General features: G+C 39.4%; 3 protein-coding genes across 3 annotated transcripts; 2 read left to right on the forward strand and 1 right to left on the reverse strand.

Moving 5' to 3' along the window:
- Positions 1 to 27,646: 27,646 nt before the first annotated feature.
- LOC135475775 (transcription factor HES-1-B-like) lies at positions 27,647 to 40,294 on the forward strand. Its single transcript, XM_064755714.1, has 4 exons — positions 27,647 to 27,726; positions 33,163 to 33,261; positions 36,835 to 36,922; positions 39,306 to 40,294. The coding sequence occupies exons 1-4, from the start codon at positions 27,676 to 27,678 to the stop codon at positions 40,292 to 40,294; spliced, it is 1,227 nt and encodes a 408-aa protein (XP_064611784.1). The 5' UTR covers positions 27,647 to 27,675.
- A 6,095-nt stretch (positions 40,295 to 46,389) lies between these two features.
- On the reverse strand, positions 46,390 to 47,409 carry LOC135475776 (G-protein coupled receptor 161-like). Its single transcript, XM_064755715.1, has one exon. It carries the CDS (start codon positions 47,407 to 47,409, stop codon positions 46,390 to 46,392), a length of 1,020 nt encoding a protein of 339 aa, XP_064611785.1.
- A 19,184-nt stretch (positions 47,410 to 66,593) lies between these two features.
- Positions 66,594 to 68,836, forward strand: LOC135475558 (galactoside alpha-(1,2)-fucosyltransferase 2-like). The gene is made up of 2 exons (XM_064755484.1): positions 66,594 to 66,934; positions 67,526 to 68,836. Exons 1-2 carry the CDS (start codon positions 66,790 to 66,792, stop codon positions 68,563 to 68,565), a joined length of 1,185 nt encoding a protein of 394 aa, XP_064611554.1. The 5' UTR covers positions 66,594 to 66,789; the 3' UTR covers positions 68,566 to 68,836.
- Positions 68,837 to 72,089: the final 3,253 nt, after the last annotated feature.

The raw sequence follows: 72,089 nt of genomic DNA on the forward strand, positions 1-72,089 counted from the left end.
CGGTACGACATCGCCTCGTGATTTTTCACAGCCTACGTATTGTAAAAGTAAAAAAAAAAGGTGGGTATATGTAATTTGACGTAAGTCAATATTTTAACATGCGCATCAGTCATACTGTCGTCCAAGTCTTTTCGTGCATCTCGTCCTGCATATGCCTTTGTATAATTCTGTTTAACCCGGAGTCCGTATATTCGTCGTGTTGAATTAGAAGGCCACGATGGACATGTGAACAGTCGTAATCAAAGTGTCACTGCGATTTTGATTGACAACTCATAAGCCAGTATTGGTGAACGATTTGGCTACTGATTTCATTTATGATTGTTATAAGACATACGTTGAATCCTTCTGGGGCTGCTTCTCTTTGTATGAATCCTTCTTAATTTCGTATTTTATATCGTTTCTTACTTCTTTGGGACTTAGCCATGCGATTATTGGACTAAAACGTCCAATTTTGGTTGACTACTGGCATACGAATGTTCCATTTTCACGCATAGATTAGAATCGAATACGTCTGTCGTAAAATATAATGGAACCATTATGTAAAGTACAAAGATTTTACAGGGCCTCTGTGGCTCAGGTGGCTAGCGCGCTAGCGCAGCGTAATGGCCCAGGAGCCTCTCACCAATGCGGTCGCTGTGAGTTCACTCATGCTGGCTTCCTCTCCGGCCGTACGTGGGAAGGTCTTGCAGCAACTTGCGAATGGTCGTGGATTTCCCCCTGGCTCTGCACGGCTTCCACCCACCATAATGCTGGCCGCCGTCGTATGAGTGAAATATTCTTGAGTACGGCGTAAAACACCAATCAAATAAACAAATAAATAGATACAAAGATTGTATATACCAGTAAACCATCGGATCCGCCATTAACTGAGAGGCAGGGGAGCTGTATTGTAAGTTAAGCCCGATATATTGAACACACAGTTATAGTCCTTCTGGAGTATCATGCATCTGTTTGACGAAAATTGTCGTGTATAACCCGTGACAAAACATTCACATTTTTTTATGGATTCATAAGTAATCTTTCATGTGCGCCTAAAATTTTATATAAAAATAGTGTTTTTACTTTCAATGTATGAAAAAAGATATAACTATAAATCAATAAGCGATAAATAGTCATGAAACGTCAACTTTATCAGCTTAGAATAAATGTTTGGCCTGTACATTCTTGCTTGTGCTAAGGCGTAATGTATACAGAGCTCTGCAAAGGTATATTTTCATTGTTTTGTCATCTCGCATGTCACATCATACAGTTAATGCGCTGTGCGGCGAAAATGCGAGATGTCACAAGGCTTACCATATTACTGTCTCGCTATAACACAAGCACAATCCTGTCTTAGGTGGTCTCGTCACACCAGATGTGGCAAAATTTCCATGCTTTAGATCTCAAAAATGGGACAACTTGTTGCTGAAATCTAATCAGCGCTTTGCTACTTGGGTGATACTTGGGTGACACCTGGGTGACAGAGGTCTTCCTACACAGAAACTACTGTGTTTGAGACTGGAGACCAAAATATGGTATGTTGGTACCTATTTCAAGCAATCAGGCAGAAAAGCTCTTTTATACATGGGATACCTTAACAGAGGCGTTCAGTTTTGTTGACTGGGGTCTTTGATGTTTAACGATCTCACCACTTTGTCGTGTGACGTACGTATAGGTTTCAGTAAACTGTAAGTGGTCGCTGGAGAAATAACCTGGTTGCCATCTGCAAGACAAGGAAATCCAAGGAACTGTGTCGGTGATAGTTCATATGTAACATATGAAACCCCGCGAAAAGAGCAATTGCCAGGTGTTTTATTTGCTTAATTGCTAATGGAATGGTCTTTGCTGAAGCGTAACACACCCGTATTCCGAAACAAGTCAAAAGGAAAGAATTATGTATGTACAGCATGCAATCAATCGATTCATAGATTGATCGATTCAACAGTCAACCATACAGCGACCCAGCCAGCTAACCAGCGAACCAGCCGGCTAATCAGCTATCCACTCAATCAATCGATCAATCGATCAGTCGGTAGAGCAGTCGGTCTGTTATGCAGTCAGTTAATCACTCAATCATTCAATCTCACTACGCTCGGATACTTGATGAGATGCTCAGAGACACATAAGAAAGAACACAGGTATAAGTGTTGTGTATCCTATAGCGATTTTATTACTTTGTTTGTGGCCAAGGTAGGGGTATTATAGTGTCATGTTTGTTATCAGTTTATAATCACACAGCTTACTTAAGGTTCCTCATATTCGATATAATCACATTTTTACCACGTGGATTTTACCAGGAGGCACACACCATACTGTTTGCGTTTTCACTCCAATGAATGTAAAGATGAGTTCAACAATAAAAGCAGAATAAAACAGCACACCTGTATGAAATAAACTGACTGAAGGCATAAAACAGCACTGCCGCATAAACTAAACTGACCGAGGTCATAAAACAGCAATTGTGAGCGCTTTACCCTGAAGAGAGTGGCGTTGTCAGTATGGCAGACAGCCCGGGATGATGCGCATCAACCACAAAAGATGGCCTCTGGTCAACTTTAAACTATCTTAAGCCAATTTTTAATCTACTTGATCCGACAAAGACATACCTATTAAAAAGGGTAATCAAATGAAGGCAAACATAAATGTAAGCGTTAATTGAACCAGTAAATACATCGCTAGGAAACTGATAAGCCTATAATTGAATCATATGTTTCGCTTGACGGGACACAAATGCTATTTAAACCACATCAAACCCGGTGGATGAATTCTGCGCACGCAGGAATAAACCCCAATACATGGTGATAAAAAGACATTAAACATCTACTGATGAGTTTTATACACATACATTACCAGTGCATGGTGTCCAGTCAGTGCATGTATACCTGGTCAATTACCTCCACTGTACGTGTATACAGCCCTTCTCGATATAGAGACATACCTTCCCTACAGGTGTCCTGAACTTTATGTGAAACCTTTCTTGGATTATAGTCCTTAGCGAAGCATGGTCGTAAAGGATTATGAAGATACGGAATTTTTCCTTTTCTAAATGACTCTGACATCTGTTTTTTTTTTTTATAATTTTCGTTATTGGTAACAATAGGTTTGTAAGCAATGTTTTTAATTTTAACCTTTAGTTAATACTTTCTGACGATTCTTATGGAAATTACAATTGTTATGTATATTAAATATTGAAATGAAATTAAGATGTACTCAGAAGTTGCTATCCATAAAAGTCGTATTTAATGTATTACGACTTTATCATTCCTAAATGTCTTTCACAGAGATAATTTTAAGTGCTTTAATTGAGGCAATATCTGTGCATACTTTCTTTTGAATTTAATAACATAGCATCTGTTTACAAATTTCCATCGATTCGACTATGGTTTTGGCCTAGCCGATTATCAATGGAAGCCACAACGCTAACTTTCCAATCAACATGGTGTTTTTGTCCTTCGAGCTGGAGTCACACAAGATGTTATCAAAACGTATCAGTGCCCTTTGCTCGCGGTCATTTCGTTTTGAATGGCAGTCAGCGCACAGAAACGGACCAATCTTTCAGGATTTCTGTCAGAAGGAGTAGGGATCTGTTAGACACTCACTGGACAATTATCCCCTAATTTCAGCGTGCTTCAGACATTTTGTCTGACCGAGACACCACCGTTTGTAATGGACATTGTAACAATGTCTAGACGACTCTATCCCAACCCCCGGGCCATGCACAGGTACAATGGTTAAGGATCCCTAATCTGGATAAAGTTAGCACCCTTGTTTGACCATGCTGGTCACTGTTCTTTCTGGACAGCGTTTGATCACGCTGGCGTGCTAGTTACAGACCTTATCATCGCGTAATAGCACGAGACAGACGTTGTTCGCCTGGCATGTTCACACTGTTTTCAGTGACGGCTGTTGCAGAAAGTTAACAAATACTGTACGTAGAGATATCAAGGTAAAATCTTAACTATACACAGCCACAAGAATACCACAAAGTCTTGATAAAATAAATAATTCTATAACTTGCTTCAATTGGCACATAACAGTTAAACTATTCAACTGATCATCTGTAAATGTCAATAAATCGAACTGGTTAACACGTATTATCTTGACAAGGAGTCTGTTAGGCTAAGTATCTCGAAAAATAATTTTGAATCATGAAACATTGCTAAATCAATACAATAGATAATTAAAGTCATAAAATTATAGTATGAGCTATTAGGTAGGCGTATGGTTACATATTACATCAGCAGTTGTAATCAACTAGAGTTAAAATTTAGAATCGTCTCTCCAAGGCTTGATTACCGGCCCCGATAGCTCAGTTGGTAGAGAGTCCGCTTCGGGAGCGGTAGATCCAGGGTCAATCCTAGGTCGAGTCACACCTAAGACCTTATAAGAGGAAGTTGTAACTTCTTCGCTTGGCATTCAGCATGAAGGGGATAGTGCAACGACTGGTTGACCCGTATAATGGCTCGGGCAGGTTGGCTCACTTGCCTTCGGTAAGGCCCTTAGTGAAGCAGCACTAGATAAAAGAGCGGTGGAAATCCGTCCTGCAATAAAGAGGCACTCTTTATTACATGCACTCTAAGCACTCCTTCGTCATCACTCACTCCAAAGCTTAGGACTGTTGTGTGTCTATTTGCATTGGTATCAACTTAATGAAAATACTAGGTCCATTAAAATATAATATAATTAAAGACGTACAGTATAGTGTGTAAAACGAGCACCTACAACAGTACGTGTGATAATTGGCAAATGGTCACACGTAACCGGTGGAATACGGTCTCCAGTCAGTTTACCTCAGTCAGGGTTTTATTCTAATTGTTCATGTGAAGGCATGAATAGTAGCAAATTACACCCCCCCTCCCCCCCGATCCCCAGCCGCCTTTAGAGCCATGGCTTAAGCATAATTTTAATAAAAATGCAGTGATGTTAATTATAATTAATTATACGTCACTGGTCTAGAATTAAAGAGCCGAAATCACGAAGCCAACAAATACGAAATAGGGATCGAAGTTTCGTTAAAGGAACTGTGTACTTGTAAAGGAATGCGAGAATCGCCATTTTTACAGTTGTGTGGTAAACTGCGCACATTCTACACTGGATAGGCCTCCACCCGAGAATTAGCTTGGGCGTGCATAATAGAAAGGCCTCACTCGTTTGGCATACAAATTACTCCCTGGTTCTAAGTTTTTTAGGTCATAAATATCAGTCTGTTCTAATAATCAATTTCATCCCAAAACAATCATTGAACGTGCTTAATCAGAAACTGGTTATGCATGAAAAAGATAGGTTCAGCTATCTAAATGATAATTTCAGAATGGGAGCCAACAAAAAAATCTTTTAATTTCAATTCAGCGGAAATTCAGTTTCAATTCAGTGGATACCTTTTAAATTACGAGTATATAGAATATGGTTTGTAACGTGTGTATGTGGTCATGAATTAATTAATTTATTAATGGGCCATGAGTTAATTTATTCATCAATTTACCGAATAAAGTATGGTAACAGATTTGTCAATTTTACATATTGTTGTAAAAAAAAAAAGCCTTCGTAAGATTAAAATAGTATTAGATAATAATTCATGTGACAGGCCTATACCTATGAGTGACGCGTTATTTTAAATCGCTATCCGGCCTACTAATTGAAGCTTTATCGACTCCGGTTCTAAGGTCAGGAAATACAATATAAACAGCGCACACACGCAGTTATAGCTTATGTGTGTTACAGAGCATATATATTTTCTATAGATGTGGGCAGACTTCTCACGCCACGATTCTAACCTCTCTACACGGTATCTATACTTAACGAAATCTCCCTCTTAAGAAAACCATCGGCAAAAACACGGCTTTGTGTGCTTTATCCAGTATAATAGGTTTCAATTAAAACGGTATATTCGTATTTTTTTTAAAATTCCCAGATGAAGGTGGTTAGGTGGGGGAAACATTTGTCGATGAAAGAAGTCCGTGTCATGTGTATAATGTGACCGTGATCTCTTCAGCGCACTGTAGTCAAAAGGTCGGCTTACAGACATAGCCGTACCCAAGTCCCGTTCTCCAATTAACAAATTTTACAACACACCGTTTACTGGGGCAAATAAAGACTCTCTAGTTGGACACGTTATGTATTCATGTCTATTTACACAAGGAAAAAAGAAAGTTACAAAGGTATGAACGACTAAGCTTTGGGAAGGCATTGTGGTTATGTGATGGTGTGTATATGTATCTTGACACTACTTTTTCTCTCACCGTAGGGATAATGCACCCATTGTTTGACAATCACAGTTGATTATATTGTAGAAGAATAGCTGACATATATGCATGAGAGCTTTTCTATACAGTACATTCTAATACAGTAGTGTAGATACTATAGTGAGTGAGTGAGTGAGTGAGTGATTGGGGTTTAACGTTGTACTTAACAAGTTTTCAGCCATATGACGGCGAACGAATCATTAGAGTGCATGTTATGTGCCTCCTTGTTGCAGGACGGATTTCCGCCGCTCTTTTATCTAGTGCTGCTTCACTGAGACGCCTTACCGAAGGAAACTAAGCCCGTCCGAGCCATTATACATATAACATGTGTGTGTGTATATATATTATGTTATATACAGCCATGTGGCAAATGGACGACAGAGTTAGGGTGAAGTATATGTATACATGTAATATCAAAAGTGAGTGTGTTTGACTTATTTGGAACCCATTTTTAAGTTAAGTTGATATATATATATATATATATATATATATATATATATATATATATATATATATATATATATAAAATATATATATATATTTTTTTTTTTTTTTTTTTTTTTGGCCAAACTAAAATCAGGGCAAACAGATGTCCCTCAATTGATACATGGTCAACAAACTTGTGAATGGGACTGTAAATTAGGTCCCTGCTCTGGGCTAAAAGGTGGCCCAGTAGGACGGCATATGTTTGGCTGGCCACTCTATTTATCATCTGTCATATAGACTCCTTATTAACATTACTGTTAAGTGACAACTACAGGCGGACAGGCCTAAATATCTCTCTCAGGGGTGGGAAATCTTCAACCGTCAACAGTGACACAGAACTGACCGAATTCCAACCGTGTTATCTGTGAACACGCGTATTTATAATTGATAACGAATGTAGATGTTCGTAAATGTCTATTCACAACTACTCAAATCACGGCCTGTCGGGAAACATGGGAATCAGGAGCAGCACGTGCCGTACTGTGTTGTCGAACAAGCCACCACGCTTCGCTAACTGATTCAATTTACTGGAGTTTTACTAGGACAGCTTTTGTTGATTTTTGACAAAAAGGATAGACTGAACAGAACCATTGCAACATTGAGAGAAAAGGGGCATAGTTTAATGTAAAATTGACATCCTGTTTTTATAAGGAAGACTGATTCATTAAAAATTTATTGACTAGAAATGAACGGCCTTTATGAATCAGTGGAATCAGTTGAGTCCTGTACACCTGATCCGTAAAATGTCAACAATGGTATGTAGGATAAACGCTGTATCCAAAGAAGATTTTGTCGTTTTCTGCATAACTTGCCGTCTGCTGTCCATTTAGAAATGAATTGTTATTCCGAAGAGGTGAAGAATGAAGTGTCCAAATTCCGATTCTTCATACTTGCGTATTATATGGTTACGTAGTTACACATTTTATTGTAACACCCTATAGCACTCAAGTGCCTACACGTTCCGGGAAAACACAATTTTCTCACGACCATCTTTTGAAAGGGCTATATTTATCGTGGCACTAGAAAGCTATAATTTTTGCTTTAAAGAGAAAAATTCCAGGTGACTAACACCGTCACTCAGAAAGAATCTTCTGTGGTAATAGAAAGTACGACATCCGCTCTATTCAAATTCATATTTACTTCAAAGCTCAAATCCTTTTATCCGAAAGTTTATCTAAGTTTACGTTTTGCACATCAACTTCAAGACTAGTGACAGGGCTAATTGTGAAATGAAACCCACATTAGTCTGGAGTCCATGCACAGTTTCAAGTAGACGAGTCTGGGAATAGCTCACAGTCTAGAGAACAGTTAATCCTTGTTTTATCAGAATGTAGATTAAATACCAAGTTTAACGTTTTGTTAAGATTTCAACCGTGCACACCTAATATGGTGGGCCTAGATGTATATTGAGTGTGCAACTGTTAAGTATCAAATTACCGAATTTCCTTCCACCACAATGCTGGCCGCCGTCGGATAAGTGAACTATTCTTGAGTGGTAAAGCACCAATCAAATAAATAAATCAATAAATAAATAAACATGATCAATTTCTTTCAGACATAACCAATGGTATGTAATGTGTATATAGTAACAGATATGTATAGGACACATTTAATGACTGACGTCTAAAGTCGCACTGAGGACTTCCCACCTGTATAACGGTTCACGAGTAGAGGATGTCACAATGCTTGGAGAACACCAGCGTCAGTGCTATACCAGGTACCTGACAAACCTCTCATAATAAAGCAGAGACCAAAGCGTCGAGCACTAGAACTGAACACACGACCTGACAATCATAGCACTTTATTTTTTCATCTGACAGTGCATGAGGCTATTGAAATAAAACATAAATGCAGCGATGAACGGAATTGTTACCAGGATAACTAAATATTGTGCTTTCTCCATGATCTGTTGTATTGCTAGCCATAAGTGTTAAGTTGTATTTTCTCCATGAGTTGTTGTATTGCTGGTCATAAGTGTTAAGTTGTGTTTTCTCCATGATCTTTTGTATTGTTAGCCATAAGTGTTAAGTTGTGTTTTCTCCATGAGCTTCTGCATTGCTAGCCATAAGTGCTAAGTTGTATTTTCTCCATGATCTTTTGTATTGCTAGCCATAAGTGTTAAGTTGTGTTTTCTCCATGAGCTGTTGTATTGCTAGTCATAAGTGTTAAGTTGTGTTTTCTCCATGAGCAGTTGTATTGCTAGTCATAAGTGTTAAGTTGTGCTTTCTCCATGATCTTTTGTATTGCTAGCCATAAGTGTTAAGTTGTACTTTCTCCATGAGCTGTTGTATTGTTAGCCATAAGTGTTAAGTTGTGTTTTCTCCATAATCTTTTGTATTGTTAGCCATAAGTGTTAAGTTGTGTTTTCTTCATGATCTTTTGTATTGCTAGCCATAAGTGTTAAGTTGTGTTTTCTCCATGAGCTGTTGTATTGCTAGTCATAAGTGTTAAGTTGTATTTTCTCCATGAGTTGTTTTTTTGCTAGTCATAAGTGTTAAGTTGTGTTTTCTCCATGAGCTGTTGTATTACTAGCTATATGTGTTGAGCAGGGACGTCGTGGAGAATGGAGAACCGGGTATAAGGGTATATATGCCTGGACATCTGTTAACAGCTTGCCCCTTACCTCCAACTTACTGTTCAGGTGATGTAGGCCTAAATGTAACAGCGCATCAGTTACATCACTTTTTAACTTTGACAATTTTTCTTTTATCTACAACACGCGTAAAATGTAGAATGACGACAATGATTTTCCATGACAATCTGTGGTGGCAATTGTGCATCGCATTCTGTTGAAATTATGAATTAACTTTTCATTTCATTACAATGGCTTCATTACAATGGCTTAGTAGTGGTATCATAATAAACTTTTTAAACGAAAATAAAATTTTGAGTAAAGTTGAGCGAACCAAGATGGTTGGTAGAGAAAATTTTTCTGTTCTTCTACTACAGACCTAACTACCGGGGAATTCTTGGCAGTGAGAAGAAATAAGGCTAAGTAACGGCTTATCTGTTTAACCCGACAACCCTTTTGATCTGGCTTGCGTTCTTTAGGCGGGTTTTCACCTCCCAGAGGTTATCAAAGTTTCTAAATCCACGACGGTTCGAGTGATACAACAACAACACTCAATCAAATCCTTTTATCTTGCAAAAATGTCGAAGTCCACTTGTTATCTGTTTGGCCATTTGACCAGAGGGCTCTGGAGGATTTTGCCGGCAAGCGTGTCTGCTGAACTTCGGTTCTTAAACATTTGCACATGCCATAAGTGGCAAAGTAGCTAGGTTGTTACCAAGAGGTGCTGGGAAACAAATTTGGAGATTAAGCTACTGTTGCTTGCCAGGTCTTTCGTATTCTCATGTCCCGTGGATATGGTTTTTTACCGTACCCAGTTCAGACTATTTTTCCCCTACTTAACACACATGGTATCCAGACGTCTTAATATTCGCCTTTCTGTGTGAGGACGTAAACATGTCTTCAATGTCGTTAGCACCAAATTGATCTATTGCTTTTCTTGGCATTTGATACCAAAAGATTTACGATGGCTATTAGGAGTGCTGACATGTTTAAATTGTCATTGCCATTAAGTTGTATTCAGGTACAGATGAGCGATGGGCTATATACTGATCGACTGGCATGTTCAACAGGTATTTTCTGGCTTGTCGTACACTACCTACTGTTTACTCTATATCTGTGATAGCCACGCGACTTCTTTTTATCTAGACATAGTTGTTTGTTATCACTTCTTTGTCATTTCCTTATAAAACAGTTACGGTTGTGCTATATGGTTTATATCCTTGATCACTTTGATTCGATATTCCGCGTTATAAGGAACGCATTACTGAATTTCTAAAAATAGCGTACTGAGACTAAAATCCTTAAGGGAAACAAAGCCAACCAAGCAGAACTGTGTGTGATAATGTCACGGAAAATTCCATGGACGCCATCATAAAGCACTGATCTGACGTCTTGTCACATCGACACAAGGACCAGGAGACGAATAGCTACTCTGTTACAGTGTCGTGAGGACCGAAAAACGTCACAGCGTTATCCAAGTCACCATCAGCCGTAAAAGACATCATTCGTGGCGCAAAGGCCATTAAAAAGCCTCTGACCCCAGAACCCCCCTCAATTACCATACCATCGATCTAACGTGTTTTTGTCAAAATGACAGGACTTGTTTCACGCTCACACTTTTAACATGCATATCACTTAGAAACCACATCCATTATGTATATTAAACTTCCATAATTCACGGATGAAAAAATCCAAGACATTGTAACTGTGAGGTTTTACAAATGAGATCTCGTAGGACAATGATGTGTTTTTTTGTAATTGTATCAATGGAAAGATCTGCACTTTTTTGGACGTTCATTGTTGCGGAAGTAGGGGTAAACCTGGGCATGTACATCGTCCACTCTGTCTTATATACAGTGTGAAGCGCGACCATCACCATACATACGTTTAGGGCCTACCCATCAACGACTTTTTTTCATCGCAACATGTCAAACACAGCACAAAATTATTCATGATCTGTTTCGTTGACAAATTATCTCTGTACTTTGAAGTAATGTAGACTAGTTTGTTTGAGTGAAATTTGAAAGTCTGCATTGGTTTATGACAGTTAAAAGCCGTCTTATTTTGAACTATATAGTAACTATATTTCACCTAAAATTTAACTTTCTCATGGGGCACATTTTGCTTGATTCTAATTGATTCATCTCTCTTATAGAAACAATTGAGAGTTTTATGTAAAGTTTGAATAATTTTCGATTAAAAAACTGAAGCGTTTTTATCAAAGTGTATTTTTAAGGCAGCCATGTGCTTCTAAAAGTGCGTTTTAAGTTACCAAACAATGGGCGAACCACAGTACTTTACGTGTCCGTTTCACGGAATGTTCAAGTTAATGGGAGTTAGTTATAAAGTCATCAACAGTCTGCAGGACTAAATACAAGCTATTCTCAAAATTTTCCAAAACCACCGGTGGACAATCTTCGTTAGCTTGTTGAAGTGTCCATTGAGGCCTATATTGTTTATTCAGGCACCGTGGTTGCGTAAAAGTTACTTTTTGACAACAGCGTTTAGCAAAAATAAATAAATAAATAAATAAATAAATAAATAATAACAGTGTTCCATGTCAAAGTCAAATATTGCTTTATCTATTGCACGCTGAACATGCGTTACAAACAAACTTTTGTTAATTGTGGGCGTAAAGTGATTGTAAAACCTAGTTCCTCATACAAAGGGATGTGGGCAGCCATATTTAGGCCTACTATGGACGTCTAACCATCCACGCCTGTAGATAAGCCGATGTTTGATAATTTAGCTATAAATCTCCCAAAACAATTAAGGCTGAATTAAGGGAGCATTTCTTTAAGTTAATATAAATTAGCTGGTATTAGTACCCCCGTAAATTCTTTCATTCTTCCATCATGCCCATTTCGCTGGAAGTCGCACTGTATTTAAATTTGGGCCCGCTGGCTGATTTATTTTTCTGACGATGATGACCGGATTATGTAAATATGGTTTGCTAAATGACCCGTCACCAATGTGTGTCACGAACAACAACCCTGCGGTGCCCGTCAGATCAAACATCCCTCACGGGATGTTTTTGCTGAAATTGACCGGAATCAACCGTTAACTGTTGAAGGTTACCTTTAAAGATCTGACATTTTTGTGAAGCTGTGAACTCCGGTCTGTCATCTTGTTCATTCGCACACGTGATTGATTACTCAAACGAATACCAGCACGCGTCTTTTACGGGTCCTCTGGGAAAGAGGTCTTTTGTTGGTCAGGGCATATCTAAATCATAAGCACGTGAAAGAATTTAGAGTGTAAAGATTAACGATCGCATAATATAAGCAAACATAAGACATCATAAAGGTTCACTGAAACGGTTCTGAGATTAGGTTCACACATTTCCTGTAACACCATGAAGGTGTATTTCATGTGCATATACCTATACCATACATATATATATATATATATATATATATATATTGTTTTACTGAACTGTACCATGCACATGTAACGTTTACATTGATGTAACCCATTATCACATAATAACATAATAACAACTTTTCTTACGTATTTATAACTTCTGAATTAATTCCGTATGACGCGTTTCGGTGTTGCTAATAAAAACACCATATAACAACTTTATCAAGTGACTTGACAAAGATGTTAGCAACTATATATACACTAATATGTTGTTTATAGAATAAATTCAAAATTTCAGAGCTGTTAATCTAGGAAAATAAGTTTGCCATGAGCTCTAGTAGGCTCAACAAGTAACTTCTAATTGCCAGGAAGTTATCAACACAGACTTCATCGGGTTCACTGTACTCTAATCTGTCATATTTATATTGTTTTCATTTGTATCGCTACGGTGGCCTAATGGTTAGGGCGCCCTCCTCGAAGGTGGGACACGGGATCAAACCGGAGTCGGATCATACGAAAGACTTCCTGCCTCTCTTGGCGCTCAGGGCTGAGAGGTTAGAGCAAGGAACAGAGCTGGATGACCCGGTGTTAGTATAACGTGAACGGGTGGGGTGTCATGCCTGGTGTCGGCATGATACTTCATTGGCGGCAGGACTTTGGCGACATGGACTCCCCCTGCCACATGTACACACGTAAAACCCTAAGAATACATACATATATACATACATACTGTTTTCATTCAGTCGTCGGTCAAATCAGTAATCAAATTAACAAAACTTGGCTACAGACTAACTAATATAACGCGGTTAAAGGTTTCAAGGCATAAATCAGATTTGGTCGAGATCGTTGAGGGCTTTTACTCATTTCGTCATTACTAAAAGGCTTTCTCGGGCTGTACAGTGGTTTAACAAAGGAGCCAATTCGCATAGCAATTTGAACACTAGCCATTTCGCATATATAACATATTTGTACTTAAAGAAAGCGCATGTCGTTAAGCCCACGCGATGGTTGTTTATACAGTTGTGCATTTGGAGCATACAAAATCAAATATATGAACGCATAACAATTGTTAGCTAAACTTAATTTGATTTAATCTTATCACGTTATATTGCAGTGCGGTTCACATCAGGCGTACAGCATTGCAAGGGAGATAACCCACTTGCAATTTATCAGTGCTCACTAGACAGGCCACATCATAAGCCATGCTGAAGGTTGTAAACCTTTGACGAACTCAACAAACGATTGATCTTACAACTCCCGACTGGACAGTTTAACAGCTAGGTTTAATTCAGGGGAGGAAAAAATTGCATGAAGGATTTTGCAGTGGGTATTGTATGTTACTTTTGTTGTGGCCACCCACAGTGTTTTTATCCTTTGTTTAATTTATTTGTTTATTTCTGTGATTGGTGCTTAACGTCGTGGCTGTGTATTTCAGGCCTCGATCGTGTTGGTTCGTGGCTGTGTATTTGTAACCTTGATCGTGGTGAGTCGTGGCTGTGTATTTGTAACCTTGATCGTGGTGAGTCGTGGCTGTGTATTTGTAACCTTGATCGTGGTGAGTCGTGGCTGTGTATTTGAGCCACAGTAATAATAAATCACTCGGCTGTTTATTTGCATCTCACTATTTCCTCAACATTTACAACCGTTTTCTCTTCTGTGTATACAACTACGGCCTCTTGTTCTGCACAGCTGACCGAGGATCACTAGCCCGCCGTAACAGTTCCAGTCAGCAGTATTAGAGTATTAACCTGCTACAAAGCCACAATCGTCCACGCCCAATCCACGTGTGTCCACCACGCGTGGTAAACTTTGACAGATACTTATCTATCATGTCCCCTTTCTCATTTTCCCACGGCCGAGATTTTCACCCTTTGTACCTCAAGCTAACATCACAATACACGGAACGACACCACATATAATAAATTATGATAAATGTTTGTAGTGTCAGAAACGTTTTAATTGCGCGCAACAGCGAAGTAACTGGTGCATAAACAAATGATATCACTTAGCTGAAATGGTGACTTTTTAAAGTGTCTTTCGCGAGCTTATATCTGTATATATAGATGTGTAGGTAAGAACAAAGACAGATACCAATACGAAAATGCCGTTATACAACTTAAAGCATTCGTCATGTTTTGCACATTTCGTGCAAACTACCCGCATGTTATATGCAGTATAAGGAATGCTCTTCTCCCATATACATAAAGTGGCATGGCGTTTCACAAATCCAAGAAATTTAGATTTTTTTTCTAAATAAAGTTTGACTGTACAAATCTACTGGAAGTTCATGTATGCTCCTCGATTCTGTAACAACCACTGACGCTCACAAAAAGATGTCCACTGTGACCTCATATATACTCATGAAAATGAATTCTTAAATTCATCGGTGCTTTTATCTTATCTTCAGTAAACATCTGAAGCATGACAGCAAAACGTGAAAAAAAAAAACGTATAATAATAAACGCTTGAAAAGAATTAATACACTACGTCTGAAATAGCTTATTTTATATACCTTAAAAATAAACTTTAGTGTCATAAACAGGGCATTATTTGAACGTGTTCCTGTACAGCAGTATGGCAAGATGACAACGCAGTGCAGTACATCTGTAGCCAATTGTATAGTCAGAACTTCGCCGCCTACTTACACGATAACATCATAACTTGATACTATCACACTACACGTCTTTTCAGACAATGCATCCAAGACAGACAATAAAATATAGGCAATAATAGGATTGGCGAGAGTACCGACCCTAGACACACACCCTCGTGTACGACATACAAATGATAACATCTTTACATCTCAGCTGTTTCTTAAAGAGTCACGGCCTTGGGAGTGTTGATAAGAGGCTATAGCAAAATTCATGAACGAAAAGAACCAACTCTTTCCATTGCTGTGGTTTCTTCCAAAAAGGAACTCTCCTCAATGGTGCATCTATGTTTATGATAAATGTTTGAAGTTTTCTCCGGCATTTTTCACGCCCATAAAACATGGTGCTTAACAACTGCTCCACAAAAGCCTGCGCAAAGCAGTGGCTCGTGAAAGGCATGGAAAGCCATTTAGTCAGATCTCCACAAAAATGTCTCGTGCTCTCTGAAAGGTGCTGATGAAATTAGAGGGCACATACCTTCACAGGTTGACGTTAATACAATCTTGTTTTGCGACGACTGAATTAAATCCTTTCACTCTTTAACAGAGATCGCAGTTTTAAGGGATATATTTTTCGGAGGTCAAAATCCAGAAAATTTAGACGAACACGGAGTTTGTCTCTCTGGTAGTAGCCATTCGTTTACCGATACATCATTTGTACATATATGCAAGGTTTAAGCTGATTAAATGTCGACATGTGACTATTATTCGCTGGTATAAAAATTATAGAGTCTTGCCCAGGTATTAAATATAGTGCTGTCAGTACTGCTTTGCTTACTTCACATTTTGTTGTGTAGATTTTTTTGTAGAATGAATCATCAACCGTACAGGATCACCTCCAAGAACGGTATCATCTACGTAAGAGACTGTATATGGCACTACATGTGAGTGGTACTACATGTAAGTGGCACTGCATGCACTAGTGCAGTTCTAGCAAGTATTCAATTGCCCTTCAGTGACCCTTCTTCTGCTTCATCTGATAGTGTGCTGTGCTATTGTTATAGTTTATGTTAGATGTTAAACAGAAGATAGGTGAATCTGAATATATAGGTGCATCTGAATCTAGGTGCTTTACAGGCACACCGTGCCACTGTCTCGCTATGGGACACCTGCAGAGAACATCCGCAATTACGTACAGTGTGCTGACGTACAATAGCATACGTTTTTGCTAGACACACGTCACACAGATGTACACAAGTAGATATTACATTATGTAGAAGAAGAACAAATGTGACATTTCGAAATGCGTTTGTACCCTAAATTGCTTAAGCCTCATTTGCTTTCTGTGATTTTCGAAAGCAACTAGCTGCTTTCAAGTCACATGTTTAGTATTTGTTGGGAGGACATTTTGCAGCTGCCAGTTGACATTATTCAATGTAATTACAGTATGAAGCCGGACAGTTATTACCCAGACACAAGCATATGCTAATGAACTCAGAAAGAATATGAAAACATGACGATAATCAAACCATGCTTTGAATCAAACGGTTCCAAAGATATATCAGTCTTATCATTCTGAAGTTGTCCCTTAGCCTCGTTCCCATGGTTCCACTCAACGTCCCTCAGAACGAGGTTAATTCGATAATTTCCTGTTGCATTGTGCTCGTCACGTGTTCTTACTTACATTTACTTACAACATTTGTTTAACATGCAGAATGTTTCTCGACACCCGAAACTTCACGCAGGGAGAGCAGAGTGGACAGAGAATGGAGCTCAGTGTTTGCTGGCAGGTTGGACATGCATTTCGAAGAGATTTCACAGAATGCGGTCACTGTGAAAGCTTTGGTCAGGCAGAACAGCATGAAATCATTGTCGGCTCTCAATGAAGCTCAGTTAACATGTCCAACGTATGTGTGTGAAAAAAGCAGGTTTCGAGTTTCCCCTGTCTTCGTATTTACGAAAGACAGGCCTTTCCATGCAGCGCAGGCATTAACCGTTCCTCTCATGAATTTGCTCGAAGAACTAAGTCTATTCAAAAACTGGGGCGTCGTTTTCTAGTCAAAGGCGAGCATTCTGATGAACAGCTTATAAAAACACGCTTGCTCTGTAAAATAACAAGAACATTTTCCCTGCATACTGATAACATTTTAGGAACGTCCCAGATATATATATATATAATATATATATATATATATATATATATATATATATATATATATATATATATATATACATATATATATATATATATATATATATATATATATATATATATATATATATATATATATATATATATATATATTTTAGGAACGTCCCAGATATATGAGTGTTGCTATACCGTTGCTACCTATGTTTATAACATGTGTCGCCATAGTAATTAAAAGCAACTCAGCATACGATCGCTTTGTTCCAGTTCCTATGAACTAGTTGTAAACTGTATAAGTACGCTTTCTAAAGAATTGCATTGTAGAAAAATAGAAATAGAAAACAACCATATTCTTATAAAATAGAAAAAGTCGATTGAAGCGGGTAACGTATATGAAATCGCAAAGGACGTCGTGTACTTTATATGTGACAAGATCAGCATCTTCTGTCAACGCATTTATAGTTTCCAAATATTTTATGGGTAGAATTTTCTAGCCAGCACATTCATAATTTACATTTTGGTAGCGTCCTGCAGCCACATTTCTACTTGGATTAGCTACGTAGACATTTCTGGTGTGGAGAGACTCTACAGTAAATAACTTTTACGTTCCTTGTTACATTTCCTGGCTTCGTTATTCGGGAATGTACAGTTGCGGGGTCTTCCTCCTACTTAAAACGATTTCTGTGCTTAAAGATGTGGGCACGTATGGCGACATGGCCAAGATATTACACGAATTACCTAATCTGTCGGACAAATTTAGGAAAGTTCGGCTGTCGTACTTTCCTGAGGGAAAATTACCTTTTCTGAATAGAGTGACGTCACCAACCAGCGCTTAAGCTAGTATCAAAGCCATGAAGAAAGTAATTACGATATGACAAAGTACTGAGTAGTACTTCATTAGATTTATTTGGATGAGATATTAAATAGAGCGTATTCTACAGTGACAGTAGAATATCATTGATATTTTTCTAGTTGTGAGTTGTGGACATGACGCATGGGGTTGAGGTATCATTTTCACATCTTCGCATCTCGTGGGTTATAATTTGCAACTCTCATTCAAAAACTATTTATGGTATTATGCATTACAACATTTGTGGTATTTGTGGTAACCGTTAGTGATTTTAATAAATGTCTGTTTTTTAAGGTAAATAATTCATGTAATGCATTTTAAATGTCATTTTCAGTCCTGTTATTCAATAAGAAAGTTAGAATGTTTTAAGAAGTAGTGCGCCTTGTGTTCTTGCGGTATCTCGAGCCGTCGCTCGACTGTGAACCGAGTGGGAAGCATGTCCAATGCCGTACTGAATATGTACTGATACAAGTTGATGTATATGCGCGCTGGTAAACAGACTCGGCAGTCGGTTTTCCTACTAGAAGCTATCAACCGAGAACATGTGTACTGTGTGTAACATGTGGCTAGACCGGGAGAAAGTGTTAGTCAATGGTCAAGGTTATCAGCTCTGCAATATCAAAATATTAAATATTTTGAGAAATGAGTCATTACATAGCGTGGGATATGATTTTGACATTCCACCTCTATATTAACAGTGTTAACCAAAATGTCGTCTATAATTTTATTCAGTTTACATATACCTTTTTATGAGTTTCTCTTCAAATTTTTATTTTCTTGGTTTAGCTCCCAGAATGCCGAGAATTTCAAAGTTAATACATTTTGCCTAAAACCAATGTTTATGTTAATGCTTGCAACAAGACAGCTGATGTATGCTCGGGGTTTCAGGTGATACTGAACAATTTTACGGTCATACGACGGCGAGGAGTGTCTGTGAACATATGTCTCTTTGTGGCAGGGCGGGTCCATGCCCCAAAAATGCTGCCGCCATGCACTGGAGTATATCATGCCGAAGACACGAGGCATGACACCAAACCCAGATATATTATACCGACACCGGGTTAATCAGCAGGATAGCTTGGTGGAGCCATGGATCTTCAGTGGCATAAGGCCTTAATCTGTGAAATGTTCAATATTTAAAAGATATATCAAAACTGGCTCTCTGAGTTTTCTTTTTTCCCCCGAACTTCTAATAGTTCAAGCCGGGTGCTGACGTGGCCAGTACTTCGTCGCTAAGTATACGTTCAGTTGAATCTATATATTGTTCGGTGGATAAATGGTATGTCACTTACAGGTTGAATTTAGAGCTGATATATTAAACATTTCAATGCAACTTCACTCGATTAACTTTCTATATTCCCTTCTGGTTTAAAGGCTCTATGTAGCCATATATCTATAAAATTCCCGTCCCGTTTCTGTCAGCAGTAAGTGAATATTAAGCCCATTGAGATATACCGTGTAAAGAAACGTATGTTTTTATTCCTCTGAAATGCTCTCTGCTCAAAGGTGTGCTTTTTAAGGATTTTTTCTCAGCGTATGGCAAATGGCTTTTTTAAACGACTACATTCCTTTGAGTAAGGATTGTTTCCCTTCGGTAGACACAGTTTTTCCGTGTTTCACTTTTTATAACTGATCAGGCTTGAAATTGCTCATCGAAGCATGAGCGCTGAAGGAAAAGATTTCTGAAAGCATAATCAATGAGAATGGAATTAATCAATTCAGACGAGGCAGACTCATGCGCCCCACAACACGTCTACATGGAGACGCCGTCATGCTTCCGGGTGGCAGGATAGTTTCGGTTCAATAAAGATAAATCAGAGATCTATATAGATAAAAAATTGAAATACACAAATCAAAGGACTACCGGAAGGCTTTACGACGTGGAGGATTTGTGACCAATTGTAATCGTGAAGTCATGCAAATGAGAGACCGCTTTGGTCCAGTCTGTCTTTGTCAAAGGTCAAACTTTCGCTGGTCAAGCTGACCTAAAGTAGGAAAAAAGGTATGGTCATTAAAACTTTTCATGGTAACACTGTCCAGTCAACCAGGCATAGATATTTATCAAGCTCACCCAAGTCTCTAGAGTGAAATGTGTAATGTATAATGTGTAGAGTGAAAGAGTTATCGAGTTTGTAGATATTGAAAAATATTTCTGACGGTTGTGCTCCGTGAATGGAAGTCAAGAATCATGATTCATGAATTTATACCATTATCATTGATATAAAATAAGGAAAACAGTTGTGCATTAAATGAGAAGAAATCATAAAAATGATGTCAAAATCCAAAGAAAGGGCATGAAAAGTTATAAGCAAAAATTGTGTTCAATTTTTTATTTCGATTTTTTTTTCTTTCAGGAGAAAGGGTGTTTGGAAATGTTGAATATGGTGGGTATTTGTGACCACCTCTTGATATATGTCGTCTTTGCGTAGCAATGTTCTAAATGTGATGCTTGTCTAATGAATTTATTTGAAAGTAAATTTGTTGTTTATATCCAAACATATGAACATAACATATAAGCGGTCACAAATACCCACCATAAATAATTTTCCAGTGTCCTTTTTGTCTTTGAAGAACAATGGAAATAAACAACAACTTAAGACCACATTGACAGCCAACTTTTCGCATTCTTTCATCCGAAGTTTATGTAATTTTTGTGTTTTCTGCACCTTTAGCTAGCTATATATAGCTATACATATAAGAAACTTGTCCATAAAATCTCACAAAATTAACGTGGGACAAATTATCACAGCCATTTCCTCTTTATGCATTGTGAGTGGCGGCAAATGTATGCAGAAATGTTTTGCTCTACCATCTACCTCATCAACCTATTATATTTTAAGGAAATGATACCTCCAGTCAATTTTACATAAGTTATTCGTATCAAACATACCAAATAGCGTACAGGTATATCAGTTCTGTTAAGTAATTAATTGATTAATTTGTTTATTTAATGTTTTACGCCATATTCAAGAATATTTCAATAATACGACGGCGGCCAATATTATGGAGTATAATCGTGGATACCTTACCTATAATGAAGAACGTTATTTCGTAGTCATATCCTACAGGTTTAGGTTAATCAGATTCATTTATTATACACTGCACACGGATAACTTTATGCGTTGGTGATGTCGTTCTATTCAGCATACAGTCTTGACTGTCAGAAAGATTTTAAGTGGTGATTATGTTAAAGACTACTGGCAAATTCTCACACTTAATCCAGTCTCTTGTCGATTTACCTCAGTTAGGGTGTTGTTCTAAGTGTTTATGTAAATTCTTAAATAGCACTACGGTTTGAACAGAATTAGGTTAAAATATACACTGATGTTAATTTCAATTTATCCTCTGTCAGTGATCTAGAATTACTCAAAATTACACAGTTAACAAAGAATCACATGAAAGAAAATCTATCAGGCTTCGGAGGCACTTGGTACATCAGCAAAATCCTAGTTTATGCAGGGATATAAAAGACTACATACAGCATGGAGAGTAAAAGCAGAACAGCGACAACGACATTTTGGTTATTTATTTATTTAATTGGTGTTTTACGCCGTACTCAAGAATACTCCACTTTCTTATATGACGGTGGCCAGCATTGTGGTGGGAGGAAACCGGACAGAGCCCGGCAGAAACCCACGACCATCTGCAAGTTGCTGTTTGACCCGAGGAGAAGCCAGCATGAGCTGGACTTGACCTCACAGCGATCGTATTGGTGAGAGGCTCCTGGGTCATTACGTTGCATTAGCGCGCTAACCAAGTGAGCCACAGAGGCCCCAACGACAGTTTGGTAGCTTGGCAAATGATTGCAGGTAACTGATGAAATCCGGCATCTTGTCAGCTTACCTGTGTTGCAGGGTTTTATCCTGTACGTGTAATTGCTTTAATAGTATAGAAAGTTTCACATCCTAGGAACAGGAATTAAGCAGAATTAAGTAAAACATACCCGTTTACGTAGGAAAACAATAAACAGGCTGCATATAGTGTGGAGAGTAAAAGCAGCGCAGTGAGCGACGACAATCTGCTAGGAGAACTTAGTCTTGGCAAAAGGGTAAAATGTGGCCTCATCTCACGTCACGGCCTTGGGAACACCACAGGAAAATTTCATTTCTGCGCCTTACACGCACGTTGTGTAAATTGGTTGATGATAGAAGGGGTAAGTACAAACATGACTGGTGGTTTTACTCTGGTCACTGAGATTCCTTCGGTTGATGTAAAGTCATAGCCGATCAGTTCCAAAATATAACGACATACAATGCTATTTTTAATTTTTTATATAACCGTTTAATAATAATTTTCTCAAAAGTTCATAAGTTTGAACTCAAAACTGTCATAGTATTTCTGTTTTCATACATACCTACATTGTTCACTACATGATTATAATGATGGTTGTTTCACATAACACATAGATCTATATAATAACAATTTTTATTCATCAACATTTGCCCTCTATAATTTTGTGGCCTATAGATATTTAAGGTAAAAAATGGTATAATGAGGTAAAAACTCTTATCTTGATAGATATATTTAATAAGCTGATGATGATATTTTGAACAGCTCACCTAATGACCCACCTGAGTTTAAAGTCTTCTCCTTGCGGGCGTTTCTCACGTGGTCAGATAAATCAATGTTGACAAGTAAGAGAGATAACTGTGAACAGACTCCCGCGTGAGCCACACATGTGACGAGACTAGTGTGAAACTCTGAACATTAGCAGAACGCTAGAGACCGGGGGCACAGGCTTGATGGAACTGATGTCAACCGGACAACACATTACACTGTTCTTGAGATGCTTTTTACCTCGCCCCCAAGGGGCAAATGCCGATAAGAGGTCACAAAGTGACAGTTATAAATATAAAGTCCTCAATCTCTGCCAGAAACTATCCATTTGTGGACTTTGAAACAGATATTAGTTGATAAGGGACATCTAAAACACAAATTTTGTAGTGGGCACATACAAATTCTGAAACTTTTTGTACTGTCTTTGCTGGTTGGTTACAAATTGTGAATTGGACATCGTAACATCGTTGTAACATCGATTTACGCCATTTAATGTACATTTCTGTACTTTTCGCCTCAAAGAGAAACAGTCACGTGTGATGTTATCCGGACCATCGTTTTTGCCATCATTCGGACCATCACGTGTGTCATTATTGAGATGTGTGTCATCATTCAGACCATCATGTGTGTCATCATTGAGATGTGTGTCATCATTCAGATCATCTTGTGTGTCATTATTGAGATGTGTGTTATCATTCAGACCACCACGTGTGTCGTCATTCAGACCATCTTGTGTGTCATTATTGAAATGTGTGTCATCATTCAGATCATGTTATGTGTTATTATTGAAACGTGTGTCATCATTCAGACCATGTTATGTGTAATTATTGTGATGTGTGTCATCATTCAGACCATCATGTTTGTCATCAGTCAGACCATCTGATGTGTCGTTATTGCGATGTCTGTCATCATTCAGACCATCTTATGTGTGTCATTCAGACCATCTTATGTGTATCGTTATTCAGACCCTCATATGTGCCATTGTGTATGCCATTTATATTGGTATGTAGTAACTTAAATGGGTATTTCTAGTACATGTACTTACCTATACTTAACAGATATCAAGGCTGGAAAAGGGTGTCCGATAAAATATAAGTTGCATAGATATTGCTGGTTTGGATAAAAAATAATCACCACTGCACACGAAACATAAAAAAGAAAGCAAAAATTGCTGTGACGCGTTGCCAATTATTAGGATTCATTTAATTAACAGTATGTTTTTCGCCACAGATAATCATCTGTAGCTGTATATTTACCTCCTGTAGATTTCAGATAACCGGTTAAGCAGGCGAAAACAACGCTTCAGTCGTGCCATACATTAATTTTGACTTAATAATCAACGGCACAAAGTCCTGTTTAATAAAATCACTGAGCAAGCTATTGATTAAAATCTGTGTAGCTCAGAAGAAGACGTCACTAGGAACCCATATTGTTTCGGTCTTACCCTTCAAATCTTGTTTCGTTTTTAATTAACATTTTGTCAGTTTTGGCTTACATGACACTGATTTATTTGTTGAGATTCATATTTATTTTTTCCTTGAATGCCTACTTTACGTCAGCACAGCGCCATTAGGGAGTCACGTAAATGGGTTGCAGTCTAGGATGCTATATATTTCAAGCACTTCATTGGCTTTCCGGACGGTAGATTGAAAATCATGTCAGCAGGTATAATCATGTATCGTTGCTAGGCTGATTTTCGTCACAAACCGTATGCTAATTCCCATGTGAACTGTATGAGACACACTATAACATATTTTACTATCCATGACCTTTGCCACGAGGTATCTGTCCACAGGATAACGCCCTGTGCTCACTGTCAGATTAACGGTTTCTAAATTGCACAATACATGGTAAAAGTTTATAAGTAATTCTTACAAAGGGTGAGTCAGCGTGAAATCTGATTTCTGCGTTTATATGACTAGACGTATATAGGCTCATTTTCACTTTTTTCAAGGGTCACCACTCACAGATGAAGAAAATGTAAAGGAGAAGGAATCACTTATCCTACGATAGCTTACTTACCGCGACTTACTTCTATACAACATAAGAAATTCAGAACGCAAATTCACAGAACGGTTGACACAAAACAAGCACAAATTATCAATAGGTTGGACACCCTGCAAATTATCAATGTCGTCGCACTAAGGCCCTTAATTCTGTGAATCGCCCATGTGAAAAAAATCTGACCAACCGATCTACGGACCGGCCGGCTGACCAACAAAGAGGATTCCCTTTATAGAGCTGTTTGTCGCAGATAAAACAATCAACTAAGACAGAGGTTACATTCTGGTTAATTCTTCGGTCCAAATCGATGGAGAACATCATCTCAGCGACCTGTATAGTCTTATCATTGTCAGTACTTGTGAGTCCCCCATATTCCCCATGGCTAGCAGTTCTGGAGACCCTGGGCTGTCATGATATGCTGTACATATCCCCGAGATGCCAGACACAGCCCCCGATGAGCGTCTGGCCAGAGATCACACCTTCATACTAAATACCGGAGATAAACCTCCCAACGTTCCGCAAATTTCCAAGAAAATTACAGGGCATAGGTCTCGCATAAATTAAGTCAACACCTGCACAGGCCTGTGTAGGCTAATCAAACACACCGGCTCACGTGTACACTGCTATTTAACATATTACCCATGTGAGTCCATCATTTTCGTCGATTTTATAGTGTTTCACAACTAGAAAACATTCGCAACTATATTCCGTTTGGAAGGAGTCAGTGCATAGTTTCTTGCAAGTTTCCTAAACGGGTCGATTATTCATTTTCACATCATCTCGTTTGATCGTTTTTATAGTTTTTAACTTTGGCAAGGAATTTTCGTAAGAAGAGGCGACTTTTATTTCACAGGAAATTACAGGAGATTATATGTATTCATATTTCTTGACTTTTTCCGAACTGATTTATATTGAATCAAGCACGGTCGTGCATGAAAGCTAGTAGAATATAAGCTTTCTTTACTTCATATATATATATATATATATATATATATATATATATATATATATATATATATCCGAAAACTCAAGCCCATCCGCGCACGTAAGTCGAGAAATCCTCAGATTCACGGAGAATTCTGAAAGATTACGAAAGTTGCTTCTTGGATGAGACGTACTTCTGAAAAATCTGCCAGTATGAAGACTTACTGTTCGACACGAGCCTAGCACGTGATGAAAAGCAGACTTGCAGTCGTCAGCGTTGCAGGTAAGGTACGAGTGTAAGCCGAGTCTGCTAAGTTCCCACAGGTGGGCAGTTCGCCAGGTAACTCAAGGAGCGAGCCTCCACATTGTACCTCACTAATCCCTCTCCGAGACGCGGGGACGTGCAGGAACGCGTCGGTAACTGATTTGTCTGCTCCGTTAATTTAGAGATTTTGTGGCGGCTCTACAAGCCTGGAGTTTTTCTCTGATACCGTTACAGCACCCTATAGAGCGTCAAATGATCCCGTGTATGTACGAGTTCTATCTCCCCATACAGAGATGGCGATACAGATAACCGTCCATGAAATTCGCGCTGTTTGATGTTTTAAGCCGCCACATCATCGGATATTAAACACGCTCTTTACCCTTAGAGTCACCCCGTTTCACCTTTGAAGTGAAAATTTTCACAGATTTACAAGTATTTGGTTTTCGTGACAGATACTCAATACAGAGCATTTCTTACTCGTTTCTCCCCAATTCAGAGTGAACTTTCAAAAACAACTCGACAACTCGTATCATGACTTGATATACATAAATGTACAAGGTGTTGTTTAAAAAGTCAAGAATTCCCACTCGGGCAGAATAAAATTAATCTTATGTAGGGGCATTGTGTTTTTGTCTTTGAATTGACAAAATTTCTTGTTTTATATGTCTGAAGTAAATGTTCTCATTGTTCAACAGACTTTCGTTCGAAATATAAAAATGACGATCACTGATTCGGATCACATTTAGGATATACTGCGCGAAACAAGGTGTAAATCCTTGTCCAGATGTTTAAATCTCGTATGTACACTAGTTAGATCACGCATATACACATATAGTCTAAAGTAAGATATGTCCCGATGTAAGTTTGCCTTTAATCAGTGGGTTATATACACAGTGGATTACGTAAAATTGAACTGTGCGCAGGTATAGTATACCATACTATTGAGGACAAATAGCTTGCGTATTGGTCTATATAGGACCTGAGACTTGATCATTTTTGCACCATATACAGTGACCGTACGGTACAATCCCATTAAAGAGTTTTTTTCGTGAATAAAGTTAGCTTTGTCGGATTACCAGGTTGTTATTTACTCTGTCTCTCATATCATGTTGGTAATGTGACTGGGCCACAACCACCTGTATGTACCTCTCAACTCTGTATACACGTCTGAGCGTGTCCGTTCAAAAATGTATCCTCTCGAACGTACAAGTACTCATATGCCCTACAATGGTATGCCATTGTGTTTAGCCTAACCTATATTTTACAGTGCGCATAAGCAAGAGTATGTTTTCGGCGCTGAGTAATTTTTGCTGTTTTTTATTTCATTTTTCGTATGCTTTTGTTTCTGTCAAACGTGGAGGCACGCACGGTCGCGCCGAAAGCGTGATCTCCACGCGAGCTGACAGGCGACCTCTGACCTGGCTCGCGAAAACGAGGCCGTCTCGAGCAGGGATGACGTACGGTTGGTTTGGGATAAGTCAAGTTAGAGGAACACGCGTAGACCTGCCTGGTGGTCCGCGACCACTGATATAGCCTCTCTTCCGGCTTCGACGAGACACGGCGTAAATAAGGAAACAACCCCGACGAAGACTGAGCTGAAGTTTAGGCTGACAAAAGCGCAGTACTAAATCAAAGTTAACTTTTACAGCAACAGGTAGATATTGTTCTGTATAAGTTTAAAACTGTCACTAAAAATGGGCGACGAACCTTCGAGCCCAAGTGGTCAAGGCGGATCCGACAGAAAAGTAAGTACCGGTATAGAACTTTCGTAAGAAATGAAGAAGCCATTATTCATACCATGTTTATAGAGTCTACTGCAAATATTTATCCCCGCTACAAAATGTCAAGTAGTAATGGCTGTTTGTTTAAAGTGGTCGCATGTTATTGTGCGGAGGGTCACAGAATGAAAAAAAAACCTTCAGCTGTGACGCAGTGCGTATGGACAAACTCAAATACCGGTGACTAAATACCTAGTGCCTGTAGGACAGCATCAAGCAGGCGTGACAACATAACTGTTCTTTAGGTTTTTTGTTTGCACTCTGTACCAGGCATGGTATTTATATACTTATTTTGGCAAAGAATCTATTGGTAAAAGACGTGCAGGCTGTGCATATGTAGGCCCTACTCACTGAAAAAAACACATACAAAAAGCATTCAAGTACATCTATATATGAAATGACAGCACGAGGTTTTTGCTGACTTTTAGAATTTAGAATAACAACATCTCCAAACTATAACCTGGACCTGGCAACATTAAAGGCGTGGGTTCAAATCCGGCAAATGATAGGATGTGTTTCATTTTGGCATTGAAGAACCCTCTTGATCTTTTGTAGACCGTTTCAGCCATTATAAGATTTGAGTATCTGAAGTGTGATAGGCCTAACTGATTGTATTATGCCTTCGTCCTTCTGTCACCACGACTACGGAACTACGAACATACTTACATGCGTACATACACATCGTATGCTAATGTCCTTGTGCCAGTTGATCACTTGCGGTTTAAATTATCCAAAACCTTACAACCAAAATAATTAATTAGCTCTTGATCATTCCATTGTACACGCATGCTAACTCGGCAGACAGATAAAGTACCGATCAACCTGTATGATGTCAATATGCAGTTACTGGGTTTGGCGATATGCCGGCTGTCTTTGGGGTTTCGCTCCAGTGTTGCAGCACTTTAAATACGGTGATATTAATAATAGCCCGTTTTAATCAGATATGACTGAAATAAATCTGAAAACGGCACCAACCATCGAAATGTAACATACTTATGATAAAGGTTAATGTAGACATAAAATGAATGACAATGGAAAATTGTGACATCTACGTGCATATTTACTCGTATTTTAACCAGTCACCGCCTGGACAATTGATATGTAGCTCCAGAGGGCAGGCCATGCGTGATATCAGAAAGAGTAACAACGCATGAGAGAAATGTGGACTTATCCAGCGATGCCATATTCACTGCATGCGTGTGCAATATTGTGTCTATATATTTATATGTATAGTCCATAAACATTCTGTCTGAGTAATTCAACCATAAATACGATACACACGCGTAGCTTTCTCTGTCACGACTGACAACCTCATCCATCCACAATAGCATAAAGATAAATATCAGCTATGCAATGGCAAACAATGCACGCGGAACACAGGCAAGTGTTCGTTGCACGCAAGTTAACACATACCAAACATTCCGCGCTTATGCGGTGAGCGCGGGGCTGTCAATGGTTACGTGTATGAAATATGTCTCCGAGCCGCGGTGAGCGTGAGTAGTAAATGAAGGAATACTTAAATACGCTGTAATTTTCTAAATGATTGTTTTGTCTGCAATTTCCTTGGCTAGCCTTTCTCCTTCGCATGCATGAGTTGGAAACAGATGGAAGACGCGCTTAGTCTCACGTTTACAAGTTTTTGTACACTCAAAAAATTAATCTGTTAATTTTAACAGAAAGTTTTGTTGTCTGAGCGATGCTGGAATGTATGAAGCTATCGCAACATATTACTCTTAAATACAACACACATATTCTATTAATTTGACATAAAAAGTCTATTACACTAACACGATATTCTGTTGAATATGACACAGTATTATGTAATAATAACAGGAAACATTCTAGCATCTCAGACAACAGACTTTCTGTCAAAATGAATAGATTAATTGTTTGAGTGTAAATCAATTTTTCGTAGCTTTACTCACATAACTCAAGTCACCTTACGCATGGCACTACAACCGGAACAATATTACTGACATATTATTGAAAAATATACATTAAAGTAAACCAAGAAAAAGTTTGCCTGTTTTATAACAAACTAAAGATGTTATTTTGGGATATGCTGATATGGATGCAGACTCATTCACCTAATGCAGGGACAAATCTGTCAGCGCTCTATAATTAAGGCCTGTTTACTGCTTGTTTGCAAAGTTCTGTTGAACACCCGGGGTTTGCTTAAGGTTCGTTGTCAAATATACACAGGTGAAGACATCCAATATTTGTTGTTGTCATCTGCTTGAAAAAACAAATAAAAACACCTCGTGTTGTTGCGAATATTTATAATTTCCATAACCGTGTGCTCGGTTTAAGATAAATCACGTTTCACGGTTTCTTCGCTAATTATCTCCCTTTACTTAACCTCTGATATAATAATGAAAAACTATAAATGTTAAACTTTTCCTGACAAAATCTTCGGAGCAAAGTTAGTTTTTATGAATGCTCTTTCGCCACTTTTCAAATATATACAGTTTGTCCTGTCATTTACTTGTTAAATTTTCTGTTTGTTGGAAAATTCTTGAGTATGGTGTTGAGCGAACAATCAAACAAATAAATGAATAAATAAATTTTGCTTATTAGGACAACTTGTCCCGAATCGGGTTCACTAGATTCGCAATGTCGTTCAAAAGGCACAATTATACATTACCAAACCAATTATGAATCACCATATAGGACAAAATGCAAAATCAAAGCGATGACAAACAAATTAAATTATGCAAATTCTTTGGTAAATTGATTTATGCCTCTCATTTTGGTTAACCATTAAAAAACCATGCAGTCTATCAATCTTTGAATGAATTATAGTCTTTAGGCTACCGCGTCAGCTACCGTATTGTTTAGACTTTATTTTGTGACAAAATTAACTACCTTAAAACTTTAAATGGATTAATACACGTGACATAAACAACAGTTAAAAACATATATGCTTTTCCAACTTTAATCTTCTTTGCGGACAGAAAACTTTTCCTCAAAATACGTGCGATCACAAGGAAACGCCTAATATCTGTAACCAGTGAAGTTTGTCAAATGACCTACCCTTGACCCGTAACATAACCGACAGTTAGTAACTTGCTTAGAATGCCCTCCCCTTGTTGAGCCCAGTCATTAAAGTCAATGTTTCCTCGCTTGATTTCATCACGCGGTGTTTTTGCCACAGGTCTTAGGCTAGTCCGATCATCTGTAGACCCACACACGTGGCTTGAGGAAGAGAAAAGACCGCTTGAAAACAAATCAGATTAACGATCCTGATTGTTATGCAATTCTATGTATGATTTTACATTGAGGTGTGATGGATGTTGCTAGTCTGCTGTACGTTGTAAGTCCTCTTTGGTTTCTGAATTAGTCCAGACATTTAAAGCGCTGGCTCTCTGTGACTACCTGTCCCTTTAGCGCGCTAACGCAGCGTAATGACCTAGGAGTCTCTCACCAATGCAGTCGCTGTGAGTTCAAGTCCAGCTCATACTGACTTCCTCTCCGGCCGTAAGTGGGAAGGTCTGCCAGCAACCTGCGGATGGTCGTGGGTTTCCCCCGGGCTGTGCCCGGTTTCCACCCACCATAATGCCGGCCACCGTCGTATAAGTGAAATATTCGGCGTAAAACACCAATCAAATAAATAAAATAAATAAATAAATTTTTACCAAAGAGGGCACGTGTTTGTCTCTGCTCTGGTCACTCTGGTTCACTTCACCCGTAAACCTGAGCACCGTCATATAAGTGAAAATTTCTTCCTTGTAAGGCGTTAAACACCAGCCAATCAAGTAAATTCTTTGATCATTCCAGCCCTCCGCTCCAGATACTGGATCCATTTTGTAACGTATGTATAGAAAGTTGGAGACTTTTTTTGGCTGCACGGTAAATGAAATCGTGGACAATCCTAAAATGATCAAAATTATGCTGCCAAAAACCGGCAACATTGAAAGCTAAATGGCTTTAAATAAATCACATTCTTTCGAAAAACAATGTTATTCTGTTCAACTAGCTTGGATCGCTTGTATTATGTTAAGCATTAAGTTATGTGTACCACTGACTTGGCACACATGCATCATTTAATATAATGGAACGGCCATAAATCTACTACTTTCATCATCAGACAGAAATGAAATTTTAACAAACAATATTTTGTCTGGTGCTTTACACCGTATATACTCAAGGAACATTTCACTTTTATGACGGCAGCGACCATTATATTAAGAGGAAACCGGATAATGTATCTAACATCTATTTATTCATTTGACTTTTGTTAATTTTACCCCGTATACTGAAGAATATTTCACTATTTCGAAGGCAGACAGCATTATGGTGAGAGGAAACCGGGAAATGTATCTAACATTCGCTATTTCTAATTTGTATTCTTGGCATTTGAAATACAGTAAACATTTTCCCAGAATTCTTGGTTCAGTATTGCTTGTCATGAAAAGAAAAAAGAGGTTATTGTGAATTTTTTTTAAGCACAAAGGCTGCATTGACCCTTCATCTTTATACAGGCAGATGCTGAATTTAGATGACCATTTAGTGTATCTTTATATGAGTTAGGCATAAGCTACGTGAGAGACATCTTCAGGTATCCATACATCAGAAGTGTTAATCAGTTTGTGAAGAGCACAAAACCACAGTGTCCCAAGCGCTATGTTAATGGCAATGAAAGTCATATGAAGTATGACTTAAGATGTGAAGTCACAGATTATATAGACCGTCTTGATTCAGTTGAAAGCTTACTGTAATTTACGTACATATTCCATAAACCAGCTTTCCTTTGCATTCTATTGTTTTGATAACAAACGGATCAGATTCTCTTGGAGTTGTGGACAATATATTGTCTCATTTCTGCGTCACGAGCTGATGACTCCATAAAAATATGCCAATTCAACACATAACATAAGAAACATATTGTGTAATTGCTGTAGAGTAAAAATTGTTACGTATATCAAAGTTACAATGAACATAATTTAATATTATAGAGGCCTCTGTAGCCGAGGTGGTTAGGGTGCCAAAGGGGCACAATGACCCAGGAACCTTTCACCAGTTAATGAGTTCAAATTCAGCTCATGCTGGCTTCCTCTCGGAGTGTCTTGCAGCAACTTGCGGATGGTGGTGGGTTTCCCCCCACCATATTGTTGGCCGTTGTCGTATAGGTGAAATATTCTTGAATGCCAATCAAACAAATAAATTTAATACAGCATTCCTGTCTGTTAAAGGTGCTTCGGCCACCCCCAGTCAGTGATTTCTATTGTCAAACCGTCTCCGGTTTAAGGTCGGTGTCCCTATACGTGGACTTGCATGTGGGGTATAAAAATCCACGTAGAAACCTATATACGCGTACATCAAAGAAGGTGCCCTCTACAAACGTGTATCGAAACTTGAACCCGGTACCATATTATCTTGACGAAATATGTGCTTTTCTTTCAGATAACAAAGCCGTTGATGGAGAAAAGACGTCGTGCTAGAATCAACAGTTGTCTGACTGAATTAAAAGCTCTCCTTCTAACGAACGCTGACGAGAAAGAGGTAAGAACAAGTACATTCTCTTACCCCGTTTATACTGTATACAAGGCGATAATGTATGAAACGTGAATATGCTCACGAAATGTATAACTGACAGTATACATTAAGTACATTTTTACAGTACGGCTTTTCATCAGCAAAATATGAAGGGAATAGTGCAACGACTGGTTGACCCGTATCAGTATAATGGCTCGGGTGGAGCGGCTTACTTGCCTTCGGTAAGACGTCTCAGTGAAGCAGAACTAGATAAAAGGGCGGTGGAAATCCGTCCTGCAACAAGGAGGCACATTGCATGCACTCTAAGGATTCCGTCTTCGTCATTTGACTGAAAAATTGTTAAGTATGAAGTTAAACCCCAAGCACTCACTCACTCACTCATCAACAAACACATAAAGTCGAGTAGATTCTCTGGTGACATATTAAAATACTTGTCTTAGCGGCCAATTGTATTTCCACATACACATACAAAGAGGTTATCTTTACCAGGAAAAATTAAGCTAAACCATATAGGGCAGTGTTCTGCAAACCGATGGAATGCGCGTGCCTGGACGGTTTGGGCGTGATTGAATGGGCTTGTAAACGCGGAGCTTGTCAATAGACGGAATGGACACTGGCGACAGGATCTTATAATACGGTGCAAGAGTTGAGTGGACACAAAAGATCAGAGTGGACACTTGCTGTTTGTTTTGGTAAAAGGAAGTGTGAAAAAATGCCAGAGGATGAAAAGTCCTCTTGGGAAAGTATGTCATGAGCAGGGACACTTATTGTACTCTTATCTGACCGATAAATAGATTTATCGTGGGCTATTATATTGATATCCACACAGAGAATCGTGAGTGGAAAATTGATGAAGTGCTCTTCGGAAAACCGCAACAGTTTAGCGTGGCCATGTTACAAGGGTCAGTGGAGCTGGGGGCATAATGCTTCATTCACGGGCAAAAAACTTAACATAGTGTGTGTCAAAGGAAACTAAAGCCAACCCAAGCTTAAGAAAAAATGGGTTAATTCAGTTATTGAGGACCAAATGGTATTGCTTTACACCAACACACCCGTGTTTTTCTCCAACATGTCCTCAAACGGAGAAGCCAGTGAGCACATACTTCCAAAGAAACGTATCACGCATGCACACTTTTTCTCTACATAGCTGATTGTGGAATACTGTGCCTGGATACTATTTCTCTGTACACAACGAAATTTCGTTGATACTAATGAATTGTCCGAGGCATAACAAAAGATAGCCGGCATAGGAGCTGTGTTCTCTAAAGAAAAAAGCCTAGCCTGCCAAAGCTTTTGGCATACTTTAGACTCGTATCTTGGTTTTGCTGCTTGGTTGTTACCATGATGTGTAGAAAAAATCATGCGAATCTTAGTTCTAATACTAACAGTTTCTCAACATTCACGGGCAACTTAGGATAAGAAACACCTTTGTATGGGTTCATTGTGACACCTTGACAGATCTACATTTCCCCCAGACTTTGAACTCAGTTGAACTCACCATGATGTGTTTAAATGTCATACATGAGAGAAAGGATGACCATATTGCGACGAACGGGTATATTAATAATGGTGATTTGGGAAGTCCTGTTTGTGAACGTAACATTGCAGGTTTTTTTTTAATTGCATGCGCATGAATATCAACATGATTGTTGATTTGATCCATGTTCAAAGATAAACATCACAAAGTTTTGTGTATGCAGAGAGACACTGTATAGATTGTAGTTGTTTCCATCGTGCTGTAAAAATTCAACTCCTGCACGAAGATGAAAATAGAAAAAAAAAAACAAGTATAGATTTTGAAGACGTTTTTAAACGTTTATCTTTTTAATGTCTTCATAAACGTGAACGGAATTTTGTGCTTATTTTTTTAAGGAGCGTGCCAGGGAACTTTCATTCGTCCCGGAATGTAAGATGCAAATAATCTGGGATTTGTCGGGTAAAATAACTCCATACTTTTAACCCCAAGAGTTTAATTATATGCCCCACGCTATGCTCTACGTGACAGTGGTCGAGTCTTGCCAACTGACAAAGGTTATCTACGCCTAGAGATTGGATGAAATCTAACCGTTAGGCACGGAAAACATAGGTCAGAAGATGTACTTGCAAATACCTACACACATATATCCATACAAGTTGGCGGATAATCATTTTACCACGATATAAACAAGATGTCACCTTTGACCGGATATCGTGTGTGGGAAAGTCTATACTCGGAAAATACCCCCATCTTATATTGCAGGCGCATGAACCGATCTCTCCCGACCTGACCCGACGTGACACGAGAACGCCCGATGAAAGACGAGTCTGTTTGCTTTTGAAGTTTAAGCGAAACATGTAAAATAGCATACGATGTACATGTATACTTAGCAATCATATCTTCCATGTAAGTTTGCTCTGGCCGTTTTGCTCCACGTGTTGCAATATAGAATTACGTTTCGGTTCATTTTTTTAAATTTCGCTATGCATTGCTAACAGCATTAATGCCGCTATAGATATGTTGAATGCATAGGGTTAGGCTAGAATCAAGAGACCAGACTGTAGAGACGCATACCAAATTCCACTGGTTCTCTACTATACGACACAATGCTGGTCTTAAATTACTTTCAATTCTTCTGGATTTCAGTGGTTGAATTTCGGATTTGGTGAAAAGTACGGAAATCAAGGGAGAAACGTTCTTTATAAATCAGATTTCATTCGCTTTGATTATTTTTTTTTTCATCTGCCAAGAGAACCAATCTTGGCTGTTTGCCTTTCAACAATCGTGCGCCAAATTTATAGTGTACTGTATATTATGGGCATGAGATTGTGTGAGATAAGACTATTTCAAGTCAGATATATAAAATGTCCTTCTTGTATAGGACTTTGGGGACATTGGATTAACTGTTGCTGTCCATGGTTTTTATTATTAGGTCTTGTGGGATAAGGCTATGTCAATTCAGATCTATAAACTGTGTCATTTTTATCGTATTTGACTGGTGTTCTGATATGACCTCGGTAAGGTTTATTGACAGAGATCTACACGTGAAACTTGTCAGAATGTACTGCAAGGTGATACCAACCTTTTCCAACAAGTATAGGGCTTTTCTGGGCTTCCCTTAATTCCTTCGTTAGGTCAGCAGTATGGGCCTATACCTCTAGATACCAGTGAGTCGGTTTTTCACACCATGACCAGAGTGCCATTCTTCGACACTTTAACCATTGAACAAATACAGATTGTATTTCCCGCACAGGAGTGTATTTCCAACACAGGAGTGTATTTCCCACACAGAGCCATTTAGACTTTTGCTCTATATGCATTTCAGGAAGAGTGCATCAATGAAACAAGAAGAATTTGCTAACACCATGATCACGAAACGTACAACGTCGATTTTTTAAAAGTTAAAAGTTAATCTTAAAGCGGCACTGGTTAGCTTTATGTCTTCATTGTATACCTAGAATTCACGAACATAAGAAGATTTTTAGATGTTGATTAGAACAGCACATAAATTTTATTGTATACTGTACAACAAGGCCTAGATATTTTAATCTCAGATAAAGAACAGAAAATTAACAAAATTTTATTCTTTGTTTGTTTTACAGTCAGGTCGTTTTGCCAAGCTGGAAAAGGCAGATATTCTGGAACTAACGGTAAAATACTTACGGACAAAACAACAGACCGCAATCTGTGGTGAGTGTGATACGACGTTGTGCATCAGTAAAATCTGCCTCTCAAATGAACACGTCCCTATTTCCAGCCATTCGAGTTGTGAAGTCATAACAACAAACAACATTCTGATTTCAAAGGAACTTTCCGCCGTAAATAAATAAACTATAGTTCATTCATTACACAGTTAGACATGTGTCAAGACTGCCCCAAGCCAGTCATATGTACCACATACAAAATTCTTTGCTTTGTTTTCTCTTGACTATCGTTGTGTATAGAATCTGGGCATAGTTACGAGCGCATACATGTTTTTTTTTGTACCTCCATATTACTGTTCATTTTAATTTCACATTTTTGCCACATTGTTTATGTCATGCACTTTCTGCAACATGTTTCTTCTCCCTAACTCCTTGGAATGTTCCCATCTTTACAAAACTTTCAATCAATTTTTTGCGCATACTTTTCTTGTAAACCACGTCGGTTAATGATAATAGAATCCATGCAGTCAGCGTCATTTGTAAACAAAGTTATGACAAAGGACCTGGTATGCTAAGGTGGGGAATAGGTCCCTGCCCAAGAAACTGGACCTCTAGTAGCCAAAGTGACTATAGCTGTGAATGACAGCTGCTGACACACTCGTAAGGCTACTTCTTTTTCAGTTCTGTTTTACTCGTCTTTTTCTTGTTGTATATCAAGCATGCGGCTTATAAAGCTCCAAACATGCACTGAAGCGATGAATAGGTCATAAAATCGAAAAACTGTAGCCGGCTCCACTCACACTGAAATATCTTTTTTTTTTTGCATTAGACACTGTAGAATTATGGAAATCACTGCACTACAAATGTAATTTTCTGAAAAATTCTTAAACACACAGCTATGCACCAATCAATTAAATAAATATATAATAAATGTAACTTTCAGCCTTATACTACACATAACATGTTAATGTTAATGACAGCTAGTGGACCACGTGTTCTCAACCAGGATTAAGGTGTGGTGTCCTTATAGTTGCCAAATGTTACGTAATAACATAGCTTATCTATCTTAATTCATGATAACATTAATTTAATGCAAGACGACCTTTATCTTTACTCACAAAAAAGTATGTCTCCAAAGAAAAAAAAGAAACAAACAAAAAAAAAAAAAAAAAAAAAAGAAACACAAAAATTCGAACTCGTCCCCCATCCGACTTCGTTAGTCCATTGTACTGTGGAGGATGTCTGATGGACCATGGTATACAAAGTTTAAACTTCTTAAAATATGACAAAACTCATCACATTATAAAGTTTACCAAAACGAAACTTTGACAGCACGTAGAAATACACACATGAAGGTTTCAGTAAAGATATTTTTCTGTTTGAAGTTGATATTCATACTGTAAATTAAAAACATACTGCCTCGTTTGAAGGAAAAAATTAAAAAATTTTGTTTTTGCAGTTTTGGAGGGTTATAACCAGGCAACCATCTCTTTATAGCATTATAACTTTTGTGAGTGCTTGGTCCAAGTTTTATACTTCTGATTCCAAAATTTACAGAGTTGTGCTGGGATTTTGAAATTTGGACTTTCTTATCGCACCTCTCTGGGGACCATTCTCCGCCTTACCGTACCAGGTCCTTTGAGTAGTTACAAAGTTATCTGAAACTGACCCCAGAGTAGCTCCTATTCTGCAAGCACTCCAAACAAAAAACATTTCTCGCAGATAGTGCCAGTACACATGCGCTTAACGCGTGGCTTGATATACGATGCTACTTCTGATAAACGCCCTGCTCAATGACCCGGAATGACATGGTTCAAATCTCATTCCAGATAAAATCACTGATAACATGCGTGCGAGTATTTCACTTGTAAAATTTATGCATAGGTAGGTAAATTTTTAAATTATTGAAGGTAAAATAAACGAGTCGAAGTGAAACTTGTAGCCCAAAATATCTAAAATAGCATTGGATATGATTACTATATTGCTTGAGTAAGATTTAGCACTGATTTAAAAGTTTTACTGCTGTCTAGGAGCCTCGAAACATGCAAGCGTAATGCCAGGTTTTAAAATGATGCCGACAATAGACTACATGATTATGATACATCACTACAAAGCAAAATCAGTTGTGAATATCATGGGAAATCACATCGCGTATAAGAGGTTCATAAAAACGGGAAAATCATAATTTCTAAAAGATGCTTTGAGAAAATGGAACGTCGAGGTTTTACGAAAGTGTGCTGTTTCCGTGGGTTTCTTCACCTATGAACCATACTACTATTTTATAAGATGGGAATACTGGAGTAAGGCGTTAACATAAAACAAATAACGTCCATTCTGTATATATAGAAACCAAGCTTAAAAGTTTCCATTGAAATTAAATAATATAGCAACTGTTTTCTTTCTGTAAAACGGCTTGTCTTGGCTTGCAGGTAACCATACAGCTCTCTACAGAGCCGGCTTCAACAAATGCATGGAGGAGTTGTCCACATTCCTGGGCGCTGATGATGAAAACTCGACTAATTTACGACTCAAGCTCACCACTCACCTAGCCGATATCCTCTGCTCTATGGAAAGATTAAAGAATGCAAGTTCAAAGGGCCACTCCGAGAGATCAAACGTTTCACCGGGTCTGCAGGTGTCGAGCAGCAGTGATGACGTCACGTCCGCTCCCAGTCTCAGCGAGCCTGCCGCTATCTCGTCATGTGTCCAGGCTACGGTCGGCATAGAAGGTAAATCCCCTGACGGGTCGACGGCCGAATCGCCAGCAGCCCAGGGATGCCAGCCGTGCCAGGTGAACAGAGCTTTACCTTTGGCTGTAAATTCCAACGGCTCATTATTTCCAACGACTTTTGGCCAGGTAGAAAGTAGCGCTGCCAGCATCCCGGCTTACACAACAATCCCCCTGGTTCCCACCGTGCTAGCTCAGGGTCAGGTGCTACTTCTAGTTCCCAACACCACCAACAACAACAACAGCAAGATTGGCTTTCAACTCCCAGCTTTGACATCCAGCGCCTTGGGTAATTTGTGTTCGCCACGAGATAAGCAACCAATCGTGCAGTCCGACTCGTCCAGATTTACCAGCTTTATCTGTCCCACGAGCTTTCCCAAGAACAGCCTGGTATTCAACGATATTAACGAATCTAAATCCGTACCCCTGCATATCATAAAACCAGAACCGGTAATAGAGTCTGCCGAATCAACTTGCGCTAGACAACTGTGCACAGAATCTGTCAGAACTGGACAAGTCTTGAGCACTGCTAATATCGGGAAAACCGATGCTAAATCTGAGACAAAAGAGGAAAGATGTCTCGTGTCACCGGCTGTTTCACAATCATGTGACACGAAATGTACAGTACGAAATAGCGACTCAGATCACACATCTTCAGATCCTCATGGGGCGATGTGGCGCCCATGGTGAAAACATTTATACTTTTATATACATGGTACCAAACATCAATTGACATTACGTTCATCAACTATTCGCGAAACATGTTTCGTTCAAATTAAACGATTAGATGCATTTATCTGTGATACCCTTTACAACGGTAAGTTGATGGGGGAGTATATCAATGTTGCCTGTAGGTAAAGCGAAAATATCTACGCCTTGTGTACTTACATTCGTATAATGACATTTTTGCACGTTTTTGCTAACCATCAATATTTATACACCCAAAAGACCATTTATCGAGACACAAGCAGAATTACATGAAGGTTCACAAGAATGGCGGAAATCAGCTTTGTAAATTGTCGATTGATTGTAATCTAGTTTTGATGTATTTTGCAAGATTTCCTGCCAGCTCTCCGTTTGAAACAGTTCTTTTTTGTTTTTATCTGTAATATTTACACCGGTATAAAGGCGGTTCTACTCCGCTACAAAAAATATGGCCTAGGAGAAAGTTCATTTGCTTATATACTACACGGAAACATCTCCTACGTCAGGTCCCCTGAACAAAGCATGCGGATTTCCCGTCTAGTGTATCATTCTTCCCGATCAGCCTACTCTAAGCAATCGACTCAAAGATGAAAGTACAAGAACGACAAAACCTTGACACAGTCGTAATGGCTGGATAGGTTGTGGTCTGAGTGTTGTTCTTTTATTAAATCTTTTGTTAAGATTTTTGTCAAATGTGTAGAATGCATTTTTGCCAGGAAAATTAGTTTTCATAAAACAAAATAAATAATGAAGTCAGCTGAAATCCTTCACGAAAGCATTTATTGTGAAATTCAACTTCTGCGTACCAGACATCATTATATGTACATCTGCCTATTCACAGCTTTCATTATAAACCCCACATTATACTTCTTACAGGAAAAGTATTTAAATGATCACGAATACCAGAAAGACTTTAGCGGGCACCTTAACAGACAATTCTTCGAGATACGAAGGTAAATTTTTGAAGCGCTTATAATTCAATACCAAACTTTCGTCTAAATGCAAGAATGCCTAGTTTTGTACATAAATTTAACATTTTAAATCAATCTATTTGAGCATTCGCTTAGTTTATATATAAAAGGTTGTATTGTTTAGTAATATTACTACAGATATTAAAAATATATGTTAGAAAATATATTGTTTCGTTACTAATTGTATTATAATCCTCCGGTTTTTCGTTAAGAGAACCTGCAAAGCAAGGTCCGTATGTTTCCTTTTCCACTCTCTGCTTGTAGTTAAAGGAATAAACCTAAGCTGTTTTTTGATGCATTACTGACAAAAATTGTTACTGGCCATCCATCATATAAATTTGATATTCCCAGAGATGACAAAGCCGTGACCAGTGAAGCGACGTGTTCGGATCCAGCTCGGCTGCGGCTTTAAATCAGGCAGTTTTACAGGTTGCCTACAATTTGCTTGGTTTCTCCGGTTATTCAGTTTCCTACAACTGTTAAGCCTGACTGCAGTCTGACGAGCGAAATATTGTTGAGTATGTCATAAAACACAGAAAGCGTCGAAGATGCTAAATACGTGGTACACCACAGCCATACGTGGAAGCCCACCTTGAAAATCTTGAGAATTTTTAAAGATGCGTTTTTGTCTGCATCAATATTTTAGATGACCAAATGCATTACTTAAGCACCAGTAGACTGGGATTTGGTCGGTCTAATGAAACAAGAGTTAAAATGAAATAATAGTGAATGTGATACCTTTCCACATGGACTGGTATTCAAACAGTGGTAACATATTGAAGGTTTCTACAGAATCAAATATCATTGTCCCTATGTCAAAGACATAGGGACCTCTCCTCAATGCTGGGGGCTCCGTGCCTCAGTTGGTCAGTGCGCTAGCGCAGCGTAATGGCCAAGGAAGCTCTCACCAATGCGGTCGCTGTGAGTTCAAGTCCAGTTCAAGCTGGCTTCCTCTCCGGCCGTACATGGGAAGGTCTGGCGTCAACCTGCGGATGGTCATGGATTTCCCCCGGACTGTGCCCGGTTTCCAACCACCATAATGCTGCCCACCGTCGTATAAGTGAAATATTCTTGAACACAGCGTAAAACGCCAATGAAATAAAATAAATAAATATGCCGTTAGCAATTTTTATGCCTAAGACACCTCGACTCGTGCTGCAATTCGGGTCTTGTGATAACTCGGCTGACAGGTGCTCTAACTGTCGACCTAGTGACAGTCGTTTTTGTGATATCTGCACGCTGTGATTGAAGGAGCCACCAAGAATTAATTTATTAATTGTTATTGCAGCAAATTATTCTGTTTTATATTACACACATATCCTATTAATCCAACACAGCGATTCTATTAGACTAACAGGATATTATGTTGAATATGACACAATACTGTGTGATTATTGTGTAAACACAATTCATTCTAGCATAACTCAGACAACAAACTTTCTGTTTAAAATTACAGGTCGCAGGCCTGCTTGACATAGTCGTATTTGTAATGGCTGTATAGTGTGACTGAGTGAGGCGTCATGACTTCATCTTTGCTCGTAGCCCGGTTTGACATAGTCGTATTTGTAATGACTGTATAGTGTGACTGAGTGAGGCGTCATGACTTCATCTTTGCTTGTAGATCTGCGTGACATTGTCGTTTTGTGATGGCAGTATAGTGTGACTGAGTGAAGTGTCATGACTTCATTTTTGCTTGTGTTTGTGACTTCGGCTTTGTCATCCTATAAAGGGGAATTATAAATATGTTTATATGACATATATCTATATAACATTACACACGAAGAGATCGTATCGGCATTTCAGTTTTGTTTGTTGTTATCTAACGAACAGTGAACAATTTTACACACAGGGAAAGCACGAAAGGGGTGTGAGTAAGCAGAGACTGGCTTATTTTACAAGTTGCTTAAATAATTAACCGAACTACATGTTAATTCACTGATGTGGCACCAGCATCAAGAAACTGTCTTGGACATACTTTGTCGTAACTTGTATTATTTATATTAACGCTTATGCTCATATGTAATTTTGTCATGAAACTTCAAGACAATCCATCATATTATAACGCAGATTCCTCAGAAAGGTCACAACTTTAGCGCAGCAAGTTGTAAGCCTGACCTAAGTCAAAGACAAGGATAGAAGTTGGAAGATGTTGTGACAAGTTGACTTCATGCAACCAAACCTGTTAACGTCTGAGTAAAAGGAATTTTGGCTCAGGTAGACAGATTGCGGTTAAAGGGAGATAACTTAGCTGCCAAATTTAGAAATGCGCTTTCAGGAGGATTGTCTCCCTTTGTGGAACGGTAAACTGGGGCCACTTTCCCAAAGCGGCGTATGACATTTATTTATCGTACTTCTGTCGTACGATGTTTTGTACGTCACTATTAACGTACCATTGTCCTTTATGTGTGATATCGTACAAGTACAACATATTTGCGAGAGTGGGCCCTAGAGTATATATCCCGTATACACTGTTTCGTCTTACGTAATTTCCTTATCAGAGATACGGTTTTGCAAAGCATTGTCAGGGCAGTATTTAGGTTACGTGCGGTAACTACCACGACAGCTTCTTTAGAGGGGTCGTGGCTACAACTGACAGTAAACCTTATAAAAAATAAATTAAGAAGTTTCCACAACGGAATTGTTAGATGATTGTCACTTGCCCATGTCACAATCACGATTGTTGGCCGTATTTTACTCGTACTTAAATGTTGTCTTAATGAATGGACGGTGAACCAGTCTGTAACATCTACTTTATTTGAAGAGGTCCCATGATAATTCAGCGTTTAGCAAAACTTAGTAATATATTTTAAGAGAATTAAACTACACATCTTTACATACCGGGTCGAAAAATTTATATCTGGTAACCCGAATAACGATAGCCTATGCAGTTGTCTCACACGAGATCTGGAAGAATAGATATTATGCCACCAGAGCACTTGCCAGCTTGCAATGTAATGAGTTCTTGTTGCGAGTTGACAGTACGTACGAGTAACGTCATCACGATAGTGTTCGTAATCGTATGTGAACATAACCTCACAAGGATAGGTACAAGTACTGTGAGTACAAGGTTGTCATGCTACTGTTCGTAATGTTACAAGTACGTAATTACCACGAGAACCACTGCTTTAGACATGCTGTCGTCGTAGTAGTAATATTGCGCGTACTGAGAACGACTACTGTAGGCGAAAGGTTGCCATGGTAGTGCTCGTCATGTTATGTGTATGTAACCACTACCATAAGAACCACTACTGTAGGTATAAGGAAGTCACGATAGTGTTTGTCATGTTATGTGTATGTAACCACCATGAGAACCACTACAGTAGATATAAGGTTGCTACGATAATGTTCGTCATTATATTTGTATGTAACTACCATGAGATCCACTACTGTAGGTATAAGGTTGTCACAATAGTGTTTGTCATGTTATGTGTGTGTAGCTATCATGAGATCCACTAATGTATTCATAAGGTCGTCAAGATAGTGTTTGTCATGTTATGTGTATATAACTACCAGGAGAACTACTACTGTAGGTATCAGGTTGTCACGATAGTGTTCTTCATGTTATGTGCATGTAACCACCAAGAGAACTACTATTGTAGGTATAAGGTTGTCACGATAGTGTCCTTCATGTTATGTGCACGTAACTACCATGAGAACCACTACTCTAGGTATAAGGAGTGTCACGATAGTGTTTATAATGTATGTGTATGTAACTACCGGAAGAACTACTACTGTAGGTATAATGTTGTCACGATAGTGTTCTTCATGTTATGTGCATGTAACTACCATGGCAGCGAATACCGTAGGTTTAAGTTCCTCATGAAAATGCGTTGATGGGTATCATATACGACTTAAACAAGTCAATCATATGTTTGGGGGAGTAGTCGGAAAGTCTTAATCTAACGCGGATGCTGCCCTGTCTCTTTTAAAGAAGATAGATAGCCAGTGTTGCCAAAATGGAAATAGCATGTGGTGCTTTAAATACGAATGATTGGTCTTATAGGTACTGAGTTCTCTAACATGGCTACTATTAGTGAAATGTCTGTGAATGTCTGCGAATGTCATATCTCCCGTGTTTAATTAAATCATCTCCAAATTAATATATCTGCTAAATATTTTATCTACCTTCTGTGATGCGGGTACCTCTTGGTGAGTCTTAATTCTTCTCTGTGAGTGTGTATATATGTGTAAGAGGGTAGTCTTTATGTTCAGTTTAATGTTGACAATGAATTCTCGTTATTCACTGACCGTCATATCACTATGGTGAAAATTGTCAACGTCTTTGTTTTGACCTGGTAATAAACCAGTGTAAACAAAATTAGAACTGTAAATATAGTAGACGCTTTTTTGTGAGATTTCGTGATGATATTGAGGAATTCCCGTCAAACGTAATTCGGGTGCCAGCTGTGTAGTCTGTTGTTCATTGCTGCTTTTGTGATGACGCTTTGTTGGCAAATTGCGCGAGTACCCACTGACGATATACATGGGTGGAGATCAGGGAAGCACATCTACGGAGGTGAAGAGGAAAGTTCAGCTTATCCCGTCCGCAATGTCCACATTGAGAGGGGATATGTGTATAATGGAAGCTGTCCAGAATGTATAAAGCGAGAAGAGTTACTCAAAATCCAACCTAACATACCTAACATCATATTTACTTCGGTGCGAGCAGCACAACATAGAGAAAAGACATCCTCTCAATTCTAGTCTCAGCTTTTTCAGGAATGTGTGAAAAGAAGCTGTCTACTACCATTTAGGTGGGTTTCCATGAATTTCGTGATAGACGAATTACGCTCTACTAGTTTACTGTATGAATGAAAATCTCAGTGTGAAAGCCAGTCAGTGACTTGCCAAAGGTCGTTGGTTCACCCTTTACACACTGGTTTGCTCAACCCATAAACATGACCACCAAATCAACACCATTCGAAAGAAAGAACTAAATTAATGTAATGATGGATCAAATGGTACAATGGTTTGAAAATGAGCTGTAAATACCATTACCTTTAAACTACAAAATGGAGTAACACTGAATGATGATACTAACACTGCAATTATAGTATATAGTAATTAAAGTGATTTATTCATTTTAAGACATATAACTCAAATAAACGATCAGTTTGCTGCTGTAATCTCATCTGAATTCACACCAGAAGGAGCCACTTGTAATCGTTTGGAATAACATGAACACGTGTTGTGATCGTTCTGCTTTAGGCTGCTGGCCTTCTTCTTTTTCGAGTGATTTCTGGCACTGTCTTCATTCTCCGTTTCCTCCAAAATCCTTTCCATGATAAAGCTGGAGTGCGGACCTTTAAGGTCGACAGAACGACTGTGGAAGTTATTGATTGTCCAGATGTCTTGACAATGGCGACCCTTACGACAGGAAATTGAAGTTGTCAGCGTCTGGGAGCGGCTTTCTTCACTCTCTCGGATGTCCTCGACGCTGTGTCTTCGCATAATCTGGTACGCGTACTTTGTAAGTTCTTCACGAATTGCACGATTCATAAAACCGTACACGACCGGATTGACGGACGTTGAGGAGTATACCAGAAGAACCGAGATCGTTTCGAACGGGTCCGAAACGCACTGTCCAGAAAGGTGGGTGATACAGACGGATACATATGGCAACCAGCACACAAGGTATGTCGTCAAAATGACAAGGATTGTGCGAGTCGCTTTGCAGTCCAACCGACGATGTTTGTGAGCAGATGAAAACGTTCTGGACGTGGAAGGTAGACCTGAGAACTCGGACGCCGCAGTCGTTGTGTCGGAAATGCTTGGTTTGGAAGGATGTACCCTGCAAGTTGACCGCGTGTGCTTTAAGGCTGCACGGAAAATACTACAGTAACACCACATCATGACAAGCATGGGGAGTAAGTAACATATCGCAACGATTGCAGCCAGATACCCGGTATTATGACCGTTATTGTTCCAGCGCACTCCACATCGGAACTGCACCATTTCGTACCCGTACAAGTCTGTGTTAAACAAAGGAGGTAATGCTAAAGAAAAGCCGACAAGCCAACCCACTCCCATAATGACGTTACAGCGTTTCTGTGTGAAGACGTAAGGGTAACGTAAGGAGTTTGTAATGGCGTAGTTACGGTCAATGGAAATCATGGCCAGAGACAGCATTGATGTAACTATGAAAACTGTAAACAGGAAGGCTTGGTAACGACACCAGGCGTCCGACAAGAGCCATTGCCGGCTAATGATTGAAACCAGGCTGAGAGGAAGAACAAGGATGCTGATCCCTAAAACAACAAAAGGTCAACACTGTCGTTAGTAGATTGTTAAATTATGCCATCAAAATGACATAACGTGAAGCATATTTCAGGTGAGAGACGATTAAACACTGTCCACGAAAACACTTTGATTTAATCTTATTTTAATTGTATTCTGTGGTGGCCTTTCTGTCCACACTGAGACAATTGACGTCACGTCAGGTTTTTGCCACGTAACACACATAGAATGCAATATATCATCATTTAAATGTATAAACATACAGAACTGCGAATGCATGCACCGAATGGACCTTGAAGCAAAAAAACATGTATGCGACGTCAGCGACACCCTCTGAGTCAAAATTAGAAAATCTGATGTTTTAAGACGATTTAAAAAAAATCAAATTATTTTCATGGACTGTTTGATGGTCTTTCATCGGATATATACTTCAAATTTGTGTTTTTCTTTGCCTTCAATTAACCGACAATTGTTATAATTTTAATGTTGAACTTCTGGAACTTCTGTCACATCATAAGCATAAGACTCAGGTGCCACAGCTAGTTACTAGATAAACAAAAACATTTACTATATGCCAACCTATCGCATCGGAAAACCAATGCTTACTCTGAAATATATGAAAAGTATAAATGGTACTTACCCAACTGACATATGGAGAGATTCAGAACAAAACTGTTGGATACGTTTATCAGGACAGGTCGCTTTTGAAACACCAGACAGAGTAAACCATTAAAGGAGATGGCTAAAACCACAACAAAGCTCAGGGCTACTGCGACAAAAGTCATTAAAACGGACGACAGTGTTTCGTTGACATTCGTCCCTGATTCATTGTGACCAACCGTGTCATTCGACCACATCACACTCTCGATGAACTCCGACAACGAAGCCAAGTTGTCTCAAGCCACCACGGATTGTCTGTGTTCATCTTCTTGCAGCTGCCATGCACTTTTGTCCCGATTGCTCACTGAATAGTAACGCTGTGCCATTGTTTCTGGGTTGTCGGTATATCTGCCAGCGGGATGGAGGGTTTAAGCGGGATAGAGTATGTGGCAGTGAAGCAGCTTCGACCCAGTTACTGTCTTGACCTTATCTTGGAACTGGGATGTTTGTAATCGCCTCTCTTGTCCCCGTTGAATCCGTCTGTCCTTGTCCGTCCCCCCGCAGATAGCTCCTGCTGGGGTGTGTCAACGCATCTGAGGCCTGGGCTATTATCAGGCGTTTCACAAATCGCTCAACCACTCTGTAGGGAATAACTCACAGAAGCATAGTATTACAAACTTTGGAATAAGAATACCAATTTTTAAAGAACGTTAATTCCAAAATCATGAAAGTCATACTTGTTTACGTCTAGTTTTTAACCAAAGCCGCAATGGTAAGCAAAAACAATAAATCAGCAATTGATGTCATTCAGATTCGCAGTTTATAGATAAGAGAAAATAATCTTCTACGCTGAAAGCACAACAATTGCAGTTCTACAGTATTGGATGACTAATTAGACACACATAAGACATATATGCATTTTTGAACCAAACGATAAAATTAATAAGGCATTCAACAAGAGGGAAGAATTGAATAAAAAAAAAGATTCAATAAAGATAGGCCACCATTTCTTTTTTTTTTAAATTTCGTCAGTGCTCCCCTTTTGACATCTCGAGAGGACGTCACTATGTAGATTTTATTTGCATATAAATGGAGAACAAAACAAAAATATCATCATCTGTATAATTCATTATCTCTTTGTAAATTGTCTTCCACAAACTTAGGGGTAAATTAACTGGCGCATAGTTGATTAACGGCCAACTGTTTAACTGTAGTTGATAAAAAAATAATGCGGCTATTGTGAACTTGCTAAATACACCCATGTCATAAATAGACAATGTGCTAGAGACGACAGTTACGCACAATCTGATTGGATAGCAATTCAAATTGCAGTCATATCTCAACCAGTTAAGTGTTGTTTTTCTATGTGCTGGCTTCACTACTGAGACAAATCTATAGCGATTTGCAGCACTCACAAGTGTGATAGGTTAGACTGTTTTCCCATCTTTATGAGTATATACTTCAGAAAGGATCACAGTGAATAAGTGAACGAGTTTAACGTCGTACTTAACGGTTTTTCAGTGACATGACAACGAGGAGACATTAGATGCGTGTAGATCTACTGTGTATTCTTGTGGCATGGCGAGTCCAGTTCTGCCTCCATTGAAGACACCATACATGACACACCACCCAATGACACCATACTGACACCGGCCCAACCAGTCGTGTTTCCTTGCTCTAACCTCTCAGTGCTGAGCAACAAAAGAGACAGCAATAAATGCCATTTTTGAAGTTTTTGGTATGACACGACCCAGATATGATCCCAGTGAATTTTTTCCCATAATAACCCTATAGAAGAGGGAATATATGGTATTCTTCCGCTCTCACTGTTCGTATCCAGTCGTGGTGACGTTTGCACTGTCTCCCGTGGTGACGTTTGCACTGTTGATGATCAATTTTGTGTTAACACTTAACAAATAAATAAATAAATGAGTTAATAATCAATCAATTTAATGGGACATGTCTCAAACCAGCTAGGAAGTTAATAGCTCTTCGAATTTCATAATAATCAGTTAATAATGTTTTCAAAATCAAAATGTAGATTAATAAAAGAACTCCGTTACACAGACGACTAGATCTTGGTGTGGAGGTTGCCACTTACAGAGTATTTCATTGGTGTATTACGTCGTATTCAAGAATATTTCACTTATACCACGGCAGCCAGCATAATGATGGGAGGAAACCGAGCAGAATCCGGGGAAAGCATACGACCATCCGCATGTTGCTGATGGTCATCCCCATGTGTCACCGGGAAGAAAGCTAGCATGAGCTGGACTTGAACTCACAGCGACCGAGATAGTGAGAGGCTCCTAAGATAATGTGCTAACCACTCGATCATTCGAGGCCCTGATTGATTAGTTACAATGTTAGTCAGTTTTAATGAAATCATTAAGGTGCACAAGGTGTCGTTTCAATCCCAGCCTTGAACAGGATAACAGACCGTGTTGATAATAAACTATCGTCAATATACTTGGTTTGCTTAGAGGAAGTCCATTGGAGATCACTCGAAAACACCTTGAACTCGTTTGACTATGAGACTTTGGATACGTTCCAGCCGGTGCTAATATGACCATAGGGCTTTGGACACAGACCGGTCGGTCTCAGTCGGACCACAAGACAAAGTCTGACGAAACAATAGTGAGCAGGGTGCAGTCAGGCCCCAATGTAATCACGCGACAATGAGCACTGTCCAGGTGCTACAGCCGATCCCAGTCGGGACATGCGACAGACAGCCTGTTCAGCAGGTCCCAATCTGACCACACAACAATGAGCACGGTCCAGTCGGTCTCAGTCAGCCGGTCCCTATGTGACAACAGTTAGCACGGTCCAGGCGGACCAAATCTGACACTACAACAGTGAGTACGGGCCAGCTGGTACAAATCTGACCACACAATAGTGAGTAGGGTTCAGCCGGCCCCGTTTTGCTCATACGATAGTGAGCACGGTCCAGCTGGTACAATTCTCACTACAAGACAGAGAGCACGTTCCAGCGAGTCCCAATCTGACCACACGACAGCTATCCCAATCTGACTACAAGACAGTGAGTACAGCCGGTCTCGATCTGACCACACAACAGTGAGCACGGTGTAGCCTGTCTAGATCTGACGATACCACAGTGATGCATAGTGCTGTAGATCACAATATGACCGTACCACAGTGAGCGTGGTATGGCAGCCCCCACTTTGATCACAAGGCAGTGACTACGTTCCAGCCGGACCTTACATGGATATATGACTGTGAACACGTTCCCACCGATCCCTATGTGACAATACGACAGTGAGCACCGTCCAGCCGGTCCCTATGTGATCACACGACAATGAGAATTGTTCCGCCGGTCTCTATGTGACCATGCGACAATGAGAACGGTCCCGCCGGTCCCTACGTGACCATACGACAGCGAGCACCGTCCAGCCGATCCCTATATGACCATACGACAGTGAGCACCGTCCAGCCGGTTCCTATGTGAACATACGACAGTGGGAACGGTCCAGCCGGTCCCTATGTGACCATACGAAAGTGAGCATCGTCTAGCCGGTAACTATGTGAACATGCGACAGTGGGAACGGTCCAGCCGGTCCCTATGTGACCATACGAAAGTGAGAGCGGTCCACATGGTTGTTATCTGACCATACGCCCGCGATCGAAAACACACTGCAATCGCGCCACAGTGAGAAAGATACCAGTCGGATTTTAATTTTACTTGATTTACTCGAGAACTGCATGTGCAAAGTCAAAATATTTGGGTGAATGATCACGGGTAACGCCACTTATGCAATATTTCAGGCACTTCGTGGTGACAAAATAATTGATCACAACAACTGATATAATCGAGGCAAAGTTTTCATGAAACAACTATAGCTCCTTGGTGAACTTAAGGTTTCTCTTACCCATTGGCATCCACACGCATCAGTCCACATTTCGGTATTTTATTAGTCTTCCACCAGCTTCCAGAAAGGTAGGATTCGGTCTTTTTTTCGCATGGTAACTTCCACTTGGCGCGAAATGGTACAGTACGATGTCACAGGACAACGAGGGCTTCAGTGAAATAGGTTACTCCACAGCCCGAAGACCCCCTTAACAGTGCAAAGGAAACGCTAATAATCCGAGCGTGTACTCCGCAGGCATGAGAATGTAAGAGAACAATAGATTGATAAAGGCTTGTCACGTGACCACAGATGATTTCGCCAGCGAACAAAATAACAAATAACACTCGCCAATAATGAGGACGAAGCCCTCACTGTGAAGAGTACGAAAGTGTGTCTGAAAATTGTTGAAAGACCCACGGTGAGGAGTGTGGAAGTTCGTCCGAAAATTGCCGTGATTAAAGGTGGGGACAAATACAAAAACAAAAAGAAGAAATAAGGGGAAAAATCGATACTGCTGTTCAGAAAAAAATCCCAGTGTATTAGACTACTGTGGTGAGATTGGCTGCTTTTAAACGAGACCACACTTCAGACGGTATGTAACAAATGGTATCAACATCAACTAGAGCAGTACATGGTAACCAGTAATGGCGGCTTAAAATCGGGCGAGTCATAAACCCGCTGCTAACCTCGTGCAGTGGTTAAACTTGCCTTGTTGTAAATGCGTTTAGTTTTGTCCAAGTTCAAGGATCCGTATATTTACCTCGTAAACTTGGCGCACAGCTGTGTGATATCTAAATCAGAACGTAATAAACCATATAATCCCTTCAGATTGCTTCTCTTAACTGCCTCCCAAGGTCCTTCAGTCTGATAGCTTAATTATGAATTATAATTTACTCCTCCTGCGACGTTGAAATACAACCCAAGGTGCTTCTAGTTCAAAAAGGTGACATTTTGGTGTAGGTTAGAGAATTGCCCGATATTTACTATAGCACCATATGTTAACGCTTCCACGAGGTGTTTGACAGGGTGTGCAGCGTTTGCCTTATGCCACTTGTGAACCAGCTTATCAGCTCATGGGATACTTTTCAACCCTGTGTCATATAGGATATAAATAGAAAACTTATAAATTATCCCCGGTGTTAAATTTGTTGAGCAGAGTTAGCCCATAACAAATTATCAAGTATCATTTTACAATAGCAGTACAGCAAGAGTGCTATATATGCTTATGAAACCAGCACACCTCGTGTATTGTATAAACGATGTTGCAGACTTAAAGTTGTTCACTAAACTGCTTTTTAATTCATGTTTTGTAATTATTTGAAAACAAATATCTCCTAGATGTATTTCAGACTTTACATAAACTGACGAAATAAACAGAATATTAAAGACAATTCACAACGGGTATCATCCCCCTGGGTTTGTTGCGCTTCACTTTTCAAATATGTCGGCTAATACCGTTGTAAAGTGTGACATACAGAAACGTCGTGCGCACTAAGCCCAGAAACTCATATCAGTGAAAACGCCGTAATGCCTTACCATCGTCGGTTTTCGAAATGCCCTTCATAGAGATGATGACGTTTACCTTTCATTAACATCGTTGGTGACATCGACCTTAAGGCAAGAGACATAGCGCATATGGTTCATACATTTTATCACTATAGTCTATTGCTTTACTTTCGCCGATTTATAAAATCGGCTATCTGTAAAATCTGTCATACTTGCTACCAAAATTGCCTTTCATTGGTGACATATAGCACCACAAGCTCAATACATTGATATGTTGTACGTTTATATCATTGCAAGGAAAATGCAGTTAGAATACTAGTTCCAATTCATAATGTTTAACTCCGTGAGACGTCGTAATTATTCAGAAGCCAGTGGTATGCTGGACAATGAGCGTGGAGTAATTTGTTTTAGAATAGGTGCACCAACAGGCGCTTAGAACAAACACCACACAGTAACGAAGTCTACATTAACGTCTCAGCGAACAGACTATACCGGTTTTTATAACAAAATTTCATAGCATCCCGTTCTAAAACCACACCCCCATGAGATCATATACTACAACAGAGAAAATAAAATTCATTTATGAAGATTATATTGTACCAAAACGTGCGACAGAGGTCAAATATGGCAGTGTCAGAAAGAGGGTTTAGAATTAAGTCGATAGCAGTTGAGGTAACTGGTGGCTATAGTTCCTGTTTCTGTGTGTACACGCTTGAAGACAAATTGATATGGGTATTTATAAAAAAATTTGGGAGTATCAGTAGAGGAAAATAAAATAAAGACCACAATGCACTGCTCTGGTCACGTGAATATTCTTGACTCGATGACACGCAGCGATTACACGATGGCTTCGTGCTTCGCATCATCGTGCCCTCGCTTCTTGCCATTGCCGGGCGGTGGAACGATGGTACGTTGGTACAATGATGGCCTTATCTGGCTTCCATACCGCCTCGACCTTTTTATGTACAAAGCAGGATGAGATGTAGGATGAGATGTGTCTTGCCGAAGTGCTAGTGATACTGTTTGGTAACGATGTGGCGAGTATTGCTGCCTAGCTGCCCAGCTGACTGGTTACCATGTTCTGCATTACAAAGGTGGACAAAGTGGTAGCATCGACCCAAATCTCATAGGTCGAGGCAGAGTGATAGTAAGGTTGCTGCCTAGCTGTCCCATTACCTCGGCCTGCATTGTGAAGCAAAGAGATAACGGGGTGGAGGCGATGCCGAGTGGTAGTGATGCAGACTAGTAGCGATGTAGCCATGCAGTGTTAGCGATGCCGAGTTTAGGGATGCAGACTTGCTGCCTCGTTGCATCGCCCTTTATTACATAGGGCGAGGCAGAGTTGTAGTGATACACTGTCGTAGCGATGCAGAGTTGCTGCTTCGTTGTATCGACGTGCGTTACATAGATCGAGACAGATTGGTAGCTATGCGGAGACGTGACGATGCTGAGTTGCTGCCTCTTTGCATCGCCCTGTATTACATTTGTCGAGGCAGAATAGTGGCGATGTTGCGAGTCTTGTTACCTCGCTGCTGCACTTTCTCGCATCCTAAGTGCCTCATTACCTCGACGGTCGAGGTAGAGTAGTATCGATGCCTAGTTTTAGTGATGCAGAATTGTAGCGATGCAGAGTTTTAGAGATGCAGGACGGTAGCGATGCAGGGTTGTAGCAGCGCATTGTTTTAGCGATGTAGAATGGCTGTAGGGTAGAGTGGTAGCCATTCCGAGCGGTAGCGATGCCTAGTTTTAGTGAGGCAGAGTATTAGTGATGCAGAGTTTTAGAGATGCTGGGTGGTAGCGATGCAGAGCTGTAGCAATACAGAGTTTTAGCGATGTAGAGTGGTAGCGGGGTAGCGAAGAAGCAAGGAGGCAAGGTGAGAATATCAAATGTTGACATCATAGATTTGTTTTCTGCCCTAGCATAAGTCAAATATTCTTGACCTCGTCGTAAACGTCAATAATATAAAAAAATCTATTTTTTCAAAACGTTGACTCAAACCAATGACCTAAGTCCTGTGGAAATGATATATGGCCTTCATGAGTCTATTTGGCTACTCGGGTGTCTTATTACTTAGTCCCACTTTCGGAAAACTTCGCAAGTCAGATTCCTCGCAAAAGACGTTGTCTAAGTTATAAAGGCGACGTCAATAACGAGAAAAGTTACGAAGTATCAATTTTATGTTTTATGAAAATAAACTCAGGTCCAGCGAGATGTTGTAATAATTTGATGCATTATACGGGATTAATCACTTATGCTGTGATGTTACAGGCAGAGTAATAGGCCATGAATGGAACAACCCGGATGAAACCTCAAAAACTCGCCAGGTAAGGGCAAAAATTCGACCTCACTGACAAGGGAGAGGATGTATAGCACATCAGTGTCAACATGGTGTATACATGTGTATATTTATTTCATTGCCGTTTTACTCCGTACTCAAGACTATTTCACTTTTATCACGGAGATTGGAATAGCCAAAGGTTTAAGATAGTGTGTGATTCTATAGGCCACATGGACAACATTTTAATCATAGAACTAGAATACACATGCATTTTATTTATTTATTTATTTTTTTATTACTGAGGAATACTTAACTTATAGGACAGTGGTCAGCCTTGTAGAGGGAGGAAATCTGTCAGAGCCCATGGGAAACCCATGACCATCCGCAGGCTGCTGTCAAACCCTCCCACGACTGCGTGAGAGGAAGCCAGCACTAGCACGGTTATCACGTACACATATATGTAATTCTGAATTACGAGTACGTTGTAAAAACTATGCCTATAAAAAAGGTTAAACTGTTGGCCTTTCTGAAGCAACTGGTAAACAATTGGCAGTAAATATGTTCATAATAACGTTATTTTGTAAAAAAAAGTCTTTGACGTCATCCCTATCAGAATAAGAACCACGCCACACTATGCCAGTTTTAAACAAATGATTATTTCTGCTTTTCATTTTATTTATTTTTGACGGGGTGGAATTGGGTGGGGGGGGGGGTTCTATGTTAAGTTCCTCCACATTTTAAAAAAAATGATCATATCTATGGGAGAGGAAAAATCTTTCCGTTGTTATTTAGCTGAAATTTGTTTTACAATAAATTACCCAAGATTTACGTTGTCAAGAAAAAACAATTTTTAAGCGACTTGAAATATTGACTTAAATCTAAGATCGCTTCGTGATCCCGGAGTCAGGATTCATTACATGGATCACAAATCTGCTGATTTAAAACCAACGGCAGCTGGGTTCGAACCCGTCATCGATATAACTTAGCTGAGGTTTTGCGAATAGGGTGACTGCGTCGACTGTGACGGCCAGATCGATTGACTAATGCAGCAAGGTAGAAAGGGAATAATTCAGGGTCTGATACCAACTTCGCATTAACGAAAGGGTCCTGTACAGTAAGGGAAATAACTCCAAGCCACATCTCTCCATAACAACGACCTACTCACACTAACCAGCCCCAATAGCTCAACTGGTTGAGCCTCCACTTCGGAGGCGGTAGACCCTGGGTCGGGTCACACCTAAGACTTTAAAGAGGAAATTGTACCAACAACGTTAAAAAACCGATGAAATACCAGTCAAATTTCTCTGAAACAGCTTTAGCCCATGAGCCAGTGTTTCACGTACAGGTAAAGTAAGACATCTTAGATTTAGACAGTCATATAGAGAAAGTCCGTTTAATGAATATCGACTTGTGCAGTGACAGAGACGGAGGATGGATATCGAGAAGCCAACCATCGGCGACCTCGTAGATCAATTAGTCACCCTTTATTGTTAATAAAATTAATCACACTTGTTTTCACTCCCACTTGCGAAAGGAAGCTGATTACAAATCTGGCATTGTTTTATTCTGGTGTTGAACTATGTAATATGTTTTTCTTTACGTATGTACCTAGTCTTGGTCTTACATCCAAAAAAAAAACGGATTAGAGTGTTGGTTATACATGGGTATTAAAATGAAAACCCCACATTGGCAGCAGGTAAAAGAGTGGTGAAAATCTCTCCTGCAACAAGGAGGCACATTACATGCACTCTAAGGACTCCTTCGCCGTCATGTGACTGAAAAATTGTTAAGTACGAAGATAAACCCCAAGCTCTTAAGCTTTCTCCTTACATCGCTCGTGCACCCGAGCTTTTCTTTACATCACTGCCACCGCTGTGTATAAAGCGCGTAGATAGGCTCGTTTACGCTTAGCCTCACAACAGATGTCAACCCGCCGACCTATTATCAGCATTCGTCTAGAAAAGAGATTCACATATTGGTGTCTTTTTGAAAAATGTTGCGCGTGCTTCAGATAAAGAGAATGTGTGTGTGTCAAGTATTGTTGCAAACAAAGGTTAAGACAGGGTTTTTGTGTTTTCTGACATCACTTTTTTAACTCATCACTGTGACTCTAGCTAGGGACCTAGGCATTGTTCAAAATTTGTATGCAGATTTTGCTAGTGGTTGCAAGGTTGTAAGCGAAAGTAGAGAGCGGCGCATGCACTGTGAGGAGAATGTGACCTATGGCCCGTGTTACGTCTGAACTACCCTAGTTGATCAGCCTGTATATGATGAAGAGAAAATGTGTTGCCAATTGATTACCAAGGTAACGTCTGCATCGTTCAAACTATGCACCAGCCTAGATGTGGTAGCGCATTTTTTTTAGGGAAAAAAAACTGCAGTAAATGACGCAAGGGCAAACGAGTGCAAACAACAAAGGTTTACTTTCGCCGTGAATTAAGCATTTCAAGGTTTCGGGCCTTGATTTATCAGTTCTACATGGTTGTAGCGGGAGCTTGCAGTGACTGCAGCAGATATGATCAATTGCCGTCGTAATAAGTAACTGCTGGTGGTAGTGAAACATCCACGTATTCAGACTTCACGGAAGACAGCACGAGGTCAGAATACCATGAGACAATCAGAGCTTGATCTCACCAGTCTGTGACGACCCACAGGTATGTTCTCTTAACGTTAATCCCGTTACACAGGGTATATATATATATATATATATATATATATATATATATATATATATATATATATATATATATATATTTCCATGTGACAGCTCTACTTTCCACTGTTATATATCGGTAAGAGGTACAGTTGGACTAATTGAACGAAGTTACACAAGTGATTACAATGAAATACATGGTGTATTAAACACACAGTTCTAACTCGTACAGACCGACGATTGTCAGTTCTCAGAGATTACGCGTGCTTCCCGACCAGATTTGAACTCTTGAATACGCATACATTTATATACATGAAGTGGCTCAGTTGGTTAGCGCGCTAGCGCAGCGTAATGACCCAGGAGTCTCTCACCAATGCGGTGGCTGTGAGATCAAGTCCAGTTCATGCTGGCTTCCTCTCTGGCTGTAAGTTGGAAGGTCTTCCAGCAACCTGCAGATGGTCGTGGGTTTCGCCAGGCTTTGCCCGATTTCCACCCACCATAATGCTGCCGCCGTCGTATAAGTGAAATATTCTTGAGCACGGCGTCAAACACCAATCAAATAAATAAATAAATTTATACATGAATAGTTCCCAAGAATTTACATGTACGATTGAAACATATATATGTTGTGTTTTATATCACATGAAAACTATGTAAACACGGGATTTACACACATGTATTTTATAGTTGACAAGACTTGTCCTAAAGACACTCCTGGTGGACACACCTGACTACCTCCCATTTGCATATCCTCCGTAGGTTTTCCGCGGTGACAAGAACAGAACATCAGCACTGCAGACAAGCTTGGTGTGTCAAAGGCGAATATCCTAGAGCTCTCTGTGTGGATCAGGTAACAGGATAGGGGCTCTTTGTTTATACATAGTAACATTATTCTGCACAGGTCTGGTTTACACAAATCTCGAGTATGTTCCATGTTTTTACAGCGTTGCCGCCGGTCATGTATAGATAGTAATATAAATGATATTTTTAAACATACACAGATTTTGTGTACAAATTATAGTTAATATGATTATGTATTTTTGGATGTTGCGTTTCTCATGAAGAAGGGACATAGCAGTTTGGTGGTTTACATATCTAATTTGGTTTACCCGCGATACGCTCCATAATCCTAACCACTGATGTTCAGATGACAAATTCTAGTTTGTGGCTTTCGTATACCATTACTCAGGTCTTCATTTAGCGCCATTCAGCTGCGACGCCTGAATTGCCTGATTTGCCTGATTGGATCTGGTTGTCTACTTTGTGTCAGGCTTATACTGTGCACGTAGTTGTTAACTGTCCACGCCTATAACCTGTAGAGTGCATCTGGTATATGCACTACCCTCAGCCGTCACAAATGCGGTAATTGCCCTGTGCATTTGTGCATACAGTGCGGCTTCGTCATTTAAATGTGAATGCGGAAAAGTAGTTCGGAGTGTCAGCAGCCACTCTCACCTATAATGAAGACGCAGACCATTATTTACTGGGCTACATTGTTCTATTGTTATAGAAAATAATGCTAGTTGCGAAGGTTTCTTTGTCTTTAGTAATAGTAATACGCTTATATAAAAAGTGTTGAAGCAATCACAGCTACAGGTCATCAGTAACTCTCACCTGTGATGATGACATATCATAAAAGTATAGACTATGTTACAAGTTGGCTAGGTCCGGGTACAGTTATTCAGTTTACAGGGGCTTTTGTTTGTGGAGTATTTCCAGGTACATGTATACCATAGTATATGTAGTTTGTGGTCGATATTCAACCACGGAATAGGCTTTCGTCAGTGACCTGGTTATCTAAAGGATCAAATATTTAAAATTGGCATTGATTGCTCATGGAGGTAGAATCCATTCAGGCAGTAGTGAACAATGGAGTAAACACGTTTCATGTGAATAAATCAATTGCAGAGTGGCCGCATCAATGTCGCGTTTGGTCACATATGGTAGAATGATATTGTTAAATTTTTATTTATTTATTTGATTGGTGGTTTACGCCGTACTCTGGCAGCTGGCAGACCTTCCCACTTACGGCCGATATTGTTAAAGGATTAGAAACTCTACAGGAGTCACCGATATAATTAAACAGCTGCAGAGGGGCTTTGCCAGGAAGGCTTAGCAAAGACTTGGTGCATCGATCACCGCAATCTGAAACGTAAACGTCAAGATCAGTTTTTACACAAATGTCAGTTTAGAGCAGTACTTTGATCTTTGACAGACCAACCAGTATAAACTATAGGTGTGGCCTCCCTGGCTCAGTTGGTTAGCGCGCTAGCGCAGCGTAATGACCCAGGAGCCTCTCACCAATGCGGTTGCTGTGAGTTCAAGTCCAACTCTTGCTGTCTTCCTCTCGGGCCGTAAGTGGAAAGGTCTAGCAGCAGCCTGTGTATGGCTGTGGGTTTTCCTCGGTGTCTGCTCGGTTTCCTCCCACCATAATGCTGTCCGCCGTCGCATAAGTGAAATAACCTTGAGTACGGCCTAAAACACCAATCCAATAAATAAATAAATAAACTACAGATAACTAAAGTTGAATGTGCTTAGCTGTAGCGAACCGATAAGATCGATGGAATATTTATTTATTTGTTTATTTATTTGATTGGTGTTTTACTTATACTCATGAATATTTCACTTATACGACGGCCGCCAGCGTTATGGTGGGAAGAAAGACAGACCTTCCCACGTACGGCCAGAGAGGAAAGATCGATGGAATAAATGGTGCTGCTGTGCTAACAGCCATGGTGTAGTGTTTCGGTCCGGTAACAATAATTAACAGTGTACTCCTCGTATCTGTACTAAAGTTATACGTTTAGTAGCCACCAAGCATGACGTGTGTCCTGTGTCAAGTTTGTCCAGGTCCAGAACAGTATACAGAATAATTTATTTATGTATATATATATTTTTTTATTTGATTGGTGTCTGACGCCGTACTCACAACCTCAGTTCCACCACCATCAGTAGATCTTCCCACGAACGGCCAGAGAAGAAGACAGCATGGAGGCTCCTCGGTCATTGCGCTGCGCTAACGCCCAAAGCCACCAAGGCCCCATTAAATAAGAGAAATTCACTTTGCGAATTGATGAATTACGCCATGAATACCCAGGCGACGTTAGCATCTGTGGTTCGTGTTGGTTTGTGTGTGTGTGTGCTTTTCCGCACCCTACAAGACAGCCAGCGGACGGACGACAGATGGTTAAAAAGGGAAGTCTATACATTGCCCACATTAACACGCCCGGCTGATGAAATAAAAGACCAAAAAATGGACATTCATATTCTACGCCAATCACAACATGTAGCCATCGGCAAAATAAATGACCAAAGATGGGCATCTATGCGTATCCTCCCGTGACGTCAAACCTATGGTAAATTAATGATCAAAAATCTACATGTCTTTCGCGTGCATCGTTTTCATGTGATTATTTATTAAAGGTGATGACAACACAAATACTGCAACATTTTCAGTATTTCTAGAAAATTCATGGAATACACTAATTTTGAAACGAGCACCTAACACGGTCGTGTACATTGCTAATCTTTGAATACCAGGTTATGCTTAACAGTACTTACTACAATAGCTCAGCTGTATTTTTTAGAACATTGACGTTTAATAAATGGCAATTAATTTCACGACACTTTTTACTTGTATCTGTTTTGCCAGAGTACGTTTAAGCAAATACATGGGGAATCAGAATGAAACCGTGAATATATATGTACGTATGCTTGTGGTTTTGCATCGTACAGTTTTTCAGTCATAAGACGAAGAGGGACCATTAGGCAAGTGCGCATATATACTGTGGACTGAGCGAGTCCATGCCGCTGAAGTGCTTCCGGCCATGCCAGACACCATACATACCACCCCGCCCAGTTCACAATATACTGAAACCGGTCCGACCAACTTTGTTTCCCTGCTGTATTCTCTTAGTACTGAGGACCTGAGGACCCGGGTCTCCCGGCTTCGACGTGGACATTCTAATCATTACGCTACCGAAACTGTCCAAAACCTCACTGACTGAGGTTACCTGACTTAAACTGGGATGTAACGTGTGCCCATTTACTATCATAGTTCACTGTGGTTGCCGCTCTGGTTTACGTTTTATGCTGTTGTCTTTTATAATGCATTTAATGCCGCTATCAAGCGCTGACGATCAATGAAAGGCCTGCTGATCAACAACCTTCGGTTGATTGAACACGTGAGGTCTATCAGGAATATGTATGCAGAGCCCTACAGCAACATCGAGGTTAGATTTTCATCGTGCCTTTCTTGCTTTGTAAGGGACATTTTGTCTCCGCAAGAGAGGACACACCATCCACAGAAAAAAAGACGGTGATCGCATTTTCAGAGTTGAAGTGGACGTGAAGTGGAAAACAGGGAAAGAGTTGTGAAACAAATGTTACACAGTTCAAAGTTATGATTTGTAAGGTAGGCTCACAGGTTTACGTACACTACTGTTTAGTTTTAACTGATTAATTCTCTGTTATATATCGTCCTCAAGAAAGCAAGTTACGGGCTAAACAACAACATAAAAAAAAAGAGCCAAACTGTACTCCACAACTTACATGTACCATCAGCTTAAATTTTATTATAAATGTTTGACATTATTCAAGAACCATTAAGAGGAGAATTTAAATGTTGTATTTTGTTACGACCCAAACTGTCTGTATTATAAAGAGATGGCTTGTTCGAAATACACGACAGTTTAGCCGCACAAAAAAGTAACCAAAACCAGCAGATTTAATTTTACAACAATTTATTAGGTTTAACAAGAACAGATAACAAGACTTTTACAAACACTAAAGTACTTAAGTTTAACAAGAAAGGATAGCCGTATCTATACGAATACTTAGGTACTTACATGTACAACGGTGTCAAGTCCAAACGGACGGATATATTCCACAATGCAGAAAACCATATAGGCATAAATGCACAAATAAGAGGGAAAATCCACAGTGTAACTGAGTGTATGACGAAATATACACAAAATTCCACAGACAGGGTCCGTGTACTAATAAGCATTGTGTACACAAGAGCACAAATTAAATATACAAGTTCAGACTGAACAAGTGCTCGGTGGAGATAGGATATAACAAAGCCAGAGGCTATAAAGACACCAAAATTCAGCACAAAAAGGCCTACTAAAGTAATACACAGCGAAAGCATCCAAAACTCTCAATAATTCTCCTTTCTCCTCCTTTGACCTGCTTTCATAGGTCTTATATAGACTGGTGGAATTTTCTAGAATAAGACAATTCTTGAACGCTTGTTGTAAACAAACCGGTCCCGAACTGAGGATATTCTGGAAAATTCTAAGGCAGAGGCAGACAGCAGGCCCTGAACTCAGCATATGTAAACAGTGGCAAGCTAAATTTAGAAGCTGACGGCAGTTGTACACTTTCACAGATTGTGAAAAAAATTTTTAGCCATGATATCTGATATGAATAGCACAGCACAGTTCTAGCTGATATATTACTTGTCAAAGTTGCTTAGTAGTCAGCATTATACATATACATATGTAGATTGAACATTGAAAGATTAGGAAAATTCTGCTTTATGCAGATTGAAAAGGTATTCTGAGGAGAGCTATATTTCGAAGAATAGTTAGCAGGCTAAAGGTGAAGCTTTGAGTGAGCATAATGTGTGCGGAGTTTTGTGTCAAACCTCTGCAAAAACCAGTGAGTCAAGATTATTCCATCAAACGCTTTCTCCAGTTTTTTAAGTTCTACAGTGAGTACAATCGCCACTGCAGTGTACCTGGTGGGGTGTGAGAGGTACCTGATAAATTGTAAAGAAAGTGCAAAGAGGCTTCCCAGCTGTCTTCTTGAGGTGTAAATATGGCTTTTAACTACGGGTTCTCTTATGCTGCTCTAGCGGTGAGCCCGGAAAATAAGTAGCTTGTTGTGTCCGTTCACTGTCGGATAATATGCTTAAAATGGAAGAGTTGTTAAGACATAGAAATTCTCCAGATACAATATAGACAAAGGTTACGGGTGACTGATCACACCAACTCCACCAAAGGCATGCAAGTATTACGATAACATGTTCTTTAATCCACAGGGCCAACATTGGTACTCATATTGCAGAGATTTCTCACCAGCTGTTAATGCGCCATGCAAGAAAGCAATATGGTGGTCGCTTTTCCAGAGCTGCAGTGATGGACAGCGCTAAGCCATTTTCAAAGTAATAAAACGACTGTGCCCTATGACAAGCTTGTAAGACTGACCAGTTGAGCAGGCCAGCTCTTAAATATAACCCGCGGATAGGGCCACGTCAGGTGCACACTTTCTGATGACGCAGGGTCTTCACCAGTGTTTTAAGTCGACAAAACTTTTCTACCCTATTTTTGGAAAAGAGTTAACCACCATGCAGAAAAATTTGGCGGTCGTATTTCTAGAGCTGCAGTGGACGTGAACCAAAAAACATGACAAGATTTGTGAAACAGATGTTACACAGCTTAAAGTTATGATTTGTAAGGTAGGTACATAGATTTACGAACACTACTGTTCAACTACAGGTGACAAATTCTCTGTTGTGAATAGTACTCTAGAAAACAAAATGAATCAATAAATGCTTCAGGTTTAACGTCGAACTCAACAATTTTTCAGTCACATGGCGACGAGGTGTCATTAAGTGTGTGTACATATACTGTGTCTCCTGGTGACAGAGCGAGTCCATACCACCAAAGTGCTGCCGCCACTGAAGTATCATCCCGAAGACACCAGACATGACACCCAGCTCAGTCACACTATACTGACACAGGGCCAACCAATCCTGTTTCTTTGCCCTATTCTCTCAGTGCTAAGCGCCAAGCGAGGAAACAATAAGTACCATTATTAAAGTCTTTGGTATGACCCTACCCGGGTTTAATCTCAGGTTTTCCGTGTCGGACACTTTAAACATTCCTGAGAATGGTTCCTCTAGAAAACAAGTTACGAACTTAATATGGCGCAATGTATTGCAACAGCAACACATAAAGCAGTGAAACTGTGGTCCACAATTTACATGTACAAGAACATGTACTGTCAGCTTAAATTTTTCTTTTAGGTGTAAAGGATCTTTGACATTATCCCAGAGCTATTAATAAGAGAATTTTCACAGATTATATTTGCATCATGATATAACAGGCTAGTTAGCAAAATAATTTATATCATCAATTCAAAAGTGGAAACAATAAAACATGTAAATACGCATGAGTGATGCCTGTCTCAGCGTGCATCGTTGAAATTAAACCTCATCACAGTTGATTGCTATATGTAGTCAAGTCAGAAATATATTTCTGCTGAGTTTTCCTTTTTGAATAATTTGGAGATGACTGGTGAATCTATAATACAAATGCTCTATATTTTTAACATGTACACATATTCAACTTTTGACTCTTGACTCATACATTCATACGTTCTTTGCATTACAGGTGCAGCTATCAGGAAATCGTTGTGCGTTACACAGTGTTCAAGACAAAGATGTCGAAGACACCCTCAGAAGTTGTTTAAAATTTAGGGGACAGAGATGGAGGACGGCTTTCGAGAAGCCAACAATCGGCAACCTCGTAGATCAATCTGTTACCCTTTGTTAATAAAATTAACCACGCTTGTTTTCATTCCCCTTTTCGAGAGGAAGCTGGTTACAAATGTGACATTGTTTTGTTCTGGTGTTGAACTATGTAATGAAGTTACATGTGTGTTTTTTTTATTTCATTTATTTATTTTTTTTTGTTTTTTTTTGTTTGCTTTATATATGTACCTAATTTTTGTCTTACATCCATAAACGGATTAGAGTGTTGGTTATACATTGGTATTAAATGAAAACCCCACATTAGCTCCCAGCCATTGGTATGTGTTTAACTCAACGGTATTTCCATCTGGAATACCTATGTCCCGTGAAGGATGTATGAAGTCTCAGTGGCCAGTCTCAGGCAGTGTTCAGTAGAAAGTCGGCAGAGAAACAAAAGGACGACTGGCGATGGCTGGATTGCCCTTATGGGTTTATCTACCTCTGCTACACGATTTAATATCTATTAGAAAATAACGTTGGGCCGACATTAGACCATAAACGTTGGTTGGATGGTCTGTGTGGGATGACGTCCGTGCGAAAGTCTGCCATCTACCTGCGGAGGGCCGTAGGTTCCACCGTAGTACAAGTGAACTGTTCTTGAGTACGGCGTAAAACACCAATCAAATAAAAAAATATATCAAAGTGTAGCCCATAAGTGTAGCCCATAATCAGCACAGGCTAAGGACAAATATCTTTTGTGTAGGTTTACCTTTGGCAATTGTTGGGTTTCCTTTGTATCCCGCTAAACTGGGTTTACTTTGTTTTTCAGCATCCCGTTATCTACTGTTATTGGTGTTTGGCACCGACTTGGGAACTCGTACCAGTGCCATGGAGGCGTCTGGCTCTGCTTGTGTACTAGAGTATATGCCTGACCATAACAATATGAGAACTGAGACGTCCTGTTATCATTTCCCAGTGGCTATCATTCCCAAGAAACGGCCCATCTGTATAGCCTCTTGTCTGAAAATAATCCGTGAGTAGTTAAATTACTCAGAGATGGCAATATTCATATTTCTCCACATGTAAAAGTGGTATTTTAACAAAGTACCTACTGCAGACAAATAGCTCCTGTACATACAGACAGAACGCGAAAATGGTTTCCTGTCCTGTAATGTTCCACTGACCATATGCCGGCAGTACTGATGTCCATACGTGTTGTGGAAACCACAATGCCATGAAGGTTTTGACAGTCTTTCTTACATCATGTCATTCAAACCACTGTTACATTGTAAGAATCAACAGCTTTGCAAAGCAACTCCACTGGACCATGACCATGGCATATGGGCATGTATGTATCTTAAAGTGAACACGAAACCTGAAACTATAATTATATGTACACAGAAAAAAAGGGAGTAAATTCACAGGTATCACGGGAAATTGTTTTTTAAAATTTTATAAAAGTTTGAAATTTCTTATGGATAGACAAACATGGGTACAGTAAATCGGATTTTGAGATTACTAAAGTTTTAAAATTTATCCCTTCTTATTTTGAACTTTTGTGAGATGATACCCATTGATCCAATCATTTCTCCTATTGTCAGGAATTGAGATATTTCCTCATTAGTTTTAGGTGGTGTGATTTTGTGTTGTGGATACTGGATCTACTTAGGCTCAACTGCTCACAATGGTCGAATGTGGTGGAGGACCGAATTAGACAAGAATCTGGAAAATAGCCCTCATAATTTTATGGCACCCAGCCATCTGCGCGTCTGGAACTTCACCCTGTCCTATTTGGAGAGAACCAATCAAACAAAAATCGCCAAAATTATTCAGTATGAGTCACGGCAATCCAAACTATGTGTGTATACGCATAACATGGGACGTCTAGGGAATCGGATATTCCAAGTGGCGGGTTTGCTTGGCATAGCTCGAGACAAAGGCATGAGGCCTTTCTTTGAACTAGACAATGAGCTTCTCACGCTTTTCCAACTTCCGGATGTTGAATTGCTGCCCCCTGGACAGTGTAATCGGTTTCCCTCCCGTTTCGAACACAGGATCAGAGCATGCGATCCTGAAACATACAATTTCAGTAACAAAAGAAGCCTACAGTTGAAAGGATATTTCCAATCCTGGAAATACTTCCGTAACATCACATCGTTTATTCGACGCCAATATCAACTGCGACCTACAATTAAGCATGAAGCGAGCATTGCATTAATGCGGACCCTTTTGTTACAAACGTTTTCACTGGATAGATTTTGGTCGAGTACTCTGGTAGCTGTCCATGTCCGACGAACAGATATGGTGGGCTCAGATGCCAACACAGCTCCCCCATCTTATCTGCAGCATGCCACTCAGTACTTCCGCAAACTGTTCAGAAATGTGCTGTTTGTAGCGGCATCTGATGACATAACGTGGACAATGAAGTACCTGCCGCACAACGACACAGTGTTTTTACAGGGTAACCGAGCAGAGCTAGACTTTGCCATCTTGTCAATGTGTGATCATACCATTATGACCATTGGTACTTTCGGTTGGTGGATCGCCTGGCTCGTCGATGGTATCACAACTTACTACAAGTATCCACATGTTAAAGACTCATTTCTAGATAACAATACGGCACTAGACAATTATATTCCACCAGGTTGGATTGGTTTGGAGTGAAATTTGCATTATTTAATTTTTTGTAGTTCTTTATGAGTCATATTAAATTTTAACGTCTATTATAGTTTAATGCCTGTTCTGTAACTCTTACAAAGAATAACCCGAATTGCTGTAATCCCTCCCGCCACATTCGCCAATCATTTTTACCTTTTGCAGAATGAAATGTTTGTTAGACCAAGCTGTCTGGATTCCTCGACCTTGTGAAAATAAATTGATGAACACTTGTAGAGTGTGAAAAACTCAAACCAAATAAAGAAATAATTATAAATCATTGTGCAGTACGCTTATGTGTATGATGTCGGCAGTTAACCATGCAACTTTCAGTGTTCAGTGTAATGCACCAGTTAAGTCTCCCGTTTGAGGTCTTTTTATCAAAGAGTAATATACTGTGACGAAAAAGGAGCAAATGATTGGTAGACTTACCTTTAATATGTATGTATATCAATACAATTCATAGTTTATAAACAGAATAAAACAGAATGCTAACTGAATGAGGTCAGTTTGATCAGTATATTCTTAGCGTGCAGTATTTTCTTCCCAGTGATGAATAAATTTAAGGGGCAAATTAAAAGACAACAGCAAATTATAATTAAATTAAAGACGTCGATATATATTGGTTTAAAAAGTATTCTATGAAAAGTAAAAATGGTATAAAAATGAAGAAAAACATCTTGTCTAGTCAAAAGAATTTACCCTGCAAACTATTTAATCCATAGCTTACATTCCAAGTAGGCCTATTTGTAACTCATTATCGTCCTCAATGGACGATCCCCGCCGCTGCAATTCAGCTACATGCTATGTAAAGAAAAATGAAGAAAAAAAAAAAACACCACTTCTATCTCTGCTGTTACGTCGTGGTGTTTGTGACCTTGTCTCTGTGCCTTGTGTTCATAGCTATCCAGAAACGCTAACGTGTTACAAGAAAAAAACAGAAGTGTTCACAGCTTGGACCGACTTTTTTTAGGCAGATTTTCTCCCTCATACTAACACCTAAAATTATCTTGATTTTGCTTAGCTCCTCAAGGAACTGCGAAGGGATTACAAGAAACCGACATTGTATGGGCACAGTCTACATTCAGTTACTTTTGTATTCAATTACCTGATTTGAAGCTATTTACATTAACTAATTAAATGTTTGGGAACTAGCAGTTGGTCGTGATTTCAAACGGGCTCTATCCGCTTTCTTCCCCCCATAATGCATACCACCATCATGTAAGTGAGAAATATGTCACTTTCTTTTGAATAGTTATGACGTCACCAAGGCAATGAGTTCAAGCTTATGGAATTTTAACGTTATGAATTAGACAAAGTATTCTAACTGCATTTCTTGTATTTAGTGATATGGACGTTCAACATGTCAGTGTGTTTTTAGAACTTGGTGTTAAATGTGTCACAAACGAAAGGGAATCTTGGTACCGAGTATGACTGGTTTTACAGATAGCTGAATATAATAAATAACGCATTAAACGAAACCGACTAAAGACCCTATTCTATACTCTGTGAAAATAGCAGGTAATTGTTATGTAAATATAAATTGAAAATATTAATTATATATTTAAAATATGTATAGATGATTAAATGTATTACAATATCTGCTGAGAGGCGGGTTGTCTACTATATACTTTTGTTTATTTTCTTAAGATTTGCATACAATAGTATTATCGTTAATAGGAATCAGACTTTCTGAATATAGCACAGATCCAAGTGCTGAAAATTGGCTGAGACCTCTGTGTCCTCAGAGTCCGGCACCAACTCGCTATTCATATTAACCATCTAGACCACTCGACAAACAGGCCTTCCACAAAAATAGAAGGTAGTTGACCTTTAGACTTTACAGCGAACATGCATTACCCCTCTGATGATCACAAATGACACCAATTCCTTGTGTGAATATATCAAACAGGTTTAGGTGTCATTATTAGAAAGTGGATTAAGTAACAGTATTATTGTTAATTCGAAATTATTAGTTAATAATGAGATAATATTGTTACTTAATCCACTTTTTAAAATGACATCTGAACTGTCTGATTTGCAGGTTTAATTTCTAATTGGTTCGCCCAATATATTGAGCTAATGCAAATTTATTCAGATACAAATTTTTCCATTGACGAACCGTTATAAGTGTCTGTGGTTTGACAATAGCTCATGTTTACATTTGGCTGAAGCAGTAGGCAACGAAAATGGCTGTTTGGAAAATCTTCTGTTTCCTTTGGATTCTTTTTGACATCATTATATGAAAACCTGAAATTTGAATTTTTGATGAAAGTTAATTAAAGGCTAACCTGATATTTTACGAAAAAACGCTCACTGTATAGAAGACATGTATTGTGGGTTTGTTTGAACGTATTCACCTGGTTTGCGAACGAAACAAATGCGCACAAACCATGTCAGGCTAAATGTTTACCTTAGAACATAGGTTGGATAGGTTATGATCGTGTTTCTTGATACACCTGTCCATTGGCCTGTTAAAGGCAACCTTTGTCAACTTCAAGTATTTGTCATTTTGCTTGAATCAGTCACCTCATTTCCAGATTTTTTTTTGGACAGCTCGTCCGACAGGACGTGTAAATATTGACAAATTGTTCCTGCAGATATCATCAATACAAACTAATCACAGCTACCTGAAGATATAAGGAAAGAGGGGGGCTATTATAATGCTGATTTGTGTAAAAGTATGTCATGCTTATTCTTTGTACATTTATGGTTTATAAGTGTCCATAAGTGTTACTCGATTTAGATGGGCTCTGCAAGCCGGTTAGGTCACCATTGTACCGTCCTGTCATCACGGGAAGGCACCATCCGATAGCACCATGTTACCATTTCGTGTCATTGTACCATCGTGCGAGGGCAGGAAGCGATGGCACCAACTGTCCCCTGATATTGGAAAAAAAAAAACATGACTTACTTTTCGTAAGATTGCTCTGCCAATGATACCAATTGTAATTACAAGCGTTTTGTTGTATTATCATATTTTTATGTTGTATTTTGTGTTTTTTCATTCATGTGGTAAAGGAGTCTTCCAATAAAACATACAGAGAATCATCTATTTCATGCATTATTTGTTTGATGTTAATCTCGTTTTCAACCTTGTTTCGACGATATCTCGACCGTGGTAACAACCCAGTACTTTTTATACAATATTATATATGTATACTTACTTAATCTTACCCAGACTTGATATTTCGCATACTAAAGTCATTTCTGTCTGCTATACACAGGTAATAGTTTACGCCGCCCTACTCGCACACGTTCTGAATTCTTACCGGAGCGGCTTTATTATGATAAAAAGGTGTTTGTGCATTATCATACAGGACACATTCCTGACTCGTATCCATGTTAGGTCTGTGCAGACACAACAGTGTGAGATGGTTTGGTGTCAATGCCTTGTGTTATTTGGTTTCGAAGTGAATGTACCTGTGCAAAGTATTGAGCTGTAGCTATTCGCCAACGTGCCGTTGTCATATAGCAGAGAGCAGTTGCTATGCAGGACTCCCGACGTTTATGCATTCAATCCTACCCTTCCG

Source organism: Liolophura sinensis, chromosome 9, assembly GCF_032854445.1.
Source record: "Liolophura sinensis isolate JHLJ2023 chromosome 9, CUHK_Ljap_v2, whole genome shotgun sequence".
NCBI classification, from domain to species: Eukaryota; Metazoa; Mollusca; class Polyplacophora; order Chitonida; family Chitonidae; genus Liolophura; species Liolophura sinensis.

Coding starts and splice junctions, on each gene's coding strand:
- LOC135475558 (XM_064755484.1), top strand. CDS start 66,790: ATGGAGGCGTCTGGCTCTGCTTGTGTACTAGAGTATATGCCTGACCAT. Junction 66,935..67,525: donor CTCTTGTCTGAAAATAATCC/GTGAGTAGTTAA, acceptor TTTCCTCATTAG/TTTTAGGTGGTGTGATTTTG.
- LOC135475776 (XM_064755715.1), bottom strand. CDS start 47,409: ATGCTGTCTCTGGCCATGATTTCCATTGACCGTAACTACGCCATTACA.
- LOC135475775 (XM_064755714.1), top strand. CDS start 27,676: ATGGGCGACGAACCTTCGAGCCCAAGTGGTCAAGGCGGATCCGACAGA. Junction 27,727..33,162: donor AAGGCGGATCCGACAGAAAA/GTAAGTACCGGT, acceptor CTTTTCTTTCAG/ATAACAAAGCCGTTGATGGA. Junction 36,923..39,305: donor ACAACAGACCGCAATCTGTG/GTGAGTGTGATA, acceptor CTTGGCTTGCAG/GTAACCATACAGCTCTCTAC.